The sequence below is a fragment of the Ranitomeya imitator genome, chromosome 1 (genome assembly GCF_032444005.1).
Source record: "Ranitomeya imitator isolate aRanImi1 chromosome 1, aRanImi1.pri, whole genome shotgun sequence".
Taxonomy (NCBI): Eukaryota; Metazoa; Chordata; class Amphibia; order Anura; family Dendrobatidae; genus Ranitomeya; species Ranitomeya imitator.
This window is the reverse complement of record NC_091282.1, coordinates 972,485,228-972,557,316: the sequence shown is the minus strand read 5'-3', so window position 1 is coordinate 972,557,316 and position 72,089 is coordinate 972,485,228.

The window sequence follows — 72,089 nt, the reverse complement described above, 5'->3', positions numbered from 1 at the left end:
CCTTTTTCTGAAGATTTGTTATTTAGACATGTGCAAATTGTCTCTTCAGGGAGGAAGAGGACTAGAACTCTAGTGCCACCTATTGGAAGTAGCAACCCTAACAGTCAATGTCGACCCATTAACGAGTCTTGTCACATGACTTAGGATAATAGCCAAACCAGAGTCTCAATTTGCAGACACTGTTTCGGGGTACTGCCCCTCGTCAGTGCAAAGCGGAGATCTGGTTTGGCTGTGTGAGAGGCGTCTGACCGGGATCCAAGAAGTATCGTTTCTCCTTGCGGAGAGTGACATGATAAGCATGTCGAGTTGAGGAGACTTAAAGCCGCAATGCTCCTCTGGGAAATATGCAAATTGTCTCTTCAGAGAGGAAGAGGAATAGAACTCTTGTGCCACCTATTGGAAGTAGTAATCCTAACAGTCAATGTCGACTCTTTAACGAGCCTTGGCACATGACTTAGGATAATAGCCAAACCAGAATCTCAATTTGCAGACACTGTGTTTCGGGGTACGGACCCTCGTCACTTACTGATTAGCAGAATCTAACTTCTATTTATCCTCTAATTCTTGTGGAAGGAGTAAGGGTGTACATCATTTTTCAATAATTAGCCAACTGTTCATCAGAATTATAAACTGACCCTTAGTACCTTCCCAATTGCAAAGCAAGAAAAATCAGCAGGGTAGGGCAAGTGCACTTTATTGGTATTGTTTGATTGTTCATATATGCATTATGGCTATTAGCCTTTTAAGGTGACTATTAAGGGTTATGTTTTAGTCCCCCAAAAAATGTTTTGCTCTACCCTGCTGAATTTTTTGTACTTCATTTTTCACACCATGATTTTGCATTTTGGTCTAGTTTTTGTAATGTAAATAATAATACTTTCAAATTTCTCATGCTTTTTTTTGGTAATCTCAGATTTCATTTACATACTTTTAAGACATTCTAAGGACCAGATTTTATTTATTATGTTCTGATATGTAAACTTATAGAATTCAAAAAGGGTGTACTTAGTTTTACTCATGACTAGTGTTGAGCGATACCGTCCGATACTTGAAAGTATCGGTATCGGATAGTATCGGCCGATACCCGAAAAATATCGGATATCGCCGATACCGATATCCGATACCAATACAAGTCAATGGGACATCAAGTTTCGGAAGGTATTCTCATGGTTCCCAGGGTCTGAAGGAGAGGAAACTCTCCTTCAGGCCCTGGGATCCATAGGGATGTGTAAAATAAAGAATTAAAATAAAAAATATTGATATGCTCACCTCTCCGGCGGCCCCTGGACATCACGCTGCTAACCGGGAGGCTTCTTTGTTTAAAATGCGCGCCTTTAGGACCTGCGAATGACGTCCCGGCTTCTGATTGGTCGCGTGCCGCCCATGTGACCGGCACGCGACCAATCAGAAGCCGCGACGTCATTCGCAGGTCCTCAATTCCTAGAATTAGGAGTTTTTGTGAATGAGAATGACGTCGCGGCTTCTGATTGGTCGCGTGCCGGTCACATGGGCGGCACGCGACCAATCAGAAGCCGGGACGTCCTTCGCAGGTCCTAAAGGCGCGCATTTTAAACAAAGAAGCCTCCCGGTTAGCAGCGTGATGTCCAGGGGCCGCCGGAGAGGTGAGCATATCAATATTTTTTATTTTAATTCTTTATTTTACACATCCCTATTGATCCGATACCGATACCCGAAATCACAAAAATATCGGATCTCGGTATCGGAATTCCGATACCGCAAGTATCGGCCGATACCCGATACTTGCGGTATCGGAATGCTCAACACTACTCATGACTGTAAGTAACATTGTTTTAAGAGGTTTGAATATAGTAGTTTTATCCCAATAACTAATGCAATTTTTAAGCAAATAAATCTTGTATGAACTCATATTATTTCTCATCTCAACAACCCCTTTTTCAAATGAAGACTGCCTGGGAAGCAGTAGGCTTCATTTGAAAATAAGCATTCAGAGGTTGTGGCATGGGATATCGGTGTTATCCAGCAGCCCTTCTATATAAAGATGAGCAAATCTTTTGATATTCAAATTTGCCAAAATTTCTACAAGCATATAATTCACATCAAATAAGCTTGTGCCAATTTCAATATTGGAAAGCCTATAATTGCATGGAAAATACACCTTGGGGAGAGGAGAGAGAGCCTCATTGACCATAAGAGTTTACGTTTTACAGATGAGAAAGAAAAGACCCAGCAGATCATAAGAGCTTACAAATTACAGGTGAGAGAGAGGAGCTTACATTCTATGAGTGATCCCGCTAATCATAAGAGCTTATACTCTACAGGAGAGAGAGAGGACTCGGCTGACCATAAAAGCTTACAATTTACAGGTGAGAGAGTGAAAGAGAGGACCTCACTGATCATTAGAGCTTACATTTTACAGGTGAAAAAGTGAAAGGAGCCTGCTGGCCATGAGATCTTATACTTTACAGGAGAGAGATGACCCCAATGATTATAAGAGATTTCACTCTACAGGAGAGTGACTCTGGAGATGGAAAATAACTCTGGCGAACAAACTGCTCTGTTTGGAACCGCTGATTTGTGATGGCCAAAGTACTCACTGCTATTGTGCAAGTATAATCTGTAAGAGTTAGAGTTTTCATTTTGGACCTGACAACCCTTTTAAAACACCTGATTTTTTGAGTGAAATTGTAAATCCTCTACTGACTGATCCACTCATCTTTACTTCTATATGGTGTTTATTTGTTTTTAGATATTATGGAAATGGCTTTTCATCACAAAACTATTACTATCTAGTAAGCAAAAAACAGGTCTGTTACTTGATCCAGTAAACAAAAACTGGATCTGTTCCTTGATCCAGTAAGCAAAAATGTTATGCATTACAAATGAAAGGAAAACAAATGGCTGATTCGCAAATCCATTTCCATAGATTTCAATGTTATAAAAACTGATTCAGCAGAGATCAGCTACTTGCAAATGGACTAACGTTGTGTCTGCACAACTTTTTTGACAATGGATTGCTGCTGGATTCATTCAAAATGATCACTATTGGACATGTGAACATAGCATAACACAAACATTTGTTTTCACTAAGTTGGTTATCTTGAACCATTTATCTTGGAATATTGTGAATCAGGAGAAAAGATAAGTAAAAACACATCTGTACATCCCTTACCAGAGTATAGCAAGTATAGTTTTCTTGTGCTACATATCTTCTGATCATCTCTGGATACCCAGCAAAAATAAACATGGATAGATTTATATACAGTTGTGCTCAAAAGTGTACATACCCTGGCAGAATTTTTGCTTACTTGGCCTTTTTTCTGAGAATATGAATGATAGCAACAAAACTTTTTCTCCACTCATGGTTAGCGATTGGGTGAAGCCATTTATTGTCAAACTACTGTGTTTTCTCTTTTTAAATCATAATGACAACTCAAAACATCAAAATGACCCTGATCAAAAGTTCATATACCCCATTTCTTAAGTATGAGGGTGCATTATTTTGTATGGAGGACCATGGGGAGTGCATTATATTACATGGAAGACCATGGGGAGTGCATTATATTATATGGAGGACCATGGGGAGTGTATTATATTGTATGGAGGACCATGCGGAGTGCATTATATTGTATGGAGTAACATGGGGAATGTATTATATTCTATGGAGGACCATGGGGAGTACGGTACATTATATTGTATGGAGGACCATGGAATGTGCATTAAATTATATGGAGGACCATGGGGAGTGCATTATATTGAAAAACAAAACAAAAAAACTTTGCAGAAAAAATCCAGCTCACCACAGTAGAATCCAATGGCCGTGCACGGAAAGAAGTTTGTGTTAGCAACAAACGAGCAGTATCAAAGAGTGGAAGGTACTCATTAACAGATCCAGCGGTGAATAGTTATTTAAAAACAAAAATCTTTAATGTATAACATGCTTAAAATTATGGTATGAAAGCATTAGTTTAGAAAAAAAGTCAAGTAGCCCTGGAAACTCATGGCCTAGGCCATTAGAATAACTAATGGTTTTATACCAAAATTTTAACCATGTTATTCATTAAAGATTTTTGTTTTTAAATAATTATTCACAATGGATCTGTTTCTGGATACATTTCCCTATTTGTTAGTACATTATATTGTATGGAGGACAATGGGGAGTAAATTATATTGTAAGGAAGACCATGGGATGTGCATAATATTGTATGGATGACCATGGGGAGTGCATTATATTATATGGAGGATTATGGGGGCGCATTATACTATATGCAGGATTATGAGAAGCGCATTATACTTATTGGAGGCTTGTAGGAGGCGCAATATACTATATGGAGGATTATGGGAGGCGTACTATACTATATGGAGGATTATGGGGGTGCATTATACTATTTGGAAGGTTATATGGGGCGATTATAATATTTGGAGGGCTATGTTGGGCCATTATAATGTATACAAGCAATTTTACAGTCTGAAAGTTTGTGTGGCGTCCATCATACTGAGCGGCAGGCTGTGTGTGGGCTATTATACTATTTGGAGGGCTAGTGCCGGCCATTATACAGTGTGGGGCTACTAAACTGTATGGAGTACTGCATGGAGGGCTGTGTGGTTGTCACCACTGGGGAATCATACTGTACTGGTGTAAAAGGCAGAGGCAGGGCCATAGTTGTGGCTGCGAACAACTGGTTATGCACGCCCTGGCTCCCAGATCCATGTAAACATTGTCCCTGCTGCAGCATACCTTTCGCTTCACCCTCTGCACCATCTGGCTGGCTGAAGTTCTGCTGCTTCCATTGCACAATAAGAGGCAGAGTCTTTTTCAAACTTAAAATGATGAACTTTACTATTTGCTTGTCGCTGCATATTCTTGAGAGTTACATCATCAACATCAGGTTTCACACAGTTTGCATTCTCTACTCTCCCTATGCTTTCTCCTACGTCCTACTACTTTACGGTGTCATATCACCTCCGGCGATAGCGTAGCGTCCTCCCTGTGCAAGCTCATGATACCTGAGTATTCAGTCGTCCATTTGGCATTGTTACTGAGGGCATCAGCCCAAGCAATGATCTGCCACATGGTGATCAATCTGTGTCTCTGTACTGGTCAAGGACCAGTTCTCTAGCTTCTGTCCTGAACTGTAGTTACACTGCTGCCTCAGCTGGACTTGCTGTCCATCTGGACTCTGAATAGCTGAGTATAATGCTTGAACGTTGCTGAGCTGTCTGCCCAGCACGGGCACTCGGCCCCTACTAACTGTAAAAAGGAAGACACTTTCCTCTTGACACAGACAGCCCCTCTTTGATTATAAGAAAACTTTAAACCCTGATAAAAACATGACAAAATGGATTTCTTCACTGCAAGTATTGTTTTCAGCATCACAGTGCCAGTATGGCCATGTGTTTGTTATGAACAGGTTCCCTTTAATTTATCTTGAACACTTTGGCAATATCCAAAAAAAAGAACTTTCAGTGTGGTTCTCTACTAAATTAGCTTGCATAATAAAATATGTGAAGAAAAAGGGTATATTTTCCAATTAATCTTTTCAATTGTTGCTGCTTCTTATCATCCACAACTCAGACCATGAATATTGTGGATTTCATTATACAAGAATTAATTTTATTGCTAATAAATATAAGGTTAGAGATTTCTCCAACAGTAGCTATGTCCTGATTAAGCAAATATAATTAACTTACTTGGGCCATATTCATTTGGGTCACTGTCTAAGCAGCAGCAATATTTTTATAGAAATTTAATTGATTTAATAAATTTGATTTCATTTTCTTCTGTGAAACCATTAGTATAATAGGATAATAATGGAAAAATCTATATTTATTTTAGTCAAGTTGAGGTGAATTTTCACATTTTGTGCTTCACAAAGAAATTCCTTATTTTCACTGTATACTGTTAATTTAATTTACTGTGTCTTGGGAAAGTATCCACCCACCTTGACATTTTTCATGGCTTACTACTAGTGTTGAGCATTCCGATACCGCAAGTATCGGGTATCGGCCGATACTTGCGGTATCGGAATTCCGATACCGAGATCCGATATTTTTGTGATATCGGGTATCGGTATCGGAAGTGTAAAATAAAGAATTAAAATAAAAAATATTGTTATATTCACCTCTCCGGCGGCCCCTGGACATCAGCGGGAGGATCCGGCGTCCGGCACGGCTTCTTTCTTCAAAATGCGCGCCTTCAGGACCTGTGGTATGACGTCCCGGCTTCTGATTGGTCGCGTGCCGCCCATGTGACCGCCACGCGACCAATCAGAAGCCGCGACGTCATTCCTCAGCTAAAGTCCTAGAATAAGCGCCTTTTAGGACCTGAGGAATAACGTCGCGGCTTCTGATTGGTCGCGTGGCGGTCACATGGGCGGCACGCGACCAATCAGAAGCCGGGACGTCATTCCACAGGTCCTGAAGGCGCGTATTTTGAAGAAAGAAGCCGTGCCGGACGCCAGATCCTCCCGCTGATGTCCAGGGGCCGCCGGAGAGGTGAATATAACAATATTTTTTATTTTAATTCTTTATTTTACACTTTAATATGGATCCCAGGGCCTGAAGGAGAGTTTCCTCTCCTTCAGACCCTGGGATCCATGAGGATACATTCCGATACTTGATGTCCCATTGACTTGTATTGGTATCGGATATCGGTATCGGCGATATCCGATATTTTTCGGGTATCGGCCGATACCATCCGATACCGATACTTTCAAGTATCGGACGGTATCGCTCAACACTACTTACTACTTCACAACGTGGAATCTAACTGTTTTTTTTAGAGTTTTAAGTAGTTCACGTAAAGAGCATGCACACAACTGTGAAAATTAGTTTTTTTATTGTGATGCAAATAACAAATAGGACAAAATAACTGAAAACTTCAGTATGCATAAATATTCGCTCTCCTCTAATAAGTACTTTGTAATGCAATTACAGCTGCTAGTAACTTTGGATAAGTCTCTATGAGATTTCCACATCTTTTGCACTGGGATGGATTTTTGCCCATTCCTCAAAGCAAAACTGCTCCAGCTCCTTTAAGATAGATGGTTTCCTCTGGTGAACAGCAATCTTCAAGTCTGACCAAAGATTATTAATTGGATTAAGGTATGGGCTTTGACTAGTCCCCTCCAAGACATTTACATGTTTCCCCTAAAAACCACTCGAGTGTTGTTTTAGCAGTATGATTTGTCTTGTGGGAAAGTGAACCTTCATTCCAGTTTTAAATTACTAATAGACTGAAGCATGTTTTGCTCAAGAATACCCCTGTATTTCACACCATCCATTTTCCTCTTGACTAAGACCATTTTCCCTGTCCCTGCTGCCAAAAAACATCCCCACGTGATGATGCTGTTGGGGTGATGAGCTGTGTTAGTTTAGTGCCAGACATATCGTTTACCTTCGTGGCAAAAAGTTCAATTTTGGTCTCATCTGACCACAGCACCTTATCAATACATTTGGGAAGTATCCCACATTTCTTTTGGCAAACTCAAAACTAGCCTTACAATTTTTATGTGTAAGTAAAAGCTTTTTTTCTGCCCTCTCTTCCATAAAGACCACCTCTATGGAGTGTACGGCTTATTGTGGTTGCATGGACAAATACTCCAGTCTCTGTTTGGGAACTCTGCAGATCCCTCATGGTTACCTTTAGTCCCTTTGCTGCATCTCTGATTAATGCCCTCCTTGTTCAGGCTGAGAGTTTTGGTCCGCAGCCCCCTCTTGGCAGGCTTGTTCTGGAACCATGCTCTTTACATTTGATTATAATGGATGTGATTGTACTCTAGGGGGATTATCAGAGATTGGGATTTGTTTTATAACTCAACCCTAACTTGTACTTCTCAACAAATTTGTCCCTGATTTGTATGGAGATCTCATTGGTCTTTATTGTGTTGTTTGGCTACTGGTGCCTCTTGCTTAATGGTGTGGCAGCCTCTATGGCCTTTCAGAAAAGGTGTGTATATACTGACAGTCCATGTGACACTTAGATTACACACAGGGGACTTCCTTTCATGGAACATGTGACTTATAAAGGTAATTGCTTGCAACATAAATTTTTAGTTGTTTGATCCCATAAATTTAATTTTTGCCTATATTTTTTCAATTCATGTCACCAACTTAGACTATTTACTGCTGATGCATCACATACAAAGCGGATTACAAAAAATTTTAAACACAGGTTGCAATGTAACAAAATAGGTAAAAAGCCAAGAGGATTAATACTTTCACAAGACACTGTAAATGTGTTGTGGGAATATAGCTCATCAGGGATCTCTGCTTTGGCCCAAGCAGGTGGCTATGGAGTCACAACGAACAATAGCAGGCTAGCGAGTTCCACACAGGTATGTGTCAGGTGTATTTATTGTACACATTTGCCGTACAATGTTACACGTGCCAAACATGAAATAAAATGTCTAAGGCCGTCTGGCCACTAACTAACAACAAGATACTAACTGCAAAATAAACCTACACAAGAAGAAAGAAGTTTGTGCAACCTTACTGTGTCAGCTCCCAGACCAGCAGATGAGAGACTGAGATCCCAGCAGTTCCTTGATTATATCAGCTGAAGCAAAAGCTGGATCGTATGTGTGGAAGGGAAGCACCAGAGCTTTCAGGCTGATCACTAAAGAAACCAGGACCGGATTACAGAGAAATAAACAGCTTCACAATCAATACCGTGATACATATGAAATGAAACGGGGAGAAACATATCTGTTTTCTAGTACTTCTCCCCTTGGCACCTCACATACCCCCTTCCTTTGTTTGAGCCTGTAGGGTCGGACACGATGAGTCACTAAGCAGCGTGTTCTGGATAACGCATCTGCATTCCCGTGCGCTGCGCCTGCCCTGTGCTCAACGGAAAAGTTAAAAGGTTGTAATGCCAAGAACCAGCGTGTCCCCCTCGCATTGCCCTCTTTTGTGCGGGACATCCATGTTAGGGGTGAATGGTCCGTTACTAGCCTAAATTGGCGACCTAGTAAATAATAGCGTAAGGTGAATAGGGCCCATTTCACAGCCAGGGCTTCGCGCTCAACCACGCTATAATTCTTTTCTGCCCTGGTAAGCTTCCTACTCAGATAGCTTACTGGGTGTTCCTCGCCATTCACTTCCTGTGACAACACTGCACCGAGGCCGACACCAGAGGCGTCCGTTTGGACAATAAACTCCCGTTTAAAGTCAGGGGCAACCAACACTGGTTGGTCACAGAGGACCGTTTTCAAATACTGAAAGGCCTTCTCTGCTTCTGCGTTCCACTTTATTGTGATAGATTTTGAGCCCTTGGTAAGCTCTGTGAGAGGGGCCGCGATGGTGGCAAAATTTTTAATGAAGCGCCTATAATAGCCAACGATCCCTAAAAAGGCTCCGACCTGTTTTTTGTTGACCGGTCGTGGCCAATTCTGAATAGCGTCCACTTTATTGGTCTGTGGCTTTACGACTCCTCGCCCTATGCTGTATCCCAGATAGCGAGCCTCTTCCAATCCCAAGGTACATTTCTTAGGATTGGCAGTTAACCCAGCAGTTTTTATCGAGTCTAAGACGGCTTGTACTTTTGACAAATGTGTGTCCCAGTCATCACTAAAGACAATGATATCGTCCAAGTATGCGGACGCATACCGGACGTGGGGTTTAAGGACAATATCTATTAGACGTTGGAAGGTGGCTGCAGCACCATGCAACCCAAATGGCATATCACGGTACTGGAACAGTCCCTGGGGCGTTACAAAGGCCGTTTTCTCTTTGGCTGAATCCGTGAGGGGAATCTGCCAATAACCTTTTGTTAAGTCGATAGTAGATATGTACCTGGCCGAACCCAGTCTCTCTATAAGTTCATCAACTCTCGGCATCGGGTAGGCATCGAATTTTGATACCTCATTTAATTTCCGAAAATCATTACAAAACCTAATAGTCCCATCGGGTTTGGGCACTAGCACGATTGGGCTAGCCCAATCACTCTGGGACTCTTCAATGACTCCAAGTTCTAACATTTTCTCGACTTCCTGGGCAATGGCTTGTCTCCGAGCCTCCGGAATTCGATATGGTTTTAGTCGTACACGGACCTGTGGATCAGTAACAATGTCGTGTTTAATTAAGTGTGTACGACCAGGAAGCTCTGAAAAAACCTCTGCGTTTTTCTGTATAAATTCCTTAGTCTCTCGTTTTTGACTTTCGGATAGTGTCTCTGCAATACCCACCTCTGGCAATGCTACCTGGGGGTCATTTACCACAGATGGGGGTGCCCTACAAGGTCCATCATTAAGGGTGGCTTTTGTCATTAGACTCTCCCTATCCCGCCAGGCCTTAAGCAAGTTTATGTGGTAGATTTGTTCGGTTTTCCTCTTGTCTGGTTGATATATCTTATAATTCACTTCACCTATTCTCTCCAACACCTCGTATGGGCCCTGCCACTTCGCAAGAAATTTATTTTCTACAGTGGGTACTAATACTAACACCCTGTCTCCGGGATGAAAGACTCGTGTTTTAGCCGCTCGGTTATATACCGTGCTTTGGGCCTGTTGCGCACGTTCTAAACATTCTTTAACTATTGGCATGACCGCCTCAATTCTATCTTGCATAAGCATTACGTGTTCAATTACACTGCGATAAGGAGTCACCTCTTGTTCCCAAGTCTCTTTAGCAATATCTAACAGGCCTCTAGGACATCGCCCGTAAACTAACTCAAAAGGCGAAAAGCCTGTGGAAGATTGGGGTACTTCCCGTATAGCGAACAGGAGATATGGTAGGAGAGCATCCCAATCCCTCCCGTCCTTATCTACCACCCTTTTCAACATTCCCTTCAGGGTTTTATTAAATCGCTCCACCAACCCGTCAGTCTGAGGGTGATATACTGAAGTACGCAAGTGGGAGATTTTTAGTAGCTTACACAAGTCCTTAAGTATTCGAGACATAAAGGGGGTTCCCTGATCTGTTAGTATTTCTTTCGGAATGCCGGTGCGAGAAAACATATTAACAAGCTCCTTTGAAATTGCTTTCGCATTGGCATTCCGCAGAGGCACTGCTTCAGGGTAACGAGTGGCATAATCTAGTACTACCAAAATGTACTGATGTCCCCTGGCAGATTTAACCAATGGACCCACTATATCCATTGCTATCCTCTCGAAGGGCACCTCTATTATTGGTAAGGGCACAAGGGGGCTTCTAAAATGTGACATAGGTGTGGTCAATTGACACGTAGGACAGGACTGACAATACCGGGTCACGTCCCCCCCTAGACCCGGCCAAAAGAAACGCTGCAGAATACGGTGTTTTGTTTTTTCTCCGGCCAGGTGTCCCCCCAAGGGATGTTTATGTGCCAGTTCCAAAACTACCTGGCGAAAGGACTTGGGCACCACTAGTTGCTCTACCGCCACCCCCCGCACTTTGTCTATATGATACAGCATACCCTGTTGCACACCTAGGTGTGGGAACTCATTTTGAGCCCCTGGGTTCAATGGTCTTCCCTCAGAGACCTTTACATTTTCCCATGCCCTTGCCAGAGTAGGGTCCTGGTGTTGAGCGGTCCCGAACTTACCACGGGCCACCTCAAGACCTGGCATTTCTATAGCCTCCTCTAGTTCACTTGCGTCGCCTGCATATACAGCCAGAGGTGAGTCTACAGATTCTGGAGTTACCTCTGAGATGGACTCCCCCCCTCTTGCTGCAATAGCTCAGGGGTTAGCCCCACGGCACCCTCCTCAACTAGAGTGCTCATGCCATTTTTAAGGTTCCACAAGTCCCAAAATAAGGGAAAGTCTCTCCCCAATATTACATCATGTCCCATAGACTTTAGGGCTGCCGCTTGATGTCTTTTGGTTCCTACTGGCGTGGCAAGGGTGACCCAGGCAGTGGGGTAGTTTTTTATATCGCCATGGATGCAACTAATGCCCAGGGTTGAGTTCGTTAGGGCTCTAGGGTCCACCAAACTGGCATGTACCAGAGTTACTTGACTGCCGGAATCCAAGACGGCATTCACACTATGGCCGTCGACCTCAAGGCAACACGCGTGTCGTTCATTTCCTGTGAGGACCTCTGCAACACAGACTGACTGTACATATAACGAAAGGCGTCTCATAGCGTTACAGTCCATTGGCTCTGTAGTCATTGGGCAGTTAGCTGCTACATGGCCAAGCCCGCGACATCGCCAACATTGTATAGGTCCTTGCTTCCTCGCCGGAGACGCCTGATAGGGTCTGCTGAATTGCTGTGAGACTGTACCGCCTCCTTAGTTCTTTGTGGGTCTGCTACCCTTTATTGCAATGTTCTCTTCTTTTGAAGATGAAGTAGGTCTCGCAGTATTTTCTGGCGATTTCTTGGGAGCCCAGCGAGGTGATAACGTCCCTTGGAGTAGGCTTTCGGAAGCATTGTAGCGTTCGACCATATTCACCAACTGGTCGGCTGTATATGGGTCACCTTGTCCAACCCACCTCTGTAACTTAGGGGGCAAGGACCGCAGGTACTTGTTTAGAACAACACGTTCCACCATCTCTGCAGATGTCAAAATCTCTGGTTGCAGCCATTTTTTTACTAGATGGATAAGATCATGCATTTGTGAGCGGGCTGGCTAATCTTCCACAAAAGTCCATAAATGTACCCTCTGTGCTCGTACATATGTGTTTACTCCCAGCCTTGCCAGGATTTCGCTTTTTAATTTGGTATAGTCCATAGCATCCACTCCACTTAAATCGTAATAGGCCTTTTGTGGATCTCCACTCAGAAATGGCGCAACCACTTCAGCCCACGTGTCCACCGGTAAATGCTCACGTTCTGCAATACGTTCAAATACGGTGAGATACGCTTCTACATCATCGTCAGCAGTAATTTTAAGCAGGGTTTTTTGTACGGCTTTCCGTGCACCAGCAACACTTTGTGCATGATCCCTCTCATCTCGGGGCTGCCGAATCAAAGCCTGCTTTATTGCATTCAACTGCTCTTGCTGAATCTGGTTTTGCTGGTCCAGGGCTTGCTGGAAGTAAGTATTGGTCTGCTGTTGTTGCACATTTGCCTGCAATAACTGTTTCACTAGTTCCTCCATATTACTGGACTCTTGGCTCTTCAAAAGCACATGAGCTTTCAGCCAGGACATACACAGAGCACTTTATCTGCAGTCACAGTCCAACAGCCACTATGCCCGCATTCTCAAAACCATTTGTGGGAATATAGCTCATCAGGGATCTCTGCTTTGGCCCAAGCAGGTGGCTATGGAGTCACAACGAACAATAGCAGGCTAGCGAGTTCCACACAGGTATGTGTCAGGTGTATATATTGTACACATTTGCCGTACAATGTTACACGTGCCAAACATGAAATAAAATGTCTAAGGCCGTCTGGCCACTAACTAACAACAAGATACTAACTGCAAAATAAACCTACACAAGAAGAAAGAAGTTTGTGCAACCTTACTGTGTCAGCTCCCAGACCAGCAGATGAGAGACTGAGATCCCAGCAGTTCCTTGATTATATCAGCTGAAGCAAAAGCTGGATCGTATGTGTGGAAGGGAAGCACCAGAGCTTTCAGGCTGATCACTAAAGAAACCAGGACCGGATTACAGAGAAATAAACAGCTTCACAATCAATACCGTGATACATATGAAATGAAACGGGGAGAAACATATCTGTTTTCTAGTACTTCTCCCCTTGGCACCTCACAGTGTGAAGAATGTTTTGATGAAATCCCAAACAATCAATATCAGAAAGTCCATTTCTATAACATGTGCAATCCACCCCTAACTTCTTTATATATAGAAATAGAAACTAGCCCTACATGTCCTTTCACCTCTATGCCAGGCTATCACAATCTATCTCTCTCCAATTTGACCAGGCAGCAGTGCCCCATGCTTTTCCGCATGTTCTTCCTGCGCTCTCCTTCATGGGTGGTCCCTTCTTTTTTGCTGCCAGCCATATCAGGAGGCGGATCTGTCCCCATGACACACAAGTTCTTTCCACATTCAAGTCTTTACAGTGGGTGGGTACAGCTTTCGCGCCCTTCCTTGGGCTCTGCCCATGACAACTCATCTCCTCCATTGCACGCACTCTGGAGCATAAAATTGCACAGGAGCCCATACCGTTTTTTTTTTCCCGTTTTTTTCTTTATGTTCATTTATCAACATCGGCCTACCTATGGATATATCTATCTATAGATATATCTATAGATACATAGATGTTTCTATCCATATATCTATCTGGCTAATTTCACACATCAGGTTTTTGCCGTCAAGCACAATCCGACGAGTTTTGAAAAAAAAGATCCGTTTTTTTCTGCTGGATCCGTTATTTCTCATAGAGTTGTATTACCATCAGATTGCGCCTGATGGCCACACGTTTCATACGTTTTTTGCTGGATATGTCGCTGTGCGTTTTTCCGCCGGATAGGAAAACCGTTCCTCTGTATGTGTTTTCCGTCCGGCGGAAACAGCTTTTTGGACGGATTCGGCAAAAAACAGATGAAACATGTGGCCATCAGGCGCAATCCGGCGCTAATACAACTCTGTGAGAAAAAACGTATCCAGCAGAAAAAAACAGATCGTTTTTTTTCAAAACTCGCCGGATTGGGCCTGACGGCAAAAACCTGATGTGTGAAATTAGCCAGATAGATATATGGATAGAAACATTTATGTATCTATAGATATATCTATAGATAGATATATCCATAGATAGGCCGATGTTGATAAATGAACATAAAGAAAAAAATGGGAAAAAAAGCGGTGTGGGCTCCCGCGCAATTTTCTGCTCCATAGGGGGAAAGCCAATGGCCGGGGGCCAATTTTTGTAGCCTGGGAAGGGGGTAATACCCATGGCCCCTCCCGGGCTATGAATATCAGCCCTCAAAACTCTCCAGATTGTGACTGATGGAAAAAACCTGATGTGTGAAATTAGCCAGATAGATGTATGGATAGAAACATCTATGTATCTATAGATATACAGTGGGGCAAAAAAGTATTTAGTCAGTCAGCAATAGTGCAAGTTCCACCACTTAAAAAGATGAGAGGCGTCTGTAATTTACATCATAGGTAGACCTCAACTATGGGAGACAAACTAAGAAAAAAAAATCCAGAAAATCACATTGTCTGTTTTTTTTATCATTTAATTTGCATATTATGGTGGAAAATAAGTATTTGGTCAGAAACAAAATTTCATCTCAATACTTTGTAATATATCCTTTGTTGGCAATGACAGAGGTCAAACGTTTTCTGTAAGTCTTCACAAGGTTGCCACACACTGTTGTTGGTATGTTGGCCCATTTCTCCATGCAGATCTCCTCTAGAGCAGTGATGTTTTTGGCTTTTTGCTTGGTAACACGGACTTTCAACTCCCTCCAAAGGTTTTCTATAAGGTAGAGATCTGGAGACTGGCTAGGCCACTCCAGAACCTTGAAATGCTTCTTACGAAGCCACTCCTTCGTTGCCCTGGCGGTGTGCTTTGGATCATTGTCATGTTGAAAGACCCAGCCACGTTTCATCTTCAATGCCCTTGCTGATGGAAGGAGGTTTGCACTCAAAATCTCACGATACATGGCCCCATTCATTCTTTCATGTACCCGGATCAGTCGTCCCGGCCCCTTTGCAGAGAAACAGCCCCAAAGCATAAGGTTTCCACCACCATGCTTTACAGTAGGTATGGTGTTTGATGGATGCAACTCAGTATTCTTTTTCCTCCAAACACGACAAGTTGTGTTTCTACCAAACAGTTACAGTTTGGTTTCATCAGACCATAGGACATTCTCCCAAAACTCCTCTGGATCATCCAAATGCTCTCTAGCAAACTTCAGACGGGCCCGGACATGTACTGGCTTAAGCAGTGGGACACGTCTGGCACTGCAGGATCTGAGTCCATGGTGGCGTAGTGTGTTACTTATGGTAGGCCTTGTTACATTGGTCCCAGCTCTCTGCAGTTCATTCATTAGGTCCCCCCGCGTGGTTCTGGGATTTTTGCTCACCGTTCTTGTGATCATTCTGACCCCACGGGGTGGGATTTTGCGTGGAGCCCCAGATCGAGGGAGATTATCAGTGGTCTTGTATGTCTTCCATTTTCTAATTATTGCTCCCACTGTTGATTTCTTCACTCCAAGCTGGTTGGCTATTGCAGATTCAGTCTTCCCAGCCTGGTGCAGGGCTACAATTTTGGTTCTGGTGTCCTTTGACAGCTCTTTGGTCTTCACCATAGTGGAGTTTGGAGTCAGACTGTTTGAGGGTGTGCACAGGTGTCTTTTTATACTGATAACAAGTTTAAACAGGTGCCATTACTACAGGTAATGAGTGGAGGAAAGAGGAGACTCTTAAAGAAGAAGTTACAGGTCTGTGAGAGCCAGAAATCTTGATTGTTTGTTTCTGACCAAATACTTATTTTCCACCATAATATGCAAAAAAAATGATAAAAAAACAGACAATGTGATTTTCTGGATTTTTTTTTCTCAGTTTGTCTCCCATAGTTGAGGTCTACCTATGATGTAAATTACAGACGCCTCTCATCTTTTTAAGTGGTGGAACTTGCACTATTGCTGACTGACTAAATACTTTTTTGCCCCACTGTATCTATAGATAGATATATCCATAGATGCGCCAATTCTGGCACTTAGCCTCTCTCTTCCCAGTCCCGTGTAGCGGTGCGATATGAGGTAATAAGGGGTTAATGTCACCTTGCTATTGTAAGGTGACATTAAGCTGGGTTAATAATGGAGAGGTGTCAATGAGACGCCTATCCATTATTAATCCTACAGTAGTGAAAGAGTAAAAAAAAAATAAAGACACAGCCAGAAAAATGTATTTTAATATTCTTAATTTAACCATACTTACCATACTTCAGCGCCTGCAAAAAACATAAAATAATAAACTGTATACTCCCTGTCCGACGCAGTCCAATTAATAACGAGTGTCCCATGACGATGGCTAATGTGTCAATCACTGTCATTGTAGCAGGCATAGCCCGATGGGACTTGTAGTCCCATCGGACGATGCCTGCACACAGACAAAAAGGCCCCCGAGAGGCCCGTACAGGCCCCGGCAGGCCCACACAGACCCCCAAGAGGCCCGTAAAGACCCCCGGCAGGCCCGCACAGACCCCCAAGAGGTCCATACAGGCCCCGGCAGGCCCACACAGACCCTGAGAGGCCCATACATACCCCTGGCAGGCCCGCACAGACCCCCGAGAGACCAGTGCAGACTGCCGGCAGGACTGCACAGACCCCCGAGAGGCCCGTACAGAACCCGCCTGCGCACACAGACACGCAGAGTCTCCACCCACGCACCGCCCACACGCTTCCCCCTCCCAAACAGGATGTGCAAGGAAAGAAAGGGTTTATTTTCATTCCGATATTTGTGTCCCATTGACTTGCATTGGTTTCCGGTACCGGAATCGTCGATACCCTATATTTTTGGGGTATTGGTCCGATCCAATCCGATATTTCCCGATATCGGAAGGTATCGCTCAACACTAGTGATGTTAGGTTGACCAATCAAATGACCACTGCAGGAAATTACAAAGCAAATATCATCCCTGCCCTATCAAAACACAGGGACAAGAACAGCAGTGGGGAACTGGCGAGGGACTGAAAGAGTGTGAGTTCTATGTTTCTTGGTTGGTTTATTTTACTTGAATCTTTTGGGGTTCTTTTTTCTAAAAGTAGAAAAAAAATTAAGACAAAGATAGTAATTTTACACATTGGAACTCATTCATCATTTGCAATTTATTGAAATCACTTTTCTTTTTTCTCTTGTGGTATTCTCTGATGAGTTTTGTGCCAAATTCTCCAAAATGGCACATGCGGTTCATGAATTCGGTGCAAAATCTAAAAAGGTCTTTATTTTCTTTTTTTTTTTGTCTTTTTTTGTGACTTCTTAACACCAAAGGACGCAAATCCTTTAAATAGTAAAATGTTTGTTTAAAAATGCGCTAAACTGAAAACTTTGTAGGAATCTTTATTCTAGGCAATGACTGGAGTGAGGTGTGCCAAAAAATGCAATATTTGATTAAACTGACATTTCAAGTATCTGTCTAAATTAACATGATATGCACAGTATAGAGAATAAGTAACAAATACTAAACCCATTTAAAAAAAAAGTGCAAATTACACCATGAAAGTGGAGAAATAACAATGATTCATCAGGGTCATCATCTTACAACTAGTGTTGAGCCACCTCCCTAGTGTTCGGGTTCGGTTCGGTTCATTGAACAGGGACGTGTTCGACGAATGTTCATCGAACGTTCGATGAACACCGTCGAAACCCATTGAAACCAATAGCAGGCAAACACAAACACATACAAACACATAGAAAACACCTTAAAAGGTGTCCAAAAGCTGACAAACTGCTCAGAAGATACAACAAACACATGGAAAAGTCACAACTACATATAGTCATGCGAAAAGAAAAGAGGTGGAGGAGTAAAAGGAGGAGGAGACACAGATATAGGCATGTCATGCCCTTCTAAAATCAAGAAAGGCTGGAGTAAAAATCTAAAATCAATCTACCAACACCAAGACGTCTTGACAAAAAAAAATAAAAAAATAAATATCTTTAGGTAGAATGGCGGCGGGTCCATTCAGAACACTTTCCTTAGAAGACGTAGTGGTACCCCCGTTGGGAGTTGTGCCAAAAAATGAACCCAATGCATTCAGACTAATCCACCATTTGTCATATCCAAGGGACAGGTCGGTAAACGACAACATCAACGTGGAACCAAGTACAGTACTATGTACTGTACCTCCTTTGACGAGGCAATCAAGCGGGTCAAGAAGTTGGTAAGGGGCACCCTAATGGCCAAAACAGACATTGAGGGGGCGTTCCGGTTACTACCTGTGCCTCTGAATAGTGTCCTCCCATTGGGCTGCTTCTGAGAAGGAGCTTACAACATAGATCGCTGTTTGCCCATGGGGTGCTCCATATCCTGCTCACTATTTGAGGTGTTTAGTTGCTTCCTCGAATGTGTCGTCATGGACGTTTGTAAGGCTCCACATATTATCCATTACCTCAACGACTTATTATGCCTGGGCCCAAAAGATTCGCCACAGTGTGAAAACAGGCGGTAGTCCACCTGTGAGAAGGAGAGAGCCGGAGGAAGAGTGGACTCCCCAGAGCCGAGGGGTTAGATTGAGAAAGGAAGAAGGCTTCATAGTTGGGGTACTCTGCTGAGAAGCAGAAATTGCTACTAGGCCCAAAAGGATTTCCTGGGCCAGATGCCGTTAAAAAATAGTACTTAGGTAAACAGGCGGTGTAGCTTGCTTCATGGGTGAAGTACGCTGCTGAGTAGCACCAAATTCTACTAGGCCCAAAAGGATTTCCTGAGCTAAATGCCATTACAAAATAGTACTTAGGTAAACAGGCGGTGTAACTTGCTTCATGGGTGGGGTACGCTGCTGAGTAGCACTAAATTCTATTAGGCCCAAAAGGATTTTCTGGGCTAGATGCCGTTAAAAAATAGTACTTAGGTAAACAGGCAGTGTAGCTTGCTTCATGGGTGGGATACGCTGCTGAGTAGCACTAAATTCTACCAGGCCCAAAAGGATTTCCTGGGCTAGATGCCGTTACAAAATAGTAGTTGGGTAAACAGGCGGTGTAGCTTGCTTCATGGGTGGGGTACGCTGCTGAGTAGCACTAAATTCTATCAGGCCCAAAAGGATTTCCTGGGCTAGATGCTGTTACAAAATAGTAGTTAGGTAAACAGCCTGTGTAGCTTGCTTCATGGGTGAAGTACGCTGCTGAGTAGCACCAAATTCTACTAGGCCCTAAAGGATTTCCTGGGCTAGATGCTGTTACAAAATAGTACTTAGGTAAACAGTCTGTGAAGCTTGCTTCAAGGGTGAAGTACGCTGCTGAGTGGCACCAAATTCTAGTAGGCCCAAAAGGATTTCCTGGGCTAGATGCCGTTAAAAAATAGTACTTAGGTAAACAGGCAGTGTAGCTTGCTTCATGGGTGGGGTACGCTGCTGAGTAGCACTAAATTCTACTATGCCCAAAAGGATTTCTTGGGCTAAATGCCATTGCAAAATAGTAGTTAGGTAAACAGCCTGTGTAGCTTGCTTCATGGGTGAAGTACGCTGCTGAGTAGCACCAAATTCTACCAGGCCCAAAAGGATTTCCTGGACTAGATGCCATTACAAAATAGTACTTAGGTAAACAGGCGGTGTAGCTTGCTTCATGGGTGGGGTACGCTGCTGAGTAGCACCAAATTCTACTAGGCCCAAAAGGATTTCCTGGGCTAGATGCCGTTACAAAATAGTACTTAGGTAAACAGGCTGTGAAGCTTGCTTCAAGGGTGAAGTAAGCTGCTGAGTGGCACCAAATTCTAATAGGCCCAAAAGGATTTCCTGGGCTGGATGCCGTTAAAAAATAGTACTTAGGTAAACAGCCTGTGTAGCTTGCTTCATGGGTGAAGTACGCTGCTGAGTAGCACCAAATTCTACTAGGCCCAAAAGGATTTCCTGGGCTAGATGCCATTACAAAATAGTACTTAGGTAAACAGGCAGTGTAGCTTGCTTCATGGGTGGGGTACGCTATTGAGTAGCACCAAATTCTACCAGGCCCAAAAGAATTTCCTGGGCTAGATGCCGTTACAAAATAGTACTTAGGTAAACAGGCTGTGAAGCTTGCTTCAAGGGTGAAGTAAGCTGCTGAGTGGCACCAAATTCTAATAGGCCCAAAAGGATTTCCTGGGCTGGATGCCGTTAAAAAATAGTACTTAGGTAAACAGCCTGTGTAGCTTGCTTCATGGGTGAAGTACGCTGCTGAGTAGCACCAAATTCTACTAGGCCCAAAAGGATTTCCTGGGCTAGATGCCATTAAAAAATAGTACTTAGGTAAACAGGCGGTGTAGCTTGCTTCATGGGTGGGGTACGCTGCTGAGTAGCACCAAATTCTACCAGGCCCAAAAGGATTTCCTGGGCTAGATGCCGTTAAAAAATAGTACTTAGGTACACAGGCAGTGTAGATTGCTTCATGGGTGGGGTACGCTGCTGAGTAGCACTAAATTCTACTAGGCCCAAAAGGATTTCCTGGGCTAGATGCCATTACAAAATAGTGCTTAGGTAAACAGGCGGTGTAGCTTTCTTCATTGGTGGGTTACGCTGCTGAGTAGCAGCAAATTCTACTAGGCCCAAAAAGATTTCCTGGGCTATATTCCATTACAAAATAGTACTTAGGTAAACAGGCGGTATAGCTTGCTTCATGAGTGGGGTATTTCATGGGTGGGGTCCATCACGGTCCACTGGGTTAATGTGGTGGATGCAGGGTCCACAGGGGATAGCCATAGTGGGACAGTACTGCCAAGCCCACGGTCAAGGAAACAGTTGGCTGTAGGCATTCGCCACCCTCTCCTCCTCCTCCACCAGAAGCGAAAACTCGTCCACAGTGCGCAGTCGCACGACCACTCCATCCGCAGCAGCCAGTGTTGCACGTGAGGTGTCCTATTATCGAACCGCTAGTGGTAAGCATCAGCAGGCTGTGCTAGAAATGAAGTGTTTGGGCGACAACAGAGACACTGCGGAAGTTCTGGCCGAGTACTTGCAGCAACAAACTCAGTCATGGCTGGGCAGTGTACATCTTGAGGCAGGCAAGGTAGTCAGTGATAATGGAAGGAATTTTATGGCTTCCATAGCCCTTTCAGAACTTGAACACATACCTTGCCTGGCTCATACCTTGAACCTGGTAGTGCAGTGATTTCTCAAAAATTATCCAGAGTTACCAGCCCTGCTGCTGAAGGTGCGAAGACTTTGCTCGCACATCCGCCGGTCGCCCGTACACTCCAGCCGTATGCTGAACCATCAGCGATCGCTGAATCTTCCCCAGCACCACCTAATAATCGATGTTGCAACAAGGTGAAACTCCACACTGCACATGGTTCAGAGGCTGTGCGAACAGAGGCGTGCTGTAATTAATTTCTGGGAGGATACACATACACGGGCAAGCAGTTGGATGGGCACCAGACATGGAGTTGTCTGGTGTGCAGTGGTCAAAACTCCAAGACCTCTGTCAAGTCCTTCAGTGTTTTGAGGAATGCACATGGCTGGTAAGTGCAGACGACGCCATCGTAAGCATGAGCATCCCACTAATGCATCTGCTGATGCAAAGTTTGATGCACACTAAGGAGCTGGCGTCTGCAGCCGAGGAGGAGGGAAGCCTTGATGACAGTCAGCCATTGTCTGCTCAGGGAACTCTCCTGGACGAGGTGGCAGATGAAGAGGAGGAGGAGGAGGAGGAGGATGATGGGGATGAATATTTATGGAAGGAGGATGCTTCTCAGGGGGCAATAGAAACTGGTGGCGTTGCAAGGTCAGGTACAGGGTTTTTGCAGGACACAAGTGATGTTGATTTGCAAGAAAGTGCTCCTCAACCCAGCACAAGCAGTGAATTGACACCTGGAACATTGGCCCACATGGCTGAATATGCCTTGCAAATCCTAAAAAGGGACCCTCGCATTATCAAAATGATGACTGATGATGATTACTGGTTGGCCTGCCTCCTGGATCCACGATATAAAGGAAAATTACAAAATATCATGCCACATGAGAACTTTGAGCAAATATTGGCTACCAAACAAGCAACTCTTGTAGACCGTTTGGTTCAGGCATTCCCAGCACACAGCGGCAGTGATGGTTCTCACACGAGCCATAGGGGGCAACATGGCAAAGGTGTTAGGGTGGTTTCACACTTGCGTTTTTGTCTGCAGCTTTTTTTTTTTTTAAAAAAGCATGCGTTTTTTTCCCCTATATTTAACATCGAAAACGCATGCGTTTTTGTTTGTACGCGTTTGGTCGCGTTTTGCAACGCATGCGTTTTTTTACTGCATGCGTTCATTTTCAGAAATGCAACTTGTAGTATTTTTGAGAGGCGCTTTTTGGACCAAAAAAACCGCATGCGTTTTCATGCGGTTTTTTTTGGTCAAAAAATACATTGGAGTCAATGGGGACGCATGCGTTTTTTGTGCATGCGTTTTTTTGCGTTAAAAACGCATGCGTTTTTATATTAAAAAAACAGAAAACACACTGATATGCCACCCCCCAACATAAAGGTGATAAAGGGATCCTAACCCTAACCCTACCCCTAGCCCTAACACTAACCCTAAGGGATCCTAACCATAACCCTACCCCTAACCCTACCCCTAACCCTAACCCTAACTATTTCTGTTTATAGTGGGTTTTTTACTTTATTTTGATGATTGGCAGCTGTCACACATTTCTCAGCATGCATTTAAAAAACGCAAACGCATGAAAAAACGCATGTAAACGTGTCAAAACGCCGCATTTTTTTCACCACATGCAAAAACGCATGCGTCAAAAAAACGCAGCGTTTGCACGTGTTTACATGCGTTTTTCACCATGCGTTTTTTTGCGTTTTTTACCGCAAAAACGCACCCAAAAAAATGCAAATGTGAAACCAGCCTTAGAGGTGCACAAATCCAAAGTGGCGTTGGACAGAGGGGTTTTATGACGAGGTTGTGGAGTGATTTCGCAATGACCGCTGACATGACAGATAGTGCTGCATCGATTCAAAGTGACAGGAGACAGCATTTGTCCAGTATGGTTACGAACTACTTTTTCTCCCTCATCGATGTTCTCCATCACAGGTGGTCATTCCCCTTTGATTAATGGGCATCTAAAATAGACACCTGGCCTGAATTAGCAGAATATGCATTACAGGAGCTCGCTTGCCCTGCTTCTAGTGTGCTATCAGAAAGAGTCTTCAGTGCTGCTCGTTCAATACTGACCAAAAAAGGACACGTCTGGCTACCCAGAATGTTGATGATCTAACCTTCATTAAAATGAACCAATCATGGATTTCAAATTATTTTGCCCCACCTTCTCCTGCTGATACGTAGCTTGCCTGAAAAATGTCTTGCTTTTGGCCTCCTCTTACTGACTTCTCCAATTCCTCCATTTGCAGCTGCTGAATGTCCACCATAGGCCATTTTATACCTCCCTAAATGGGCTGACTCACCCCACAGGGCCGTGGTCACCACCTGGCGCAAGCACCCCTGCGAGTGCCGTTTGCCTGGACAGGTGGGTGCTCCCACTCTTGGGCGACAGCACTGGCACAGTGTCCCTCATAGTACAATGAAGTGTCTCTGATGGTGGTGGTGCACAACCAACGTCAGACACACCGTCGTAATATGAGGGGCCCTGTGCCAGTACCGCCGCCCACGAGAGAGTGTTCCCCCCAGCTCGAACAGTGCTCCACCACTTGCAATACTTACCTCTCCCTGCTCCACCACTGTGTAGTCTGTGCTGTTAAATCCTTCAATGGCACTGCCAATACAATTTTGTTGAAATGATAGATGATAGTTAAAAAAAACAGGGGCCCTGGCCTCCATTTAGACCAGTTAATACTTTGCGCCTACTACCACTGTCTGCTACCCAGCAGAGGAGCTCACCACAGTACCTAGCTATGCCGCCAGTTTAGTCCTGTTACCAATTTTGAACTGCTTTTAGCCTACTTTTGCATTTGGGCCTACTAACTGTGTCTGTGCCACTCACTACAATTGTCCTCCACAGAACAAAGCTATGCCACCTGTTTAGTCCTGTTACCAATTTAGAACTGCATTTAGCCTACTTTTTTATTTTGGGCCTACTAACTGTGTCTGCGCCACTCATTACAATTGTCCTCCACTGAACAAAGCAATGCCGCCTGTTTAGTCCTGTTACCAATTTTGAACTGCATTTAGCCTACTTTTGTATTTGGGCCTATATCTGTGTTTCCTCCTCATCCTGCCCATTGCCCAGCCACTGCTAGATGAGTCTGCTGGTACATTGACCCAGACCACTACATTCCCCTTGCACTCTACACAGCCTGAATCTGACCCTGCTGAAAGTCAGGTTCCCCTTCCCGCATACTATACCACCTTACACGGGGACAAAGAGTAAGGTGCAGATGAAAGTGCAGGTTCCTTCATCAGGTGGGGGGCATACTCGTTGGCACTGGCACAGGGCCCCTCATAGTACGCAAAAGTGACTCTGGCATTGGGAGGGGCCACCCACCGTCAAACACACCGCCGTACTATGAGGGGCCCTGTGCCAGTGCCAACTAGTGGGCCCCCCTGCTTACTCAGGATCACAGCACTTGTAAAGTTGAAATACTTTCCTCTCCCTGCTCCACCACCGTGACATATTCCGCATTTCCTGGGCCCACGAAAATCTTGAGGCAGCCCTACCCCCCCACAACTTTAGCAAAATGACCCCGTATTTTCAATGCCTAACTATTATTATGAAGTAAATTAAGATTGACAAGCTTAAGAAATAAGAATTGATGTTTTGGGCATTAAAATGGGCAATGTAAGTGTTTTCCTGTCCTCCACTCACTGCCGACTTTGATTCCCCTTTGACTTGCATTGGGTTTCGTGTTTCGGTCGGCCCCCGACTTTTCGAAATAATCGGCCGATTTCACCTGACCCGACATTTGAGAAAGTCAGGTTTCGTGAAACCCGACTCGATCCTAAAAAAGTAAAAGTCACTCAACTCTACTCATCTCTACCTACAACATTAGCAATCACAGTGCTAAGTAACGACAGTCACTGACATGGGGCACATTGTGCTTATGCACATATTACCTAATCCAAGTGTCCCCGAAAAAAAGCTGCTCTTAGAAAGCTCTTCAGTTTGAGATAAAGTAAGGGTGAGAATATTTAACTAACATAATTCATTGACAATTTGTCAACATGAACAATTTGTCAAGAAAACTGTGTCAAATCTGTTTTGTATTATGGTATTAGTTTCTTAATTTGACCTTTGACAATGTAAGTCATCTATGTTGCTAGTTGTTATGATTAATGGGTTTGTTCTATGTAAATGAATTTTGCAGCCTAAATGAAAAAAAAAAATCATTCCATAGTCCAGTATAATATTTGAAGTTGTGCGTTCTTTACCTTCTGCTTACTTATACTGTAGGTACAGTATTGACATATGTGCTAACCATTTCATTCAATTTGGCATTCATGCTTTCAGTTTATTGTTCCTTAGTTGATATTATCATTATCTTTTTCCACTGTCTGCTATAAATCTACAGAATTACAATTTTAATATCAATGTCTTTCACTTCAGTCACTAGGATAAACCACCCAGACCACTTCTATTTCTACAGGAATAGCCATCTTTAGCCTATAGAAAGTGCATAGAGATTTTCATTGACTCTTTCACTCTCTGAAGAAAAGGCAAAAACATTGAATTAATTTATATTCAAGTAATCTTAAAAAAAAAAAAAAAAAGTAAAAATATCCAAGAGTTGAAAACTACAGCATAAAACTTATGGTCAAATTGATCTTCCCTTGAAATTTGCCCTTTCCTGAAAACAAATCTCACATCTGACCTATTGTACCGATTAAGCTATGACGAATTTCTACAGTTTTCATGGTTGTCTAAGGATATATGCTTCTTTTTTAGTTGTCCAAGGGTATTAAAGTATTATTGCAGCTGCCGATGTATAAGATCTTGACAATGCTGCCAACAAAGATACAGCCAATTCAACGTTTTATTAGAGAAGGTAGTCAATTTAACAACAAGTTCATAAGGTTATTTAACATATCAATTCAAAGTGGATATATTGCAAGCACTTTCTCTTTTATCTAGCCACACTTTTAGAATTATATCATGATCTCAAAACACTATCATAAAAAAGGTGAAAAAATGTTTGTTTGTTTTCCCACCATATTTTCTTGGGTAAAAGGGATTGAAATATTTAAAATGTTATTTATAAACGTTAGTTTTTACAAGTAGACAGTATTAGTTACGTCTAATCAATTTGGCAGCAATTGAGTACAAAACAATAGATTTCTATTGATCAAATTGACATTTTTTTGGTATTCATAAAGAATATAAAATCAATCTGTGAATAAAATCAGAAATTATTGAACCATTACCGGAAATGTAATAAAGCTGAAATCAGTATCCTATTCTTGCAAATTACATGAATGACATATTTTTTTCAAAAGCATTACATCAGTGTGAATCAACCAGTCAGAGTTAGAAAGTGACACAGGATGAAAATATAAGAGTACCCTCATGGGATATACAGTTATAATCATTTAAACTCTGTACACCAATGTAATGGAATTGAAAGAAAGCATGCAAAATGTTATTAAAGTATTGACTTTCAGCTTTAGTTTAAAAGTATTGATGAGTGAGTATACTCATTGTTTGGGTTTTCCCGAGCACACTCGGGTGATCTCCGAGTATTTGTTATTGCTCGGAGATGTAGTTTTCATCACCTCAGCAGCATGATTTACGACTGCTGGACAGGCTGAATACATGTGGGAATTCCCTAACAAACAGGCATTCCTCACATGTATTCAGCGTACCTGGCAGCTTTAATTCATGCAACTGAGGCGATGAAAACTATCTCTGAGCAATAACAAATACTCGGAGATCATACTCGCTCATCACTATTTAAAAGGGATTGCAAAAATGTTGCATTAATGGTTTATAAATTGCAGCCATTTTTCTATAATTCTTTCATCTCCACTGAGAAGAACTTAGACAATTAACTATTTTTTTCTTTGCCAGCTGTGGCACGTTTCCTCATTTATCATTAAACATTAAGGCTCGAGCAATTCGGCAACTTTGGCCTCGATTCTAGTCACATGGCCAAAGATTGCTAGGTGTATGATTTTAGCAAACTGATTATTGTAGTCACAGTGCAATGTTCCAAGCAATTTGTGTTGAAACCAAAGTTGCCACAAAGCCTCAGCCTAATGAGACAAAAATGTAATTCTAAGTGTTGAATTTACATTTAGCAGTTGTTCATAGGAACTTTTAATTAGTCCAAAGAGATTTCATGAGGTTATCAATATATATGATTAAATCAATTTGCAGTGAATTGAATTTATTATGAATTTCCCAATTTCCCTGAAATGTATGAGTTGTTTGAGGCTGGGAGGAAGTTAAAGATATTAAAAGATTATACTCAACTGTCATAGTCTCATCAATTTCCTGCATGGTCCTCTACATATTCCCTGTGGTCTTTGGATCTTCTTGAGCAAACTAGATATCAAGCTTTAACTTGGTGTGTAACACATCATTGACATTAATGTTAAGTCAGAGACGGTCCAGAACACTGGGGGTCTAGAGATTCATCGGAGCATATTGAATGTCTTTAAGGTTCACTTTCAAATGTCTTTAGAGACACTCTATTTTATATCATCTGAACCAAACCTGCCAGTCTATTCAAATGAATCTGCCCAAAATGAATTTTAAGATATTAGGTAATCTGCAATTAGGAAAATATCAGAGATATGTAACAAACTTCAACAGTTTGGTAGCTCAGCAAAGCCAAAATGCCTTGAAAAGAATAGGTGACAACTACAATGGAGGAAGGTAAAATTCTTCCCTTAGTTAAGAAAATCCGTCCAACTTTTAAGGTCAAAGCACAATCAAAAGAAGAGATATTAGAGATGAGCAAATCAATTTGTGGTAGATCAAATTTGTAGTTTAACACTGTTATAGAAATTGGGTTGGGATGAATCTATCCTTGTATGTGCTGTGGCCATTCCCAATCAGATAGAATATATTGAGCGCTCAAGAAAGAATGGCACTGTACACCAAAGTGACAGAATAAAATTCCATCAAATTCTGACTACCACTAACCACCCAAACTTGGGCCAGGAAAGCGCACTATCAGCACATGGCACCGCACTGGTGGTCACTGCTAACAGACGCAGCATCATGTGCTAGATGTGTGGAACAGCACTGTCAGGTGCTAGGTAGCTTCCACCATTCGCGAGCAGTCAACAACTCTAGGGATGGGAATGATTCGGAGCTTTCATCCATCGACAGGCATACATCCACACACACACACGTTAGCAAGTTTACACTAGGGCATGGCCGAGCGGCCATGCAAAGCTTTTATAGTACTAGCACTCCGGGACCTTCCTGATGGTCCAATAGGAGCCACAACAGGACCTGAGCATGTGACCCCCGACCTCCAATGGGAGGTCGTCCCGTGGGCATGCTCAATATGAGAAAAGCAGGACATAATCCCAGAAAGGCCTGCTTGCTGCTGATCAGTGCTGGCTACAAAGACAGAGCCTGGAAAGGCAGCAGTAACCAAGCGCACAGTATCAGCTTGAGCCAGACGCTGGGATCAATGTCTCTGCTGATCAGGTTCCACTGTGGCTGGAGGAGAATGGGAGACTGCAGTGGACATGGTTCGAGATTCCTCCTGTGTAGCAGCGGGAACTCGACACCTAACAGTTAATTAACATATAATTAAGCTGCTATGTTGTTGGTTGTCTGAATACATGAAATATTCTCATTATGGCATAACAACAAGCTGATTTAGCATTCCATAAGTAACTGTCATCTTTTTCCTGCTATTTAGCAAAAAATGTAGACATCAGCTTAAGACATCTGGTTTGGTTCCTGTTTTTGGTGTCTAGAAAGTACCAAGGAACTGTCTGGTTTGAGCTGGTCTGGCTCATGTGGTCAAGTTAAGCAATTGATTATAGTGTATATATTATCTTTGAGTATATATGAGTTCATATGAGTATATATGCAAGTGAGATCTGTATGAAATGTATTTATTTCCATTACAACACAAATTTAAACACATTGAGTTTCAACTCATGGCTTGCATAAAATAAAAACTTGCCCTCCCTTCTGTAACATCAGAGAGCAGGCTAATGTCATTTTGCATTGCCGGAGAAGCCTCACCATAATTCCTTATAGCTATCATAGAGTACTAATTATCATATGTTGTACACTGGAAGCCAGTACCTAGGCCATCTGAGATCAGTGGTTCCCAGCAGAGCACAGAGGCAGAGTTTTTTTAACGTCTCCAGAGTAAGTGGGTAAGTCTCGCTCTCTCCTCTAAAGTTTAAGCTCTTATGGCCACCTGTGTCCTCTCTATCTAGCTTGTAAAGTGTATTTTCCAAGCAATTCTAAGCTTTCCAGTATTTAGATTTGTGAAAATGTATTAGCTGCAAATTAAATTATTTGGGAAAATTCTGTGAAGTTAGTGGATTCTAATTAAAAAAGAAAAACACTTCCCAGCGCCATTTCACACACTGTTTATGAGTTTCTCCATACTGCCTTGCAGCTATCAAATAACATGGTATAGTGCAGCCAAAAAAGGGGGATGATCACAGCCACTATAAAAGATGTGGAGCTGCCAAGCAACACCATTTTAGAATTTTACAGCCAAAGCATAGAAGGACAGAGTGCAGAGTTCATTATATGCAGTCATACAAAAAGCCTAAATCTGAATATTTTGTATTACTGCAGCACTGAAGTACACTGAAAATGCATAGTCAGTGTTACTGAGAATTAATTAATCAGTAATATACTGCAGCGTAATATCAGAATTTTGTTTTCTCATCACACACTACAAACAAGGAGAGCTGTCAAAAACTCTTCTTTCCTAACTTTTCAGCATTGAGAACTGGATCACTGATGGTTACTGATATGGGAGTGACAGAATTAGCAGGTAGAATTCTTAGTTGTATAGGGTTACATATTCGGCTCAGATACAGACAAAATTTCCAATACAGATAAAATGATGGTTCACAGTTGAAATGGAAACTGCAGAAGCAACGCATTAGCGTTACAGTGATAGAACACTTTTCAATTTTTTAGTTTGCTTACAGATCCCAGTCATCTATTGACTGCAAAGAATTTGCATCCAAATATGATTAATAATTATTATATTTATAATGATGCTAGTTAACAAATTACTCTTAGATATATGAATATGGAGAAACTATGTAAATATGGTTGTAACTTCTCAATAGTTAATGCAATATTTAGAGTGAAACTCAAAGTTGAAAATTCTATCTTTCAACCACATGTAACCTGGTGTATACAGGTTATATTAACACCTTTTTACCAGTGGATGTATTATTCCGTCCATGTGGGGTGGGCCCTACTTCCCATGGACAAAATAGTACGTCCAGCACTCACCCCGTGAGCGCAGCCGATCGCGGCCGGGTATCAGCTGACTATCGCAGTAGACATCCGGCACTATGTGCCAGGAGCGGTCACGGAAAATAAAAATAGGGGGCGAAATATCATTTTTGTGATAAAATATGATTTTTTTTATTTTTACTGCTCTACATTATAAACTTCTGTGAAGCACTTGGTGGGTCAAAGTGCTCACCACACATCTAGATAAGTTCCTTAGGGGGTCTACTTTCCAAAATGGTGTCACTTGTGGGGGGTTCCAATGTTTAGGCACATCAGGGGCTCTCCAAATGCAACATGGCGTCCCATCTCATTTCCAGTTAATTTTGCATTGAAAAGTCAAACGGCACTCCTTCCCTTCCGAGCTCTCCCATGCGCCCAAACAGAGGTTTACCCCCACATATCAGGTATCAGCATACTCAGAACAAATTGTAAAATAACATTTTTGGTCCAATTTCTTTTTTTACTCTTGGTAAAATAAAACAAATTGGAGCTAAAATAAATTTTTTGTAAAAAAAGTTAAATGTTCATTTTTTTAAAACATTCCAAAAATTCCTGTGAAACACCTGAAGGATTAATAAACTTGTTGAATGCGGTTTTGAGAACCTGGTTGTTGCAGTTTTTAGAATGGTGTCACACTTGGGTATTTTCTATTATATAGACCCTTCAAAGTGACTTCAAATGTGATGCAGTCCCTAAAAAGAAATGGTGTTGCAAAAATGAGAAATTGCTGGTCAAATTTTTACCCTTATAACTCCCTAACAAAAAAAACATTTTGGTTCCAAAATTGTGCTGATGTAAAGTAGTCATGTGGGAAATGTTACTTATTAAGTATTTTGTGTGACATATCTCTGTGATTTAAGGGCATACAAATTCAAAGTTGGAAAATTGCGAAATTTTCAAAATTTTTGCCAAATTTCCATTTTTTTAACAAATAATCACAGGTAATATCAAAGAAATGTTACAACTATCATGAAGTACAATATGTTATGAGAAAACTGTGTCAGAATCATCAGGATCTGTTGAAGCGTTCCAGAGTTATAACCTCATAAAGGGACAGTGGTCAGAATTGTAAAAATTGGCCCGGTCATTAACGTGCAAACCACCCTTGGGGGTAAATAGGTTAAGAAACCAGCAATTGTCCTAATGCATCTGGGCCCAGCTATATATATTTTAAACTAGTTTTAGTTTTGTACACCAAGAAAACTCCTTTTATCTCTCCGACATAAATAACAATTAGCAATCAGTGAAGAGTTTTTTTTACAAAGCTTAAGTCAATATTCTGGTCATGAAGAGGTTAAACTACGTTTCCCAGCATATTGTTGCAAGCCAGATGAAAATTCTAGGTATTTATAGTACATGCGTGGACTAGCTGCCAAAGTTGGTGCTATAGAATAAGTAACGTTTTCTGCTAATACATAGTATGGTGCTGGATAGGGAACTGCGTGGACTGTCTGACAGTATTATGACACTCCGCAGTCATGCACAAGTGCTTACAACTGCAGTGACATGGTGCTAAGCATTGTTTAAGGCTAGTCCCAGCTGAGCAGCATCTTATCCAACCAGAAACATTCCTACAATCCAGCTCTTTTTAAGTGATCATCCTTGTATCATAACAGATTAAGGCTGCAGCTACTTTGGATTATGTTTAATCTAACCTTTATCCATTCACATCTTCACCTGAAACTTACAAGGACCAAGAGTCAATTGCAAGGGAATAATTCACAATGACACTGATCTTCCCTTCCTCGCTCTAATTATCTGGATTAAGAATAACACTTTGAGTAATTATTTTCACATTGGATAAACATTAAGCTTTCCTGGATTTATCTGAGCTCTTTCTCTAACATGAAATAGATCCAACTAGGCTTATAAGAACATAACTGACAGCATTGACTGCTTAATCATGGAGACTAAAACAATAGAAAAATATTTGTTGCACAGCCCTCTGATGGATACAAAATTTTAAACTTTTTAACCTGTGAAGCGAACCACTTTGTCTGCCTTAATTATTTTTAATTCCCTATGTTTTTTTATGTCACTGAGATGACGTTTTTGTTACAAATTAATAATCACATAATATTATTAATAATATGTCATGCTTTATTACCATATATATTTTTGAATTCTGAGTAACCTTTGGGAACTCTTCTGTTACAATACTTTTTTTGCAACACATAAGACTGAAATTGCTCCCTAGAATGGAAACTACTCTGAGATTCACTGTCACTCCCAGGTAACCCACCTTACTTTTAAGATACTTTTAAGTATCTTGCATTAAGATTCACAAACCTTTGACTTAAAGAAGCACTCCTCCCATCAAAATGTTAATCCTCTTATATTGCAATCATGATATTACATAGCACAGTATACTTACAATTGCTCATTTTGCCTTTCTAACCAGTTAAATGTTTTCTTTTCTTTCTTTTCCATGCATGAGACATCGTCCTCTTCAACTCCTGATCTAACTGCTCTGCTCTTCCCCCTGCCAGTGACTTTTGCAGTGATGACTCATGCAGAGAAAATTGAACTCCTGTTTCTACATAGAGCTTAGAAGGATTCAGCTAGTCAATCTTTAATCACATTATGTCATAGATCTAATGGAAAAGAGAATAATTAAATGAGCAAAAATGCAAAATGAGCAATTTTAAGTAAACCGTGCTATATAATATGATCAGTCCAATATATTAAGAGGATAAAAATTTTGATACGAGTGCTTCTTTAATAACATAGCCTGATACACTCTCCTATTTTTCTTCCCTCTCCAATTTTTGCTTTTTTTAATACCTTTATTCATACCTAAAATACAAGCAAACAGAAACAACAAAACTCAGAACAAAATTAAGATCTGACATAACTTTTCCTCCCTCTAGTAATAGTGGATGTAAATGTGGACACTTTAAACATAAACTTAGTTTGAGCAACTGACTTCTAAATACAGAACCCTGCAGACAAGTCCCTGGAAACACACATTCATACCATCCCATTTTCCATACTGCTTCATCTGGTAAAGTTAAAGCTGCTCAATCGGTTTATTAAAATTGAAAATTCATTAAAGATGTTTGGCAATCCAGAGGATATCCTTTTTCTTTATGTTATGTGAAAGGCTGTAACTTAGCATTGTAGTAGAAACGACACATTTTCTCAGTTTTAATTATTATAATGAGCAGCTTAAATTGTGTTTTCTTAGCCAGTCCTCCTAAATATGGCTATTGTTCTTTTTTAATAACATTTCTGGTGCATAGATTGGTCAATTAAAGACTATGACCACCCAGAGTAAAATGACACACTTGCAAAACAGCCAGGTTTGTTGGTCAGATTTCGTATTGAGTGGCTTTATGTATAAAATATTTCCAACAGTTTGTTCTCTTTTTGCCACCACAGCATATCCGGAACCCAAGATTTTTGATAAAATATCATCCTCCTCTAACAAAGGGAGATATTTGAGTATTATCTTTTTGATGTCAGTAAATTGGGGGCTGTGCTGTATAGAGAGCAGTGGTCTGCCATCCCATTTCCTGCAGACTTGGGATGTGTTGTCAAGCAAGTCTGAGCAATTTTTCTGTTTCACAATTTCTCTGGCCCTTTTAAAATTCCAAGCAGGATAACCCCTATTTCTGATTTTATTGCCACAATTGGCAATTTCTCCCTCTAAATTACATTCATCACTACAGTTGCGTTTAATATGAGAGAATTCACCCAACGGCACTGACTTAATAGTGTGCTTTGGATGGCTACTGGTAGCATGCAAAATAGTGTTCCCTGATAGCGGCTTGGAAAAGGTAGAAGTCACATTGATATTGCCCGAACTCTCCAATCTAAGGTCCAGGAAAGAAATAGAGAAATTATGAAAAAGTGAAATAAATGATAAACCAAATGGATTACTGTTGATGCAATAACCAAAATCAGGAATGGGAGATATATCGCCCCTCCAAATAAATAGGAGGTCATTAATGTATCTCCCATACCAAAATAGATTAGAAACAAAAGGGTTATTAGGAACATATAACCAAACCGTTTAAATTCCCAAAAAGACATTACTAAATTGGCTAATGATGGTGAGAACTTCGATCCCATAGAAACGCTGCTAACCTGACATATTTTTTTTTGGCTTTAAAAAAAAATCAGACAGCATTTTTTCTGGACACATTGGAAAACCATAGTAAATCATTATGATTTTAACTGATATAGGTCTACAGTATATTATATTGATATGAAGACTTCAGCTGCATTCACTGTAAATTGTTAAATTTTGAGTAAATAATGCAGTCAAAATAGTCTGTATGTAAGTGTTTTCAGCTTCAATAAAATCACGGACATCTTAAATTTTTGTATGGACAGGGCAGACAAATACTCTGTTTTTACTGACTGTCCTGGAATCTTTTCATGGTTGGCAACTCAGGTTGCACTTTGGTGTTGAACTACAGCTTTTTCTAGACTGTAAATTGGGTATTACTGACTAATTCAACTATTGGGAATAAGAAAAATTTGGGTACACAAGTTGGTGAACTCTTACACCATCGTAGGAAATTATGGTGAAATAAAACAACGCTGGAGAAATATGTCCTCAATAACATCATGCCAAGAGGTTTAAGAATTCAGATTTATCCATCGTTTGGTAAAGATTAAATGGAGTTCTCCTCATACTGGGAAGAGATTTGTAATACTTGCTCCAGGTCATTGCCCTATTTTGATGGACTGTCCTGGAATTTCAGGATTGCTGGCAATCATGCTCCATAGTTATCAGTAAGGTTGAGCGAAATGGGTCGGCCATTTTCAGAAGTCACCGACTTTTGGCAAAGTTGGGTTTCATGAAACCCGACCCGACCCCTGTGTGGGGTCGGCCATGAAGTCGGCGATCTTCTGAATCTGGTATCGGAATTCCGATCCCGAGTTCCGATATGTTTGCAATATCGGAAATCGGTATCGGAATCCATATTTAAGTGTAAAATAAAGAATTAAAATAAAAAATATCGGTATACTTACCCTCTGATGCGCCCTGGTACTAACCGGCAGCCTTTCTTCCTTCGAATCAGCGCTTGCAGGACCTTGCGGTGACGTCGCGGCTTGTGATTGGTCGCGCGACCGCCCATGTGACCGCTCGCGCGACCAATCACAAGCCGCGACGTCACCACAAGGTCCTGCAAGCGCTGATTCTTAGGAGGGAAGGCTGCCGGAAAGAAGCAGGGCGCGTCCGAGGGTGACTATATACCTAATAGGAATATACTCACCCTCGGACGCGCCCTGCTTCTTTCCGGCAGCCTTCCTTCCTAAGAATCAGCGCTTGCAGGACCTTGCGGTGACGTCGCGGCTTGTGATTGGTCACGCGAGCGGTCACATGGGCGGTCGCGCGACCAATCACAAGCCGCGACGTCACCGCAAGGTCCTGCAAGCGCTGATTCGAAGGAAGGAAGGTTCCCGGTTAGTACCAGGGCGCGTCCGAGGGTGAGTATAGCGATATTTTTTATTTTAATTCTTTATTTTACACTTAAATATGGATTGCAGGGCCTGAAGGAGAGTTTCCTCTCCTTCAGACCCTGGGAACCATTGGAAACCCAATGCACTGCATTGGGTTTCGAGTTTCGTCCGACCCCGACCCCGACTTTTTTATAGGATCGGCCGATTTCACTCGACCCGACTTTTGAAAAAGTCGGGTTTCGTGAAACCCGACCCGATCCTATAAAAGTAAAAGTTGCTCAACCCTAGTTATCAGTCAGAATGACATTAGCAGAGACACCCACGTCAACAGAGCAAAGCAGAAGAAAAGATGTTGCTCTGTGATTGTAAAGTCAGCGGAAGCAGGAGAATCACCAGCAGAAATTGCCGCAGGACAGAACTAACAACAGTTTACTACCTACCTGTAAGTTCTTAGCCTACTTAAAAATAATAAAAAACAGATAACCCCTTTAAGGAATGACACCATCTCATATTACACTTCCTGGTGGTACAGAATGTAGAAAGCTTTCAAACATCATCTGTGTCTTTGAATATAGCAGTAAGCTTATTTTTCATTAAATACTGTAAACTTGTATCTGATTGAATAAGATTCATGTCCTGAACAGAGTAGTTATTTTGTATCCAAGCAAACTGTCAGTCTAGTACATTACATTTCAATAGAAATTTTTATTGACAACAAGTTAGAAAAATCTCCCAAGCTTGAATTTGAAAACTGTCAAATATCATACGCAATTACAGACTAAAATCATAGCGCAGAACCCAATTACACTTTGGCTTTGCAGATCCACCGATAACCTATTAAACAGTGAAACCTCTCACTGTATCGACCTCTGACCCGGAATTCTCTTTCCAATCTGCTGCGATTCCACATGTTGGTTTTTTTTTCTCTCACTTTTTTTTATTTAAACATGGAGCTACTATGTTGTGAAAAGTTAGAGATTAGGATTTGGGGGTATTTAATTATCTTATGATCGTACACTATACAGTATAATTTAATTTGCCAGTAATACATCTGTCTTTTCATTTGTTGGGAATTTGATTACTGTAGAGCTAGTAATTGCTTTTTATGTTAAGATATGCAAATAATGTTTATACTGAATCACAAGGCCCGGGTATTGATTCATCCAAATAGATGTGATGTGCTTACATAAGACTCATGCAATTTTGGAGCATAATGGATAGCTTATAAAATAAATTAAAATGTTTAATTTTAATGAGTCCTATCAATGGTAATAATAAGGCAAAGCAAATTCGCTGTATAATTGTATGACACATCAGTTTGCAGTACAAAATGCTTGTAGAATAAAAAAAATGTTGATTTCATAATTGAGTTTACATTGTGATGGAAGTGAATAAGATACAGTTAGGGAGATTTATAAAATTGGTAATAAAACCCTATAATAACCAAATGGACTCCAACACTGATATTTCCAAAGTAGATATGAAAATATGAGTAGCAGCAAATTTGTTACAAATGACAAGCCCACCATTATCCAGCATTCATCATAATTTAGCATTGCTGTACTGGGATAGAAGTATGTTGCATAATGGATGACCGTTAGATGATGGAAAAGAGCAACCAAAAGCTAGCATAAAAGAGTCAGCTATGCGGTCTTGGAAACAGGACCACCCTGATTTGTTCAAATGACATTGTTACTAAAGCTAGAGATAGAGCATGTTTAGCAAACATTGGAGTAAGAAATTGGTCATTGCTGCGTACATATATTTGTGCCTATTTTTCACAGGTCATTTTCTTCACAAGTGTCATCCATTTTGCCTTTTCTAAGGCCTTTTCTAAGACCCAAAGCAGTTTTTTTCCCATAATGTCAAACGATCAATCACCATGTATATGTTTTCAGGAGGAAGCTACTTGGTTGATGCTCCTAACTTGTAGAAGTCCAGTATGTAAATTTGGTTTACACTTCTGGTGATAGTTTTTGTTCTAATGGAAGATTAACAATCAGGCATGTTGAAATCTACATGCTCAACCCTAATATCAGCAATCAGTCCTGATAAAATCTGCAAGTTTGCCTGTTGATTTATTGTGCATGTCCACATTATATGGGTTGTCCAACTTTAGCAACAATTTCTTGTTTTTTTACATAAATGCATGTAATTGGGACTAAACATATTTTTTGCAATTGGTTTCTATTAATATGTTTGCACCATTTGTCTTCTCAAGCCTCTGTTCGGTTCTGTTTCTTCCTTTCTGCAGAAAGAGATAAGCAAGAATCCATCAGTGAGCCCACTTTAATGGTCTGAGAGTTTCTAACTCTTTTATATCATATTCTGGGCTACTCTCAGCTGATTTATGACCACAGACCACATCAAAGCGCTTGAAAAAGCAAACGATGAATTTTTAAGGAAACCCAACTGAAAAAATTACTTTTAGCCCCGAATAAATGCATAAATCCGTTCAAGTAAAAAAAGTTCTCAAAGGTAATGCTTAGATCATTTATTTTGATAAAGCCTGGTAAAATTCAAACCTATCTGAAGCACACTGGTCTTCATAAAGGTTTAAAGGTACCTTCACACTAAACGATATCGCTAGCAATCCGTGTCGTTGCAGCGTCCTCGCTAGCGATATCGTTTAGTTTGACATGCAGCAGCGATCAGAATCCTGCTGTGATGTCGTTGGTCGGGGCTAGAGGGCCAGACCTTTCTTTGGTCGCTGGCTCTCCCGCTGACATCGCTGAATCGGCGTGTGTGACACCGATTCAGCGATGGTTTCGCTGGTAACCAGGGTAAACATTGGGTTACTAAGCGCAGGGCCGCGCTTAGTAACTCGATGTTTACCCTGGTTACCATCCTAAAAGTAAGAAAAACAAACGCTTCATACTTACCTACCGCTGTCTGTTCCCGGCGCTGTGCTTCTCTGCTCTGGCTGTGAGCACAGCGGCCGGAAAGCAGAGCGGTGACGTCACCGCTCTGCTTTCCGGCTGCCCGGCGCTCACAGCCAGAGAAGAGAAGCACAGCGGAACAGACAGCGGTAGGTAAGTATGAAGCGTTTGTTTTTTTTACTTTTAGGATGGTAAGCAGGGTAAACATCGGGTTACTAAGCGCGGCCCTGCGCTTACTAACCCGATGTTTACCCTGGTTACTGGGGACCTCGGGATCGTTGGTCACTGGAGAGCTGTCTGTGTGACAGCTCTCCAGCGACCAAACAGCGACGCTGCAGCGATCGTTGACTGGATCGCTACAGCGTCGTTTAGTGTGAAGGTACCTTAAGCGACCTTTTATCTAACTTAACTGAATGACAAGTAAACACCAGGTGAATCACCTAAAGGTTCTATAGATAACATTGCTTGGAACAAACACACATTAAATGTAGCTTGTCATACTTAAGGTACCTTCACACTGAACGATATCGCTAGTGATCCGTGACGTTGCAGCGTCCTGGCTAGCGATATCGTTCAGTTTGACAGGCAGCAGCGATCAGGATCCTGCTGTGCCATCGTCGGTCGGAGCTAGAAGGCCAGAACTTTGTTTCGTCGCTGGACTCCCCGCAGACATCGCTGAATCGGCGTGTGTGACGCCGAATCAGCGATGTGTTCACTGGTAACCAGGGTAAACATCGGGTTACTAAGCGCAGGGCCGCGCTTAGTAACCCGATGTTTACCCTGGTTACCAGCGTAAATGTAAAAAAAACCAATCAGTACATACTTACATTCCGGTGTCTGTCCTCTCCGGCGCTCTGCTTCTCTGCAATGTGTAAGCGCAGCGGCCGGAAAGCACAGCGGTGACGTCACCGCTGTGCTCTGCTTTCCGGCCGGCGCTCAGTTCAGAGAAGCAGAGTGCCGGAGAGTACAGACACCGGAATGTAAGTATGTAGTGTTTTTTTTTTTTTACATTTACGCTGGTAACCAGGGTAAACATCGGGTTACTAAGCGCGACCTTGCGCTTAGTAACCCGATGTTTACCCTGGTTACCAGGGGACCGGCATCGTTGGTTCGCTGGAGAGCTGTTTGTGTGACAGCTCTCCAGCGACCACACAGCAACGCTGCTGCGATCGGGATCATTGTCTGGATCGCTGCAGCGTCGCTTAATGTGAAGGTACCTTTACAGTATAAGCCAATCAGGGCCATCAACACTTTTGGGAACCAGAATCAAACTATTGCACTATTGCTCCTTGACCTTTGATAGAACTTTCACAGTCCAGGATTGAGGGCTACAGAGACAGTACTCATTAATGTAATGTAGACATATGCACCCATGCCCTAGGGATGAATACATTTTACTAGTCATACGTATACCCAATCTCTCGACTGTCAATGGATGGCACCAGTCTCCAAATTCCCTAATTGTTATAGCCAATCATGATCTTCACTATGCTAAATACCCTCACTCGAACAATCTGCATGATTTTATTGTATTCTTAATAGGTTCAGTAATCTGAGTATCAACAATGCACAGAGGTCCATGCGCAGAGAATGCAAGAGAGACAAGTTGCTAAGGTTGCACAGCAAAACTTTTGACTTCTGAAAGGTCCTGAATAATCTGCTGCTAACAAATTTACTTTAAAAGTTTGGTATCTGATAAGCATGGTAATGAGACCGTAAGCATCGCAACGGAAATAATTAAAAACAGATTTACATTTTTATAAAAAAAAAGTTTTATGAATTCTACAATATTTAATTAAGAGTTTAATTGTTATTTTATTTAAGAATAATAAAGAGCTTTTACTTATATTTTTGTGTATTCATATGTATCCTTTTTTGTAAATTATTTAGGTTTTATGCCAAACAAAGGAAAAACACGAGGCCCTTTCACACAGAGTTTTGTCAATGTTATTTGGTCCTATTAGGGTTTGCGTCTGAACCTCATCCGCAAAATGGGAATTGGACATATGCGCCGATGGGGCCATAGACTATAATGGTGGTGACATAGTCAACGTGTGCTCTGATGTGCATCATTTTTGGGTGATAATGCTAAATGCAGGCAGACATGCCGCAGCAGTCTACTACACTGTGTGAAAGGGCCATAAGTGAAAAGCAGAATGTAAGGGTCACTCCCTATTGTATAGTCAACAAAGGGGCTGATTTACCAAGACATCTGTTCTGTTGATGAGGTGTAGTGGAGTCAAAGCTCCTGATTTATGAAAAGATATACACTTCTTCATGAATCATTTGCAACTGAAGAGAGGTGTGCACCATACCAGAAATTTTACTCCAGTCCCGGACTTGAGTAAAATTTCTGAGTAAAGGAACATCACAGCTCATCATGAGTTTGATGAGCTCTGGCATCATATCTTAATGTCTCCCTCCCACCCAAGCCCGGTTTAGAGGATCTGGGATAAACTGGTGTGAAAATGCTAAAAGATTCTGGTTAAATTCCTTTGATGAATCGGGGCCAAAGGGCAGGAATCATCATTACATTTCTGCTTTTAGTGACTTTAAAATTTGCTACAAATTCACCAAACATTTTAATTCTTTTATTAAGTGTCTTTTGTTGTTTACTTAGTTTTCTGATTTCAATGTTAATGTCAATTTCATGTCAAGGTGTCCTTTCCAGATTTTTTATCATCAAATGTGACTTTTGAAAAAGTTGCAAAATTTAGCTCAACTCTACTCTAGCCCTCTCCAACTGATTTTATACATTTTTTTCCAGAAAAGTTTCAAAAACAGTTAAAAAAGAAAATTTGGAGTGTGCAAATAATTCATGACTCTGAGTCACGTGTGCCATTTTGATGAATTTGGTGCAAAAATTGTAAGCAAAAGCCACAAGCTAACAAAATGTGACTTTAAAAAAATGCAAATGATAATGCAAATGATAACACTTTCATGGTTGAAAGTGTTGTTTCCCTTGAAATTTTTTCAGAAAATTTAATATTTCTTCTGGAAAATTATTGCAATTATATATGTTTATTGTTTTGTTATACAAAAGTATAGTTCCTTTGTGTGCATTGGAACAACACAATAAAACTGAGAAAAAGGCAAATCGGACATAATTTTACAAAACTGCAAAAATAGCACCTTTCTAAAAATGTGGATACATAACTTTGCTTCAAGCATGTGATGCTGGTTCAAACTGACCTGTGGCAAGTAACAGGTTTGGGCAATATAAAAAAAGACCTGCAATCAGAAAAAAGGGAGTATTTGACTTAATTTTTGCATTGTGTACCTGTGTGTGCCACACTTAGCATGGAAACAGAAAGAGAAGAAAACTGAGTACTTGAGAACCAAACTTATTGGAAAATATCTACAATTTCAAAAAAATACAAGTCCATCTCCACAGATCTTGATGTTCCTTTGTCCATAGTGTGCAACATAATCAAGAAGTTTACACCTCATGGTACTCTAGCTAATCTCTCTTGACGGCAGGGAAAAATTGATGAAAGGTTGCAATGCCGGACAGTCTGGTGGATAAGCAGCCCCAATGAAGTTGCATAGAATGTCAAGCTGTCCTGCAAGCTCAGGGAGTATCAATGTCAATGCGAACTATCAACTATCAACATTTGAAACAACATGGCAGGAGACCCAGGAGGGCACAGATATATAAAAAAGTTACACTGCTGTTTTCGAAAATGTTCATGAGTAAGCTAAAATTCTGGCAAAGTGTTTTTTTTGTAAAGCACATCAGTCTACTGTTTTCACAAAATGTAATGATACTTACAAAAAAAAGAACACAGTGCCTACAGTTAAATACAGTGGAGGTTCAAAGATATTTTGGGGTTGTTATGCAACCTCTGGCACTGGTTGCCTTGACTGTGTGCTAGGCATAATGAAATCTGAAGATTACCAAAGGATTTTGGGTCACAATGTAGTGCTCAGTGTCAGAAATCTGGGCTTGCATCCTAGGTCATGGGTCTTCCAGCAGGACATTGACCTGAAATATGCTTCAAGAAGCATTCAGAAATGGATGGAAACAAAACTCTAGAGAGATGTGAAGTGGTCATCAATGAGTCCATATCTAAATTCCATTGAACACCTGTGGAGAGATCTTAAAATTGCTGTTGGGAGAAGGTAGTCTTAAAATATGAGAGACCTGGAGTAGTTTGCAAAAGAAGTATGGTCCAAAATGCTAGTTGGGAGGTGCAAGCAGCTTTTTGATGGTTATAGTAAGCGATTGGTTGCAGATATTTATTCCAAAGGGTGTACAACCAAATATTAAGTTGAGGGTGCCAACAATTTTATCCAGCCCATTTTAGAGGTTTTGTGCGAAATTATGTTCCTTTTGCCTTTTTTTTTCTCTGTTTTTTTGTGTTGTTCCAATATACACAAATGAAATAAACATGTATATAACAAAACTTGTTTGGCCATGACAGTATATCCACATTTCCATATTTGACTTTAAAAAACCTTAATAAGTTCAAAATTTGGTAAAAAATGCAAGGATATTATGATACAGTGCCTTGAAAACGTATTCATACCACGTGAACTTTTCCACATTTTTTCACAACACATCCACTTTATGTCAACGTAGCAAGTATTCATGAAATTTACAACAAAAAATACATGGCTTTCTATTTATTTAAAAATATAAATCTGAAAATTGTGACATGCATTTGTACTTAGCCCCCTGTAGTCTGATACCCCTAAATAAAATCCTGCATGACCAATTGCCTGCAGAAGTCACATAATTAGAAAATTGAGTGGACAAAAATTTCTGATTGTAGATGCACAAAGCTGGAAGAAAAATACCCCAAAAGACTTGCAGCAGTAATTGCAGTGAAAGGTTTTCGTACAAAGTATTGGCTCAGGGAGGCGGAATGCAAATGCACATCACAATGTTTAAAAATAATTGGAAAACCATGTATAATTTTCTTTATACTTCATAATACGTGCTCCTTTGTATTAGGCTAAGTTCACATCGCATTAGGTCATTCCGTTTAACAGATCCGTTTCTAAGCAGCACTAACGCTATGTAACGGATCCGTTAACGCGCCCATAGACTTCAATTAGCGTAACGCATCCTAACGCATGTCAAAATCGGCATGCATTAGCGATGGTCCATTACTTTCTGATGCACCTTCGAACGCAGACTAAGAAAGGGTTTGATAAGGAGATAGCAAAAGTCGGCAATTGAATTACCGGCATTTAAGCTATCTAGCTCTGTATTAAATATAAATATAAATATATGTGTCTCAATGACATATACAGTACAGACCAAAAGTTTTGACACACCCTCTCATTTAAAGATTTTTCTGTATTTTTATGACTATGAAAATTTTACTTTGAAGAACCTAGAATTGAAGACATAATTTCAGTTGTTTCACACTTTTTTGTTAAGTATATAATTCCACATGTGTTAATTCATAGTTTTGATGCCTTCAGTGTGAATTTACAATTTTCATAGTCCTGAAAATACAGAGAAATCTTTAAATGAGAAGGTGTGTCCAAACTTTTGGTCTGTACTGTGTATATATATATATATATATATATATATATATATATATACTATATGTAGACATTTATTTTATCTATTCTATTCTAACTTGTCAGTGTGATTTTACCTTTACTCCGCTCTGAATTACCAGCTTTTCTATAGAACACCGGTGCATATTTCTCGCAAGTCACACTGATGGTCCATGTGTAATCCTTATTTTTCTCATCCCAATAGAATTTCATTGGCGGATTTTTTGCACAATACGCTGACAAACGCAGCATGTTGCGATTTTCTATGCCCATAAAATACAGCTGTGAAATATACGGCAGACAGGAGCTGCCCCATAGAGAATCATTGGTCCGTGTGCAATGCGTTGTTTTTGCGCCTCTCATACGTCTGTAAAACTCTCTAGTGTGATACCGGCCTTATAGATAAGTGGATCGATCTGTAAAGGACTAAGTTCTAGTCGAGTTTTCTGAAGTTTGTGGTTTTACACGAATTTGAAAATATTTTGAGAGCCAATTTTTGATTTGCAAAAAAAATTTCCAACACTGTTTAAGCATCACAGAGCGGGCAAAGCCATTTTGCATTCCCGTGTGAGCTTTTTCATAATGCCCTGCAGCTATGACATATAGCGGATTATCATGCCTTGTAGATTGGAGGTCAGTACTTGGTCAATCACTGATCAACGGATCCCATGGAGCACAGTCTGTAGAGCAGAGTTGTTTTCCATCTAAAGAGTCACTGGGTAAGATTCTCTATAAAGTGTAAGTTCTTCTGATCGGTAGGATCTTCTCTTTCTCTTGCATTTAAAGTGTAAGCTCTTATGGTCAGTGTGACCTCTCTTTTTCCCCAAGTGTATTTTTTTAGCAATTACAAGCTTAACACTATTAATATTTGCATAAATTTATTCACTCCAAATTGAATTTATGGGTGATTTTCTGATTGCGCAAGACCTGCAGTGAGATCAAATTCCCTACTCCGGTTCTGCAGATACCGTGAGTATAATACCATTTGAAAAGACTGCAGAATTTTTTCTGTGACATATCAGTATATACAATTTTGCAGTAAATGTTTAACAAAAACCTTTAGAGTTTAGATTGGACATTGCAGAAGCGTGAATAGCCAAATTAACTACTATTAGAATGCCACTAGTGGCCCCTTTTACTATTTAGCACTGCAACTGCAATGAGAGTCATAAAATATTGGATACATAACAAAAGGAACCAAAAGGAAGTTTCATTAAATTGATTTTGTCAGCAGATTTCATAACACAAATGGCAAATAATAAAAAATAGATTTCTTCAGGCAGTTGAAGTAGCAGCAGGAAAGAAAAGCACTGACTAGCTGTCAATCAAGATAGTGTGCACAAATTAAGTTTAAACTTTCACAAATAATTACACAGCCATTTTCAAATCAGCCAGTTTCTTAGTGAAGCAGTGCACGCTTGCAATATGGCAGCTTCAGGCTATATGCACACGTTGCTGATTTTGATGCCTTTCTGCAGTGTTTTTGGACACGCAGAATTGCATAAAATCCGCAGTGTATTGCACAACCAATGTTAGTCAATGGGAAATTGAGAATTATTGTGCGCATGCTGCGGAAAAATACGTGAGGATTTGCAGCTGCAGGTTGATATTTATAGACTGGGAAGATCCATGGGTATTATCCCCTTCCTAGGCTATAAACATCAGCCCCCAGTCACTGGCTTTCCCTCTCTGGTGCAGAAAATAGCACGTGAGCCCATTTTTTTTTTTACATTTTTTTAAATTAAATATATATTGCGTTTAACCCCTTAATCCCATATGATGTACTATCCCGTCGAGGTGACCTGGGACTACATTCCCAGTGATGGATAGTACATCATATGTGATCGGCCACGCTCACTGGGGAAGCTTGGCCGATCGCAGCCGGGTGTCAGCTGACTATTACAGCTGACATCCGGCACTATGTGCCAGGAGCGGTAACAGACCGCTCCTGGCACATTAACCCCCGGCACACTGTGATCAAACCTGATTGCAGTGTTTTGGCGGTATAGGGAAGCATCACGCAGGAAGGGGGCTCCCTGCATGCTTCCCTGAGACGCTTGCAAGCGTCCCTACAGTGCCTGTCAGATCGCTGATCTGACACAGTACTCTGCAAAGTGTCAGATCAGCGATCTGACCCTTTAACATGATGCCCCCCTGGGGCAATGTAAGAAAGTTAAAAAAATATTTATTCACACCTAAAAAAAAAAAATTCCTGAATAAAGAAAAAAAATATATTGTTCCCATAAATACATTTCTTTATCTTAAAAAAACCCCAAAACAATAAAATTACACATATTTAGTATCACCGCATCCGTAATGACCTGACCTATAAAACTGTCCCACTAGTTAACCCATTCAGTGATCACAGTAAAGAAAAACTAGGCAAAAAACAACTCTTTATTATCATACCGCTAAACAAAAAGTTGAATAACGCGATTGAAAAGACATATAAATAGCCATGTGTTAGGGTTTGGCGGAATGCATCAAATATATATTTATAGAGTAATAGGTGAGTTTGCAACCCGCGGTCCACCGTGCAGGAGTAAAACCCACTGCTAGTAACTGACGGTACTATATGGCGGTATAAGTGAACTCTTCACAGAGTTACATAAGACTAGAGAACGCTGTGCCCTGTTAACCTCACAGAGGAACACAGCTACCAAATAGGGCAAACAGTGATCATACATTTAGAATAGCACACGCAAAACTCCTCACCGGAGGTGGCGGTATTCTAGGGGCTGATTTCAGCCGTGCCCTGAATCCGCTCACACAAAACACTATACCGGAGGTATTCTATTGGCATATTTCAGCCGAACCCTGAAACCACATACATATGACGACACTGGTGCAGAACACATAACTTATTTGATACTAGCGCATGGCCGTGTGGCCATGCAAACCTTTTATAGCTGCAGCAACTACAAGACCTTCCTAGAGGACCAATGGGAGCTGCTACAGTACCTGAGCCACTTCAGGACCTTCCTAGAGGACCAATTGGAGCTGCTATAGTACCTGAGCATGTGACTCCCGACCTCCAATGAGAGGACTTACCCTGTGCATGCTCAGAAGGGGAAACGCAGGACTCAGTCCCAGAAACGTCTGCTAGCCGCTGACCAGTACAGGCTACAATGGCTGAGCCTGGAAAGGCAGCAGGAACCATCCGCACCCTATCAGGCTGAGCCAGATGCTGGGACCGACGACTCCGCTGAGCAGGTTCCACTGCGGCTGGAGAAGAATGGGAGACAGCAGCGGAGATGGTTCGAGATTCCCCCTGTGCAGAGGTGGTAACTCAACCCCTAAAACCTTAGTACCGCTGAAAATGTCATCTTGTCCCACAAAAAACATCCTGCCATACAGCATCATCAGTGAAAAAATTCAAAAGTTATAGTCCTCAGAATAAAGTGATGCAAAAATATTTATTTTTTCTAGAAAATAGTTTTTATCGTATAAAAGCGCCAAAACATAAAAAAATATAAATGAGGTATCGCTGTAATCGTACTGACCTGAAGAATAAAACTGCTTTACCAATTTTACCAAACATGGAACAGTATAAACCCACCCCCCAAAAAGAAATTCATGAATAGCTGGTTTTTGGTCATTCTGCCAAATGACCAAATAAAAAGTGATCAAAAAATGTCACATGCCTGAAAATGGTACCAATAAAAACATCAACTCATCCTGCAAAAAACAAGACCTTATGTGACTCTGTGGACCAAAATATTGAAAAATTATAGCTCTCAAAATATGGAGACCCAAAAACTATTTTTTGCAATGCAAAGCGTCTTTTAGTGTGTGATGGCTTCCAATCACAAAAATCCGCTAAAAAAATGCTATAAAAGTAAATCAAACCATCCTTTATCACCCCTTTAGTTATGGAAAAATAATGAAATAAAAAATGTATTTATTTCCATTTTCTCATTAGGGTTAGGGTTGGGGCTACGGTTAGGGTTGGGGACAGGGTTGGGGCTAGTGTTAGGGTTAGGGTTGGAGCTAGGGTTAGCGTTGAGGCTAGGGTTAGCGTTAGGGCTAGGGTTGGGGATAAGGTTGGGGCTAGGGTTAGGGCTAAAGTTAGGGTTAGGGTTTGGGCTAAAGTTAGGATTAGGGTTGGGGCTAAAGTTAGGGTTAGGGTTTGGATTACATTTACGGTTGGGATTAGGATTAGGAGTGTGTCACAGTTAGGGGTGTGGTTAGGGTTATGGTCGGGATTAAGGTTAGGGGTGTGTTGGGGTTAGGGGTGTAGTTGGGGTTAGGGTTAGGGGCATGTTCGGGTTAGCGGTGTGGTTAGGGTTATGGGTAAAATTGAGATTAGGGTTAGGGGTGTATTTGGGTTAGGATTTTAGTTAGAATTTGGTGCTTCCACTGTTTAGGCACATCAAGGGCTCTCCAAACGCGACATGGCGTCCCATCTCAATTCCAGACAATTCTGCGTTCAAAAAGTAAAACAGTGCTCCTTTACATCCGAGCTCTCCCGTGAGCCCAAACAGGGGTTTACCCTAACATATGGGATATCAGCGTACTTAGGATAAATTGGACAACAACTTTTGGGGTCCAAGTTTTCTTGTTACCCTTGGGAAAATAAAAATTTGGGTGGCTTAAGAAACCATTTTTGTGGGAAAAAAATTATTTTTTATTTTCACAGCTCTGCGTTATAAACTGTAGTGAAACATTTGGGGGTTTAAAGTTCTCACAAAACATCTAGATAAGTTCCATTGGGGGTCAAGTTTCCAATATGGCATCAGTTGTGGGGGGTTTCTACTGTTTGGGTACATCAGGGGCTCTACAAATGCAACGTAACGCCTGCAGACCAATCCATCTAAGTCTGCATTCCAAAAGGCGCTCCTTCCTTTCCGAGCTTTGCCATGTGCCCAAACGGTGGTTCCCCCTGCACATATGGGGTATCAGTGTACTCAGGACAAATTGGAAAACAACTTTTGGTGTCCAATTTCTCTTTCTACCCTTGGGAAAATAAAAATTTGGGGGGCTAAAAAAAATATTTTTTCACGGCTTTGCATTATAAACTGTAGTGAAACACTTGGGGGTTGAAAGATCTCACAGCACATCTAGATAAGTTCTTTGGGGGGTCTAGTTTCTAATATAGGGTGATTTGTGACGGTTTATATTGTTTAGATGCATTAGGGGCTCTGCAAATCCAATGTGACGCCTGCAGACCAATCCATCTAAGTCTGCATTCCAAAAAGCGCTCCTTCCCTTCCGAGCTCTGCCATGCGCCCAAACATTGGTTCCCCCCACCATACTCAGCGTACTCAGGACAAATTGGACAACAACATTCTTGATAAAGACCCCTTGAGGTTGAAACGTTGCACCTATGGCACAATAAAGTTTTTATTTTCTTCACCTGGATTGGATGCTGTCCTTCACTTCTGAAACTTTGGTATGTACTCCTCCACCTGGGTCCTGTGGAGTTAGGAAGAGCAACCACTTTATGCTGCAGTGTGCTGTCAGCCGCCATTGTATTATTAGGGTTAGGGGTGTGTCACAGTTAGGGGTGTGGTTAGGGTTATGGTCGGGATAAGGGTTAGGGGTGTGTTGGGGTTAGGGGTGTGTTGTGACCTGGTGGTCAGGACAATAATGGACCTGGTGGTTAAGAGCACACGGAATGACCTGATAGTTACTGATAATAAGAACGAGCTCTGGGACGTGGGAACTCTGCTGACCGCAATCCCTAAACCTATCAACCACACTAGAAATAGCCGTGGATTGCGCCTAACGCTCCCTATGCAACTCGGCACAGCCTAAGAAACTAGCTAGCCCTGAAGATAGGAAAATAAAGCCTACCTTGTCTCAGAGAAATTCCCCAAAGGAAAAGGCAGCCCCCCACATATAATGACTGTGAGTAGAGATGAAAATACAAACACAGAGATGAAATAGATTAAGCAAAGTGAGGCCCGACTTACTGAACAGACCGAGGATAGGAAAGGTCACTTTGCGGTAAGCACAAAAACCAACAAAAAGACCACGCAGAGGGCGCAAAAAGACCCTCCGCACCGACTCACGGTGCGGAGGCGCTCCCTCTGCGTCCCAGAGCTTCCAGCAAGCAAGACAACAAATTAAATAGCAAGCTGGACAGAAAAATAGCAAACCAAAGAAATACAAGCTGGAACTTAGCTTCTGATGGGAAGACAGGTCACAAGAACGATCCAGGAGTGAACTAGACCAATACTGGAACATTGACAGGTGGCGTGGAGCAAAGATCTAAGTGGAGTTAAATAGAGCAGCAGCTAACGAATTAACCTCGTCACCTGTGAAAGCAAACTCAGAAACACCCACCAGAGGAAGTCCATGGACAGAACCAGCCGAAGTACCATTCATGACCACAGGAGGGAGCCCGACAACAGAATTCACAACAGTACCCCCCCCCTTGAGGAGGGGTCACCGAGCCCTCACCAGAGCCCCCAGGCCGACCAGGATGAGCCAAATGAAAGGCATGAACCAGATCGGCAGCATGAACATCAGAGGCAAAAACCCAGGAATTATCTTCCTGACCATAACCCTTCCACTTGACCAGGTACTGGAGTTTCCGTCTCGAAACACGAGAATTCAAATCTTCTCCACCACATACTCCAACTCCCCCTCAACTAACACCGGGGCAGGAGGATCAACGGATGGAACCACAAGCGCCACGTATCTCTGCAATAATGACCTATGGAACACATTATGAATGGCAAAAGAAGCAGGAAGGGCCAAACGAAATGACACAGGATTGATAACCTCAGAAATCTTATATGGACCAATGAAACGAGGCTTAAACTTAGGAGAGGAAACCTTCATAGGAACATAACGAGACGACAACCAAACCAAATCCCCAATACGAAGTCGGGGACCCACACAGCGCCGGCGGTTAGCAAAACGTTGAGCCTTCTCCTGGGACAATGTCAAATTGTCCACCACATGAGTCCAAATCTGCTGCAACCTATCCACCACAGTATCTACACCAGGACAGTCTGAAGACTCAACCTGCCCTGAAGAGAAACGAGGATGGAAACCAGAATTGCAGAAAAACGGCGAAACCAAAGTAGCCGAGCTGGCCCGATTATTAAGGGCGAACTCAGCCAATGGCAAAAAGGACACCTAATCATCCTGATCAGCAGAAACAAAGCATCCCAGATATGTTTCCTAAGTTTGATTAGTTCGTTCGGTTTGGCCATTTGTCTGAGGATGGAAAGCCGAGGAAAAAGGCAAATCAATGCCCATCCTAGCACAAAAGGATCGCCAAAACCTTGAAACAAACTGGGAACCTCTGTCAGAAACGATGTTCTCCGGGATACCATGTAAACGAACCACATGCTGGAAAAATAATGGCACCAAATCAGAGGAGGAAGGCAATTTAGACAAAGGTACCAAATGGACCATCTTAGAAAAGCGATCACAAACCACCCAAATGACCGACATCTTTTGAGAGACGGGAAGATCCGAAATAAAATCCATAGAAATATGCGTCCAGGGCCTCTTCGGGACCGGCAAGGGCAAAAGCAACCCACTGGCACGAGAACAGCAGGGCTTAGCCCGAGCACAAGTCCCACAGGACTGCACAAAAGAACGCACATCCCGCGACAAAGACGGCCACCAGAAGGATCTAGCCACCAAATCTCTGGTACCAAAGATTCCAGGATGCCCAGCCAACACTGAACAATGAATCTCAGAGATAACTCTACTAGTCCATCTATCAGGGACAAACAGTTTCTCCGCTGGGCAACGGTCAGGTCTATCAGCCTGAAATTTTTGCAGCACCCGCCGCAAATCAGGGGAGATGGCAGACAAAATTACCCCCTCTTTGAGAATACCCGCCGGCTCAGAAACACCCGGAGAGTCAGGCACAAAACTCCTTGACAGGGCATCAGCCTTCACATTCTTAGAGCCCGGAAGGTACGAAACCACAAAATCAAAACGGGAGAAAAATAACGACCATCGAGCCTGTCTCGGATTCAACCGTTTGGCAGACTCAAGATAAGTCAAATTCTTGTGATCTGTCAAGACCACCACGCGATGCTTGGCTCCTTCAAGCCAATGACGCCACTCCTCGAATGCCCACTTCATGGCCAACAACTCACGATTACCAACATCATAGTTACGCTCAGCAGGCGAAAACTTTCTAGAAAAGAAAGCACATGGCTTCATCACCGAGCCATCAGAACTTCTTTGCGACAAAACAGCCCCTGCTCCAATCTCAGAAGCATCAACCTCAACCTGAAACGGAAGCGAAACATCTGGCTGGCACAACACAGGGGCAGAAGAAAAACGACGCTTCAACTCCTGAAAAGCCTCTACAGCCGCAGAAGACCAATTGACCACATCAGCACCCTTCTTGGTCAAATCAGTCAACGGTTTAGCAACAGTAGAAAAATTAGCGATGAGGCGCCGATAAAAATTAGCAAAACCCAGGAACTTTTGCAGGCTCTTCACAGATGTCGGCTGAGTCCAATCGTAAATGGCCTGGACTTTAACAGGGTCCATCTCGATAGTAGAAGGGGAAAAAATGAACCCCAAAAATGAAACCTTCTGAACTCCAAAGAGACACTTTGACCCCTTCACAAACAAGGAATTTGCACGAAGGACCTGGAACACCATTCTGACCTGCTTCACATGAGACTCCCAATCATCCGAAAAGACCAAAATATCATCCAAATACACAATCAGGAATTTATCCAGGTACTCTCGGAAGATGTCATGCATAAAGGACTGAAATACTGATGCAGCATTGGAAAGCCCGAATGGCATAACCAGGTACTCAAAATGGCCCTCGGGCATATTAAATGCTGTTTTCCATTCATCGCCTTGTTTAATACGCACAAGATTATATGCCCCTCGAAGATCTATCTTGGTGAACCAACTAGCTCCTTTAATACGAGCAAACAAATCAGACAGCAACGGCAAAGGATACTGAAACCTGACTGTAATTTTATTAAGAAGGCGGTAATCAATACAAGGTCTCAAAGAACCATCCTTCTTGGCCACAAAAAAGAACCCTGCTCCTAGCGGTGATGACGACGGGCGAATATGGCCTTTCTCCAAGGATTCCTTTATATAACTCCGCATAGCGGCATGTTCTGGCACTGATAAATTGAACAATCGGCCCTTAGGAAACTTACTACCAGGAATCAAATTAATTGCACAATCGCAATCCCTATGAGGAGGTAGGGCACTGGCTTTGGGCTCATCAAATACATCCCGATAATCCGACAAAAACTCTGGAACTTCAGAAGGAGTGGAAGACGAAATAGACAAAAATGGAACATCACCATGTACCCCCTGGCAACCCCAGCTGGACACAGACATAGATTTCCAGTCCAATACTGGATTATGAACCTGTAGCCATGGCAACCCCAAAACGACCACATCATGCAGATTATGCAACACCAGAAAGCGGATATCCTCCTGATGTGCAGGAGCCATGCACATGGTCAATTGGGTCCAATACTGAGGCTTATTCTTGGCCAAAGGCGTAGCATCAATTCCTCTCAATGGAATAGGATACTGCAAGGGCTCCAAGAAAAAACCACAGCGCCTAGCATACTCCAAGTCCATCAAATTCAGGGCAGCGCCTGAATCCACAAATGCCATAACAGAATAGGATGACAAAGAGCAAATCAGAGTAACAGACAATAGAAATTTAGACTGTACCGTACCAATGGTGGCAGACCTAGCGAACCGCTTAGTGCGCTTATGACAATCGGAGATAGCATGAGTGGATTCACCACAGTAAAAACACAGCCCATTCCGACGTCTGTGTTCTTGCCGTTCAGCTCTGGTCAAAGTCCTATCACATTGTATAGGCTCAGGCACATGCTCAGATAGTACCGCCAAATGGTGCACAGCTTTACGCTCACGCAAGCGTGGATCGATCTGAATGGCCAAGGACATAGACTCATTCAGACCAGCAGGCATGGGAAACCCCACCATGACATCCTTAAGGGCTTCAGAGAGACCCTTTCTGTAGATTGCTGCCAGGGCACATTCATTCCACTGAGTGAGCACAGACCACTTTCTAAACTTCTGACAATATATCTCTGCTTCATCCTGACCCTGACACAGAGCCAGCAAGATTTTCTCTGCCTGATCCACTGAATTAGGTTCGTCATAATGCAATCCAAGCGCCAGGAAAAACGCATCAACATCACGCAATGCCGGATCTCCTGGCGCAAGGGAAAATGCCCAGTCTTGAGGGTCACCACGTAACAAAGAAATAATGATCTTTACTTGTTGAACAGGGTCACCTGAGGAGCGAGGTTTCAAGGCAAGAAACAATTTACAATTATTTTTGAAATTCAAGAACTTAGATCTATCACCAAAAAACAAATCAGGAATTGGAATCCTAGGCTCTGACATCGGATTCTGAACCACAAAATCTTGAATGTTTTGTATCCTTGTAGTGAGATTATCCATCCAAGAGGACAGACCTTGAATGTCCATGTTTACACCAGTGTCCTGAACCACCCAGAGGTAAAGGGGAAAATTGAGACAAAACACACTGCAAAGAAAAAAAATGGTCTCAGAACTTCTCTTATCCCTTTATTGAGATGCATTAGTACTTTTGGCCACCTGTACTGTTGTGACCTGGTGGTCAGGACAATAATGGACCTGGTGGTTAAGAGCACACGGAATGACCTGATAGTTACTGATAATAAGGACGAGCTCTGGGACGTGGGAACTCTGCTGACCGCAATCCCTAAACCTATCAACCACACTAGAAATAGCCGTGGATTGTGCCTAACGCTCCCTATGCAATTCGGCACAGCCTAAGAAACTAGCTAGCCCTGAAGATAGGAAAATAAAGCCTACCTTGCCTCAGAGAAATTCCCCAAAGGAAAAGGCAGCCCCCCACATATAATGACTGTGAGTAAAGATGAAAATACAAACACAGAGATGAAATAGATTAAGCAAAGTGAGGCCCGACTTACTGAACAGACCGAGGATAGGAAAGGTCACTTTGCGGTCAGCACAAAAACCTACAAAAAGACCACGCAGAGGGCGCAAAAAGACCCTCCGCACCGACTCACGGTGCGGAGGCGCTCCCTCTGTGTCCCAGTGCTTCCAGCAAGCAAGACAACAAATTAAATAGCAAGCTGGACAGAAAAATAGCAAACCAAAGAAATACAAGCTGGAACTTAGCTTCTGATGGGAAGACAGGTCACAAGAACGATCCAGGAGTGAACTAGACCAATACTGGAACATTGACAGGTGGCGTGGAGCAAAGATCTAAGTGGAGTTAAATAGAGCAGCAGCTAACGAATTAACCTCGTCACCTGTGAAAGCAAACTCAGAAACACCCACCAGAGGAAGTCCATGGACAGAACCAGCTGAAGTACCATTCATGACCACAGGAGGGAGCCCGACAACAGAATTCACAACAGGGGTGTGGTTGGGGTTAGGGTTAGGGGCATGTTCGGGTTAGCGGTGTGGTTAGGATTATGGGTAGAATTGAGATTAGGGTTAGGGGTGTATTTGGGTTAGGATTTTAGTTAGAATTGGGGGATTCCACTGTTTAGGCACATCAAGGGCTCTCCAAACGCGACATGGCATCCCATCTCAATTCCAGACAATTCTGCGTTCAAAAAGTAAAACAGTGCTCCTTTACATCCGAGCTCTCCCGTGAGCCCAAACAGGGGTTTACCCTAACATATGGGATATCAGCGTACTTAGGATAAATTGGACAACAACTTTTGGGGTCCAAGTTTTCTTGTTACCCTTGGGAAAATAAAAATTTGGGTGGCTTAAGAAACCATTTTTGTGGGAAAAAAATTATTTTTTATTTTCACAGCTCTGCGTTATAAACTGTAGTGAAACATTTGGGGGTTTAAGGTTCTCACAAAACATCTAGATAAGTTCCTTTGGGGGTCAAGTTTCCAATATGGCATCAGTTGTGGGGGGTTTCTACTGTTTGGGTACATCAGGGGCTCTACAAATGCAACATGACGCCTGCAGACCAATCCATCTAAGTCTGCATTCCAAAAGGCGCTCCTTCCTTTCCGAGCTTTGCCATGTGCCCAAGCGGTGGTTCCCCCTGCACATATGGGGTATCAGCGTATTCAGGACAAATTGGAAAACAACTTTTGGTGTCCAATTTCTCTTTCTACCCTTGGGAAAATAAAAATTTGGGGGGCTAAAAAAACATTTTTTCACGGCTTTGCATTATAAACTGTAGTGAAACACTTGGGGGTTGAAAGATCTCACAGCACATCTAGATAAGTTGCTTGGGGGGTCTAATTTCCAAAATGGGGTGGCGGTTTATATTGTTTAGATGCATTAGGGGCTCTGCAAATCCAATGTGATGCCTGCAGACCAATTAAGTCTGCATTCCAAAAGACGCTCCTTCCCTTCCGAGCTCTGCCATGTGCCCAAACGGTGGTCCCCCCACCATACTCAGCGTACTTAGGACAAAATGGACAACAACTTTTGAGGTCCAATTTCTTCTGCTACCCTTGGGAAAATGCAAAACTGGGGGCTAAAAAATAATTTTTGTGAAAAAAAAATTATTTTCACTGCTCTGCGTTATAAACTGTAGTGAAACACTTGGGGGTTCAAAGCTCTCACAACACATCTAGATAAGTTCCTTAGGGGGTCTACTTTCTAAAATGGTGTCAATTGTGGGGATATCAATGTTTAAGCACATCAGGGGCTCTCCAAACCCAACATGGTGCCCCATCTCAATTCCAGTCAATTTTGCATTGAAAAGTCAAATGGCGCTCCTCCCCTTCTGAGCTCTTCCATGCGCCCAAACAGTGGTTTACCTCCACATATTAGGTATCAGCGTACCTAGGACAAATTGCAAAACAACTTTTGGGGTCCAATTTCTTCTCTAACCCTTGGGAAAATAAAAAATTGGGGCAAAATTCATTTTTGTGAAAAAATATGATTTTTTATTTTTACGGCTCTGCATTATAAATTTCTGTGAAGCACTTGGTGGGTCAAAGTGCTCATTACTAGTGTTGAGCATTCCGATACCTCAAGTATCGGGTATCGGCCGATACTTGCGGTATCGGAATTCCGATACCGAGATCCGATACTTTTGTGGTATCGGGTGTTAGGTCTCGAGTTCCCGCTTCTGCACAGGGGGAATCTCAAGCCATCTCCGCTGCGATCCCCCATTCCTATCCAGCCGCAGTGGAGCCTGCTCAGCAGGGACGTCGGTCCCAGCGTCTTGCTCGGTCTCACTCTGTTCAGAGAGTTACTGCTGCTTCTTCAGCTCCTGCCATTAAAGTCAGTGCTGGTCAGCAGCGAGTGGACTTCTCTGGGACTAAGTCCTTGTCTGCGCACACTGAGCATGCCCAGGGCAAGATCTCTCGTTGGAGATCGAGGGTCATGTGCTCAGACTCTGCAGCGCATTCTATTGGTCCTCTTGGCAGGTCTTGGAAGGGCAAAGTTTCTGTGGCCACTTCCTGTCCTGCAACTATATAAACTGCGCATGACCGCACGGCCATGCGCTAGTGTACATTTGAATACGTGTGTTTGTTGTGAGTGCAAGTCGTTCATTAAATACCCCTACCCTATTGTATGATTGTTCGCGTATGGTGTATGGCTGCTATCTAGCGCCCGACTAATCACTCAACGTGTCACACACGTATCAGCGTCTATTGCTGTGTCCGCCAGTGCGGTGCCACGCGCCAGTGTGCGCTTCCTGACCCACGTCTGGGTGCTTAGTGGTACCTGCCAGCACGGCACAGTTCGCACTTCGGTGCTATAATTATATATTTCCTTACACACCCAGTAGCGGTGTAGTGCCAGCAAGGGTCTAATCGGACTACAATCCCTGTTGGGGTTAAGTTCGCTGACCACTTGCTCGCGCTCTATGTGCGGTACCGCGGTCCTGTGACGCAACAGGATCGCTTTCTTCACGCTGGGTGAGGTTTAACCCACGCGTGTATACTTTTGGATACCGCCATATAGTCTGTCATTTCCTAGCAGCAGGTTTCACCTGCACGGTGGGCCCCGGACTGCTAACGCATCTTTATCATCTCTCTTGGTGCGTTCCGCCAGTCCTAACATTACACTAGCGCCAGGGTCTGGCTAGTGATGACAGACAAACAGCAATCTCTGCGGTATATCCAGCAGCTGGAGGGTAGGTTGGCGGCTCTCGAGAGCGCGACTTCAGCTGTGGATGTTACTGCAGTAGCTGTACAGGCTGCCAGCGTGGCTGCAGCTACTATGTCCATTGCCACCCCTGTTCCGACATTATCTCGCCTCCCGCTGCCAGAAAAATTTTCTGGTGATAGCAAGTTTTGTAGGGGATTTGTGAGTCAGTGCTCTATTCACCTCGAGCTCCTGGCTGCACGTTTTCCCACAGAGCGGGCTAAGGTGGGATTTATTCTGTCTCTATTGTCGGACAGGGTGTTGGAATGGGCTACGCCGCTGTGGGAGCGTGGCGATCATGTGGTGCAGAGTGCTCCGCTGTTTCTGAGCGCTCTGAAACAGGTCTTTTTAGGACCTCAAGTCACCCATGATACTGCGCTCCAATTGCTGGCATTAACTCAGGGTGAGTCCTTGGTCAGTCAGTTTGCCGTCCAATTCCGCACCTTAGCATCTGAGCTGGATTGGTCGGATAAAGCTCTTATCCCCATATTTTGGAGGGGCTTGGCTGACCACGTAAAGGACGCTCTGGCCACTAGGGAGATTCCTGCCACAATGGAGGAGTTAATAACTGTCTCCACTCGAATTGACCTCCGTTTTAACGAGCGGAGGTTAGAGAGAGCCCAGTGTAGGCAGAGGTTTCGGCTGGCTCCTACTTTCGCCAAACCTCTGGAATCTCCGGTCCTGGTTCCTGAGCCACATGAGGCCAGGGTAGTGTCACAAGCAGGATCTAAGTCCCGGACCACTTGTGCACTCAGGGTCTGTCATGTTTGCCAGCAGTCAGGACATCTAGCCACCAGATGTCCTCAGCGGTCGAGGAAACGTCAGCGTCTAGTGGTAGTAGGTGGAGGTACACTAGACACGGCGACGTTTGCCTCTAAGTTGTCCTTTAAGGGGACAATTACTATAGGCTCATTCTCCCACTCGGTAGAGCTCTGCGTGGATTCTGGGGCGGAGGGCAATTTTATGTCTTCTGCCTTCGCCCAACGTCACGCAATACCCCTGGTAATGCTTGCTCAACCAGTAACGGTGCGAGTGGTGAATGGGTCGACATTGCCCTCACAGATAACACACCAGACCATCCCTTTTACTCTGTCCATGTCGCCATCTCATCAAGAGATAATTTCTCTGCTCGTCATTCCGGAAGGAATTGATGAGGTCCTGTTGGGAATACCTTGGCTACGGTACCACTCTCCTCATATCGAGTGGTCCTCAGGCAGAATTCTGGGTTGGGGTGAATCTTGTGGGGGTAGGTGTCATAGGGAGTGCGTTCAGGTTGCTACTACTGAGGTACCCGCAGATCTATCCTCTCTCCCCAAGCAGTATTGGTCTTATGCAGACGTGTTCTCCAAAAAGGCGGCGGAGGTCCTTCCGCCTCATCGCCCCTATGACTGTCCTATTGATCTCTTGCCTGGTGCTAAGCCTCCCCGGGGTCGAGTTTATCCGCTATCTCTCCCGGAGACGGAGGCAATGTCACAGTACATCCAGGAAAATCTGGCAAGAGGATTCATTAGGAAGTCAGTGTCACCTGCTGGGGCAGGGTTCTTCTTCGTGCAGAAGAAGAATGGGGAATTGCGCTCATGCATAGACTACAGGGGACTTAACGCCATCACCGTTAAGAATAAGTATCCTTTGCCCTTGATATCTGAGTTATTCGATAGACTTCGGGGAGCAAGGGTATTTACTAAATTAGATCTGCGGGGTGCTTTCAACCTGATTCGCATCCGTGAGGGGGACGAATGGAAGACGGCCTTTAACACCAGGGATGGGCACTATGAATATCTGGTGATGCCCTTCGGGCTCTGTAATGCCCCAGCCTTTTTCCAAGATTTTGTGAACGATATCTTCCGGGATATGCTTTCCACCTCGGTCGTAGTCTATCTGGATGATATTCTCATCTACTCTCCAGATATTGACTCCCACCGGAGAGATGTTTGCAAAGTCTTCGACCTCCTACGGGCAAACTCCCTCTATGCCAAGTTGGAGAAGTGTATGTTTGAGCAGGAGTCTTTACCTTTCCTGGGCTACATCATCTCGGCCCAGGGATTGGCTATGGATCCTGCCAAACTACAGGCAGTGATGGACTGGCAGGAACCCCATTCTCTGAAAGCGGTGCAGCGCTTTATGGGGTTCATAAATTACTATCGTCAGTTCATCCCCCACTTCTCAACCCTGGTAGCTCCCTTGGTATCCCTCACCAAGAAGGGAGCGAATCCTAAATTGTGGTCCGAAGAGGTCTCCAAGGCCTTCACTTCTATTAAGTCCCACTTTGCTAGCGCTCCCATCTTACATCATCCCGATGTGGATAAGCCATTCCTAATGGAGGTGGATGCCTCATCCGTTGGTGCAGGAGCAGTCCTCTATCAAAAGGATGCTCAAGGTCGGAAGCACCCATGCTTCTTCTTCTCAAAGACCTTCTCACCAGCGGAGAGAAATTACTCCATCGGGGATAGGGAGCTGCTGGCAATGAAGTTGGCCTTTTCGGAATGGAGACATCTCTTGGAGGGTGCTCAGTTCCCATTCCAAGTCTTAGCGGACCACAAGAATTTGGTCTATTTACAGACAGCCCAGCGGCTGAATTCTCGTCAGGCCAGATGGTCCTTGTTTTTCTCCCGGTTCCACTTCACTCTACATTATCTCGCCGGGGAGAAGAACATTCGTGCTGACGCTCTCTCTCGCTCCCTGGTGTCAACTGTGGAGGAAGAGGACGAGCCTCGGCTCATTGTCCCTTCAGAGAGTCTGAGAACCGTAGCTCCGGTTTCGCTTGAGTCTGTGCCTCCGGGCAAGACTTTTGTTCCCATCAATTTGCGTCCGGAGGTTCTCTCGTGGGCTCATTCGTCCAGAGTGGGTGGACACTTTGGGGCAAAGAGGACATCTGAGTTGTTGGCGAGAATGTATTGGTGGCCACATATGGTTCGTGACGTAGGAGACTACGTTCGGGCATGTGTCTCTTGTGCCAAAAATAAGTCTCTTTATCAACGGCCAGCTGGGTTGTTATACCCTCTGCCTGTGGCAGACAGGCCCTGGGAGATGGTCGGGATGGACTTTGTGGTGGGTTTGCCCAAGTCACGTGGCTGTACTGTCATTTGGGTTATCACCGACCATTTTTCTAAAATGGTGCATTTGGTGCCGCTTCCTCGGCTACCTTCTGCACGGGCCTTGGCAGCATTGTTTGTTAAACACATCTTCCGTCTTCACGGTATGCCAGACAAAATTGTCAGTGACCGGGGTCCCCAGTTTGCGTCTCGGTTCTGGAGAGAGCTTTGTCACCTTCTCAGTATCGAGTTGAATCTCTCTTCGGCATATCATCCCGAGACGAATGGGTTGGTGGAGAGAGCCAACCAGACCTTGGTCACATATCTGCGACATTTTGTCTCTGCTAAGCAAGATGACTGGGCATCTTTGCTACCGTGGGCGGAGTTTGCTCTTAACAATGCTGTAGCTGACTCCACTGGACAGACTCCATTCCTCCTTAACTATGGTCAGCATCCGCGGGTACCTGTGCCCATGCCCGTGTCTTCCGCCGATTCCAGGGTGGCAGACTGGGCTGTGGAGGCACGGGACATTTGGGATCGCACTCAGGATGCCATTCGGGCTTCCAAGGAGAGAATGAGGTCCTCCGCTGATATTCATCGGCGCCCCGCTCCGACCTTTGCTCCTGGCGACTTGGTGTGGCTCTCCGCCCGTAACATCAGGCTGCGAGTTGAGTCCACTAAGTTTGCTCCTCGCTACTTGGGTCCCTTCAAGGTTCTCGAACAGGTTAATCCTGTGGTCTACCACCTGGCTCTTCCTCCACGCTTGGGTATCACCGACACCTTTCATGTGTCCCTCTTGAAACCCGTATACATGTCCCGGTTTTCCGAGTCATCTGCCGGGACATCGGGTTCGTCTACGGACGATTACGAGGTGAACGCTATTTTGGGGTGTAAGGTGGTACGCGGCAAAAAGTTCTATCTGGTGGATTGGAAGGGTTATGGTCCAGAGAACAGGTCATGGGAGCCTGCTGAAAACATTCAGGCCCCACAGCTCATTGCTGCCTTCGAGCGTAGCGAGGCCCAAGGAGGGGGGGGCCCTAGGAGGGGGGGTAATGTTAGGTCTCGAGTTCCCGCTTCTGCACAGGGGGAATCTCAAGCCATCTCCGCTGCGGTCCCCCATTCCTATCCAGCCGCAGTGGAGCCTGCTCAGCAGGGACGTCGGTCCCAGCGTCTTGCTCGGTCTCACTCTGTTCAGAGAGTTACTGCTGCTTCTTCAGCTCCTGCCATTAAAGTCAGTGCTGGTCAGCAGCGAGTGGACTTCTCTGGGGCTAAGTCCTTGTCTGCGCACACTGAGCATGCCCAGGGCAAGATCTCCCGTTGGAGATCGAGGGTCATGTGCTCAGACTCTGCAGCGCATTCTATTGGTCCTCTTAGCAGGTCTTGGAAGGGCAAAGTTTCTGTGGCCACTTTCTGTCCTGCAACTATATAAACTGCGCATGACCGCACGACCATGCGCTAGTGTACATTTGAATACGTGTGTTTGTTGTGAGTGCAAGTCGTTCATTAAATACCCCTACCCTATTGTATGATTGTTCGCGTATGGTGTATGGCTGCTATCTAGCGCCCGACTAATCACTCAACGTGTCACACACGTATCAGCGTCTATTGCTGTGTCCGCCAGTGCGGTGCCACGCGCCAGTGTGCGCTTCCTGACGTGTCCGCCAGTGCGGTGCCACGCGCCAGTGTGCTCTTCCTGACCCACGTCTGGGTGCTTAGTGGTACCTGCCAGCACGGCACAGTTCGCACTTCGGTGCTATAATTATATATTTCCTTACACACCCAGTAGCGGTGTAGTGCCAGCAAGGGTCTAATCGGACTACAATCCCTGTTGGGGTTAAGTTCGCTGACCACTTGCTCGCGCTCTATGTGCGGTACCGCGGTCCTGTGACGCAACAGGATCGCTTTCTTCACGCTGGGTAAGGTTTAACCCACGCGTGTATACTTTTGGATACCGCCATATAGTCTGTCATTTCCTAGCAGCAGGTTTCACCTGCACGGTGGACCCCGGACTGCGAATGCATCTTTATCATCTCTCTTGGTGCGTTCCGCCAGTCCTAACATCGGGTATCGGTATCGGATCCATAGTGAGGTGTAAAATAAAGAATTAAAATAAAAAATATTGATATATTCACCTCTCCGGCGGCCCCTGGACATCACCGCGGGTAACCGGCAGGCTTCTTTGTTTAAAATGAGCGCGTTTAGGACCTGAGGAATGACGTCGCGGCTTCTGATTGGTCGCGTGCCGCCCATGTGACCGCGACGTGACCAATCAGAAGCCGCGACGTCATTCCTCAGGTCCTAAATTCCTAGAATGAGGAGTTTAGTGCCTGAGAATGACGTCGCGGCTTCTGATTGGTCGCGTCGTGGCCACGACGCGACCAATCAGAAGCCGCGACGTCATTCTCAGGCACTAAACTCCTCATTCTAGGAATTTAGGACCTGAGGAATGACGTCGCGGCTTCTGATTGGTCACGTCGCGGTCACATGGGCGGCACGCGACCAATCAGAAGCCGCGACGTCATTCCTCAGGTCCTAAACGCGCTCATTTTAAACAAAGAAGCCTGCCGGTTACCCGCGTGATGTCCAGGGGCCGCCGGAGAGGTGAATATATCAATATTTTTTATTTTAATTCTTTATTTTACACATTAATATGGATCCCAGGGCCTGAAGGAGAGTTTCCTCTCCTACAGACCCTGGGAACCATCAGAATACCTTCCGATACTTGGTGTCCCATTGACTTGTATTGGTATCGGATATCGGTATCGGCGATATCCGATACTTTTCGGGTATCGACCGATACTATCCGATACCGATACTTTCAAGTATCGGACGGTATCGCTCAACACTACTCATTACACATCTAGATAAGTTCCTTAGGGGGTCTACTTTCCAAAATGGTGTCACTTGGGGGAGGTTTCAATGTTTAGGCACATCAGGGACTCTCCAAACGCAACATGGCGTCCATCTGAATTCCAGTCAATTTTGCATTGAAAAGTCAAACGTTGCTCCTTCCCTTCCGAGCTCTGCCATGCGCCCAATCAGTGTTGTACCCCCACATATGAGGTATCAACATACTCAGGACAAATAGTACAACAGCTTTTGTGGTCCATTTTCTCCTGTTATACTTGGTAAAATAACACAAATTGGAGCTGAAGTAAACTTTTTGTGAATGTAAATGTTCTTTTTTTTTAAACATTCCAAAAATTCCTGTGAAACACCTGAAGGGTTAAGAAACTTCTTAAATGTGGTTTTGAGCACCTTGAGGGATGCAGTTTTTAGAATGGTGTCACACTTGGTTAATTTCTATCAATAGACCCCTCAAAATGACTTCAAATGTGATGTGGTCCTTAAAAAAATGGTGTTGTAAAAATGAGAAATTGCTGGTCAACTTTTAACCCTTATACCTCCCTAACAAAAAAATTGTGGTTCCAAAATTGTGCTGATGCAAAGTAGACATGTGGAAAATGTTAGTTATTAAGTATTTTGTGTGACATATCTCTGTGATTTAAGGGCATAAAAATTCAAAGTTGGAAAATTTCAAAATTTTTAATTTTTTTACCAAATTTCAGTTTTTTTCACAAACAAACACAGGTAATATCAAAGAAATTTTACCATTGTCATGAAATATAATATGTGTCTAGAAAACAGTGTCAAAATTATGAGGATCCATTGAAGCGTTCCAGAGTTATAACATCATAAAGGGACAGTGGTCAGAATTGTAAAAATTGGCCCAGTCATTAACGTGCAAACCACCCTTGGGGGTTAAGGGGTTATGGCCGGAATCACACTTGCAAGAAACTCGCACAAGTGTCGCACCACAATACCCGGCACTCGGGACTGGAGTGTGCGGATGCATGTATTTCTATGCAGCTGAACGCTCTGGTCCGAGTGCCGGCGGCAGTGCCGGGTTACTGAGGTGCAACACTCGTGCTAGTTTCTCACAAGAGGGACCTGAGCTTAACGCAGATTTTGTGTGTGTGTGTCTTTCTTTAACTCTTTATGTACCATTTTATTATGTTTATTACTAAACATCGGGCTTGGTATTATCTATCTATCTATAGATATGTCTATCTATCTATCGATCTATTTAGCTATCTATCTATCTATCTATCGATCTATCTAGCTATTATCCGTCTATAGATATATCTAACTATCTATCTATCTATCCATCTATTATCTACCTATAGATCTATCTATTATCTATCTATAGATCTATCTATTATCTATCTATAGATACATCTAACTATCTATCCCATATCTATCTATTATCTATCTATAGATCTCTCTATCTATTATCTATCAATAGATCCATCTATCTATAGATCTATTTATCTATAGATATATCTATCTATAGATATATATATATTTATCTATCTATTATCTATCTATAGATCTATCTATTATCTATCTATCTATTATTTATCTATCAATATGTCTATCTACCTATCTATAGATCTATCTATCTATAGGTCTATCTATTATCTATTTATCTATAGATCTATATATCTATCTATCTATTTATTATCTATCTATATAAAGATATATCTTTCTATCTATCTATAGAACTATTTATCTATAGATCTATCTATCTGTGTGTGTAAACATTATTCTTCAATGGAGTATGTAAATGAAGAGATTGGACAAGAAATTACTTCATATTAAATAATCAAGTTAAATAATATAGCTTTATTTATCTTATTATTATTATTATTATTATTATTATTATTATTATTATTATTATTATTATTATTTATTAATATAGCACCATTATTTCCATGGTGCTGTACATGAGAAGGGGGTTATGTACAGAGTTATAGATATCATTTGCAGTAAACAAATTTACAATGACAGAATGGTACAGATGGGAGAGGACCCTGTCCTTACAGACTTACATTCTATGGGATAATGGGGAAGAGACTGAAGGTCGGGGGTGCGGCAGCTTTGGTGGTGATGAGGCGGCAGCTCGGGTGGTGGTGAGGTGGCGGAATGGTTATTGCAGGCTGTAGGCTTTCCTGAAGAGATGGGTTTTCAGGTTCCGTCTGAAGGATCGGAGGGTGGTCGGTGGAATGGTTATTGCAGGCTGTAGGATTTCCTGAAGAAATGGGGTTTCAGGTTCCGTCTGAAGGATCCGAGGGTGGTGGATAATCAGACGTGTTGAGGCGTGGAATTCCAGAGGATGGGGGATATTCGGGAGAAATCTTTGAGGCGGTTGTGTGAGGAACGAATAAGTGTGGAGGAGAGTAGGCGGTCTTGAGAGGATCAAAGATTACGTGAGGGAAGATATTGGGTGATTAGTTCAGAGATATAGGGAGGGGACAGGTTGTGAATGGCTTTGTAGATTAGTGTTAGTAGTTTGAACTGGATTCGTGGGGGAATTGGGAGCCAGTGGAGGGATTTGCAGAGGGGAGAAGCAGAGGAGTAGCGAGGAGAGAGGAGGATTAGCCGGGCAGCAGAGTTGAGGACAGCGGTGCAAGAGAGTTAGCAGGGAGGCCACAGAGGAGGGTGTTGCAGTAATCGAGGCAGGAAATCGAGAGTTACCCCGAGGCAGCAGATTTCAGGTGTGGGAGAGAGCGTGATGCCGTTTACCATAATAGATAAATCAGGTAGGGGGGATACGCGAGATGGAGGAAAGATGATGAGTTCAGTTGTATCTACATTGAGTTTTAGGAAGCGAGACGTGAAGAAGGAGGATATGGCTGACAGACACTCCGGGATCCTGGACAGCAGAGAGGTGACATCTGGGCCAGAGAGGTAGATCTGAGTGTCATCCGCTACAGGTGGTACTGGAAGCCATGGGACTTTGAGTTTTCCTAGGCTAAGGGTATAGATGGAAAAAAGTAGTGGCCCTAGGACAGAGCCTTGAGGGACTCCAACAGAGAGTTGGACGCATACAAATCCGCATGAAAAAAGGCATGAAAATCCGCATCAAAAGTGCATAGATTTTTAACTGTTTTCTGCCAAGAGATGCAGAATCTGCGAAGAAAATTCCACAAGCAAATCTGCAACGTGTGCATATACCCTCAGTGTCACTGCACTTTTACAATACTGCAGAAGAAAAACTGTAAGCACCATAAGAAAGCGCCGAGTTTGGGTCAGCCATGCTGCCAGTTTGCACTGTCAATTATCAGGGGCACACCACCCCCAAACAAGTAGGAAATTGGGAGGCAGCAGAAAGGTGCACTCCTGAAGAAAACATCCTGAGACAATCCCTTTAAGGACAACATTTTATTTAAGCTTTACTGCATGACCTTATCAATGTGGCTAGGTATTTCAGGAAGTTGTAAATATGATCCTGTTTCATTTATTAAGAATTCAAATTGAGAATTAATCTTCTTTTCATACTCTTGTAACTACTTCTGATTTGTACTTTAGAAATATATTTGCTATCCTTCTTTTTCAAGTTCACCTAGCATCTTTATAAATGTCAAAACATATGTTTCTTCCTTTGATGTCCAGTTTGGTACTGAAATGATGGCTGAACATGCCATAATATTGTTCTGTTAACTCCAGATCACCTCTATTAACATCTCCCAAATCACAGGAAGGATGACAAATGTTTCTGCAGATATACGAGGCTGATATTATAAATGACCGCTTGGTATGAAATTACAATCAGGGAGCATTGTCATCAGCTAGAAATGATAAAACTGTATGTGAAATGAAGACTTGATATATTTTACACATGCCTTTTTATCTGTTTCAAATTAATCCATGCATTCTTTACGTGTTACGATCATTCTAGGTATTTCATCCTGAACAAAAATTCAAAACTTAAAAGGGATCAGCAAAACATGTCACATATTTAAACCAAATTAAAAAGTATCACATTGAATGAACAGACATACCAAAATGTTGTGTAATACAATTGTGATTGGAGAATGTTTTACCTAAGAATTATTGCCATTCACATGGAATGCATAGAAAATAAAAACGTCTTTAATCCATCAACGTTACCTAAAAGATGCCAGATTTCCAGTTATTCAAGTCAACTCACTCTTAGCATTAGAGAAAGTTCAAAATAAAATGTTAACACGAAAAATCAAAGTCTATGGCCCAATTCATCAAAGAGTTTCCGCTAGAAACCTGCTGTAAAACTTTTGGAAAAGTCATTCACACTTATGCAAAATCGAAAAATTGCACAAAATTTTTTGTGGCTTCTGATGTTTTCATGCAAGTTTCAGCCATTTTCACCAAAATGGTAGGATGGGGGCAGGATGGTACATGGCGATGCCCGCTCGTTTATTTTATGAAGAGTTGTGGTACACATTATGGGCCTGGCACAAATCTTACTCCACTCCATGCCAGTTTTAGGATGCGCATGATTTATTAAGAAGAATATGCCTCTTACTAAATCAGATACTTCTGACCCTACCATGCCCCCCTCATCAATACTTTTTTGAACAATGCCACTCTTGATGAGTAAAGGCATATGTTCACTTCATGTTTTTGTCTAATCTTAGGTGCACAAATCATATGTGCATCCAAAAAAGCTGCACAGAGGCCAAGTTGAACTGAAACTTATTGTGATTGTTCCATTTTCTCTCTGTATGAACATTCTGACTCAGGATGTTGGAGGGAAGAGCCCCCTTGCAGCTTTCAGTGCTTTCATATATACAACCCCAATTCCAAAAAGGTTGGGATGTTGTGTAAAATTAAAATAAAACAAGAATGCAATGATATTGAAATCTATTAATGCAATATTTTATTCACAACAGAACATAGAACACATGTCAGAAGTTGAAAGTGAGACATTTTTCCATTTCATTTGAAGAAAAAACTCATTTAGTAATTGATGGCAGCTACATACAGTGATAAGCAAAAGGGAAACAACATTTTGAACTTTTGACTTTCGGGCTCCATATCTCATTATCCACTACTGCTTCGAATGTAAAACTACCATCATTTTATAGACAATCGACTAGGTTATTTCACACATAAATTTGACTTGCAAATATTTTGCATATGATTAGTTATGCAGATTCTTGTTATGTTACTGAATTATTACAGTTTAGCTGCTAAAAATCTAAATTAAAATTTTTATTATTTTGTTAGTACCGTATATACTCGAGTATAAGCTGAGATTTTCGATTTTCTGCCAAAAAAAATGGACTGAAAGTGCCCCTCTCTGCTTAAACTCGAGTCATGGTTGGCAGGTGAGGGGGAGCGATGACGGTCACATACTTACCTGCTCCTGGTGCTCCTGACGTGGTCACTGCATGTCCCATAGTCTCCGGCACCGACCCCTTCTTCCTCTGTTCAGCGGTCACGTGGTACCGCTCATTAAAGTAATGAATATGGACTCCACTCCCATAGGAGTGGAGCCGCATATTCATTACTGTAATGAGCGGTACCAGTCACCGCTGACAGAGCAAGAAGCTGCCACGCCCGGAGACCATCTGTCCGGGAGAAGCTGCCAGGGACTGCGTCGGGAGCAGGTGAGTATTTCATATTCACCTGTCCCTCATTCCAGCGTCTTCGCCGCTCAGTCATCCGCATGTCCTCTGCAGTGACTGTTCAGATCAGAGGGTGTGATGATGTATTAGTGTGCGCGCCGCCCTCTGCCTTAACAGTCAGTGTAGAGGAACGGGACACTGAGGAGTAGCGACGAGAGGTGAGTATGTCATTTTTTTATTGCAGCAGCATCATTATATGTGGCATATTGTTATATAGAGCATCTATGGGGCCATAATGAACTCTATGGAGCATTATATGGGGCACATTGTTATATGGAGCATCTATGGGGCCATAATGAACTGTATGGAGCATTATATGGGGCATATGTGTATATGGAGCATCTTATGGGGCCATAATGAACTGTATGGAGCATTATATGTGGGACATTGTTATATGGAGCATCTATGCGGCCATAATGAACTGTATGGAGATTTTTGGGGGGACAAATTTGCATATGGAGCATTTATGGGGCCATAATGAACTGTATGGAGCATTATATGGGGCATATTTGCATATGGAGCTTTTATGGGGCCATAATGAACTGTATGGAGCATTATATGGGGCATATTTATATATGGAGCATCTTATAAGGCCATCATGAACTGTATGGAGCATCTTATGGGGCCATCTTAAAGGAGAAAGCATGGAGTATGGAGCATTATATGGGGCTCCTGATTCAGTATGGATATTCAAAACACGTAACCTACTGAAGTCTCAATTAATTTTACTTTTATTGGTATCTATTTTTATTTTTGAAATTTACCAGTTGCTGCATTTCCCACCCTAGGCTTATACTCGAGTCATTAAGTTTTCCCAGTTTTTGTGGCAAAATTAGGGGGGTTGGCTTATACTCTGGTCAGCTTATTCTCGAGTATATACGGTACTTTGTAAATCCACCTTTGGCTTCCAGTATGTTAGGGATGGCGGAACGCACCGAATATATTAATTAAGTAAGATTGGTGCGTTCGCCACCCAGGATCTACCGTGCAGGAAAGAACCTGCTGCTAAGTAAATGGCGGCACTATTTGGCGGTACAATATGAATACACACACGGGTTAACTTCACCCTGTGTGAAGGAAGTGAACCCTGTTAAGTCACAGGGCCGCGGTACCGCACACATGAGCGCAAGCAAGGAGTCACCGAGCTCAGTCCCAAGACTTGGGATCCGAGTCCGTCTAGACTACTTGCGCTCGACACCGCTAATGGGGTGTCAGGGTAACCAAAATAATAATTAAAGATACACGAGAGTGCATGCGGTGCCGCACTGGCGGACGCCACTAACCACCCAGGCTTGGGTCAGGAAAGCGCTGTGAAAGCGCACGGCACCGCACTGGCGGTGTAACGTGCTGGTGGCTAAGTCGGGTGCTAGATAGCAATCATCCACCTTCCGCGAACAGTCATCCAATAGGGAGGGGATTTTAAAGAACGACTTTCTCTCACAACACACACACGTTTACAAATGTATACTAGCGCATGGCCGTGCGGTCATGCGAAGCTTATATAGCTGCAGCATGTTCAGGACCTTTCAAAGAAGGACCAATGGATTTGCAGCAGTACCTGAGCATGTGACCCTAGATCTCCATTGAGAGATCTTGCCCTGGGCATGCTCAGTGTGTGCAAAGTAGGACTTAGTTCTAGCACCTACAGGACCTTCCTGAGCATGTGACCCTAGATCTCCACTGAGAGATCTTGCCCTGGGCATGCTCAGTGTGTGCAAAGCAGGACTTAGTCCCAGAAAAGCCTGCTCGCTGCAGATCCGTGCAGGGTACAATAGCAGAGCCTGGAGAGGCAGTAGTAACCCTTTGCACAGTACCAGTCTCATCGAGACGCTGGGAGCGACGTCTCCGCTGAGCAGGCTCCACTGCGGCC